General features: G+C 41.2%; 1 protein-coding gene and 1 long non-coding RNA gene across 5 annotated transcripts; one reads left to right on the forward strand and one right to left on the reverse strand.

The window, feature by feature from the left end:
* The first annotated feature begins 1,007 nt into the window (after positions 1-1,007).
* PRRC1 (proline rich coiled-coil 1) lies at positions 1,008-23,701 on the forward strand. Of its 4 annotated transcripts, none has more exons than XM_069001972.1 (10): positions 1,008-1,101; positions 6,846-6,880; positions 6,970-7,084; positions 9,984-10,370; positions 11,577-11,734; positions 13,967-14,069; positions 17,077-17,240; positions 18,537-18,640; positions 20,139-20,241; positions 22,176-23,701. In XM_069001972.1, the coding sequence occupies exons 3-10, from the start codon at positions 6,991-6,993 to the stop codon at positions 22,383-22,385; spliced, it is 1,323 nt and encodes a 440-aa protein (XP_068858073.1). In that variant the 5' UTR covers positions 1,008-1,101; positions 6,846-6,880; positions 6,970-6,990; the 3' UTR covers positions 22,386-23,701. The 4 variants fall into 4 exon arrangements, with proteins under 4 accessions (XP_068858073.1, XP_068858072.1, XP_068858074.1 ...); XM_069001973.1 differs by lacking the exon at positions 1,008-1,101 and adding an exon at positions 1,206-1,327; XM_069001971.1 differs by lacking the exon at positions 6,846-6,880.
* An 8,199-nt stretch (positions 23,702-31,900) lies between these two features.
* LOC138103750 (uncharacterized) lies at positions 31,901-33,407 on the reverse strand. Its single transcript, XR_011147831.1, has 3 exons — positions 32,694-33,407; positions 32,410-32,511; positions 31,901-32,160 (listed from the first exon to the last, which is right to left on the reverse strand). It is a non-coding gene; the product is annotated as an uncharacterized lncRNA (long non-coding RNA).
* Positions 33,408-71,532: the final 38,125 nt, after the last annotated feature.

Genomic DNA, 71,532 nt, shown 5'->3' on the forward strand with positions numbered 1-71,532 from the left:
TGCCTGATGGCGTGTCAAGATTGCAAGATATAATTAACCACGTAATTTCTTCCTTCCCTGTAGGTAGCGAAGGACATTGGAGAGGCTGTTCATGTCAATGGTGCTGGTGGTGCTCAGGTGGCCAAGAAGGCCAATGGCCCCTGGGCTGTCCCAGCTGTGGTGTGGCAGCAGGAGCAGGGCAGTGACTGTCCCTGTGCTTGCACAGCTGAGGCCACACCTCGAGTGCTGTGCCCACTTCTGGGCCCCTCACAACAAAAATTTGAGCATGTTCAGAGAAAGGAACGGAGCTGGGGAAGGGTCTGGAGTCCCAGGAATGGCTGAGGGAGCTGGGAAAGGGGCTCAGGCTGGAGCAAAGGAGGCTCAGGGGGGACCTTGTGGCTCTGCACAAGTCCCTGACAGGAGGGGGCAGCCGGGGGGGTCGGGCTCTGCTCCCAGGGAACAGGGACAGGAGGAGAGGGAACGGCCTCAGGCTGGGCCAGGGCAGGTTTAGACTGGACATCAGGAGAAATTTCTTCACAGAAAAAGTGATCAGACACTGGTAAAAGCTGTCCAGAGAGGTTGTAGACCCACTGTTGCAGGAGGGGTTTAAGGAAAGACTGAATGTACCACTCGGTGCCATGGGCTGGGTGACAAAGTGGTGTTCAGTCGTGGCCTGGCCGTAATATCCTCATAGACATTTTCCCTCCTAGCTGGTTCTGTACACACAAATCAACTGAAACGTACTTCAAATGCCCATAAATAGAAACGGAGACGGGGTGCCTAACGGCTTGTGAAGGCTGCGAGATTTAAACGTATCACATCATTCGCCCTCCAGACCACTTCCCCACGCCGCCAACGTGGCACTGTCGGCGCCCCGCCCGCCCCGCCGCCTTTTTCTGCGTGAGGAGCGAACCAAGCTGAGGACGCAGGACGGGGGTGCGATCCCCCCCCCGCGCGAGGGGCCGTTGGACCCGGCCGTGAGAGACGTGGCAGGGCGCGGCGGCGGCGCGGAGGATGCTGGGAGTTGTAGTCCAAGGCGGCGCTGGCCGCGGCCTCCCTTCGTGTATCCCTGGGACGGGAAAGGCCGGGAAGGCACGGGCCGGGACGGGGGGATCGGACTCGGTGAGTGCGCTTTTGGCGGCGGGAGGAGGCGCCGCGTTGTGACCCGTCGTGCCCGGCGGCGGGGAGGAGCGGCTGGAGGGCTGGGCCGGGCGGTGCCGGAGCCCGGAGCTGCTGCGGGAGGTGCGGGGCTCGCTCCTCGTGTTCCGACCCGGCGCGTCCCTGCAGGGCTGCAGCGGCTCCTGCTCTCCGTGTGCTGCCAGCGCCGCGCTCCGAGGCTCGCTGTGAGGTGAGGGTCAGGGAGCAGCACTGTGCAGAATTCCCGGTGGGATTTATCCCGGCGCTTCGCTGGGTCCCCGGTGCCGTCCTGCTCCTGCCTCCGGCCCGGTTTGCTGCTGCGTTGGAGAGTTGGGGTGCCAGGTTGTTCGGAGCCTCGGGGCACTGAATTCCAGCCCTGCAGTGAGGAATGGGAGTGCTGGTCCTAGTAAAATGCCTGCGGTTTCATCCTCACCCTTGGGAATCTGTTTAATGCCGGATGGAAATGGTGCTTCAGGAGCTTTAATGCTTTATTATAGTGTGTCCCGAGGCATAATTCGCTCTTAATGTGTGTGATTTATCTGGTTTTATTATCGTATGAAAAAACCCACATTATTTCTTTCGGGAAAACACCTCTGAAAGTGCTGGAGCTGTTGCATCACATCCTGTGATATCCATACCCTGAAAATGATGGGTGCAAATTGTTGGATGGCCCGGGTTTGGCTGTTTGTTTGGTGGTGTTGTGTTACTTGATGGCATTGCTGGATGGAGTTATGTAGTTGGAGATCAGTACTTCTCCCACTGGGGCGGTCATTGGTCTGCGGGGCTCTGTGAGCGTTTTGTGACACTGAAATATTTGATAGCAAAGGGAGGAGGGAGGGGGGGTGTGGTCTGCTGCAAATCCTGAGGGTTGGCAGTGGCGCTGAGGATGTGTGACAAAAAGGGCTAATGGGAATGCTAGTAATTCTGATAAGGTCAGGCAGCCTCTGGAGAAACGGAACTTGCTGTGTTTATGGTGTCTGTGGACTCTGTCTGCACGAGTGACAAGAGAAGGCCAGCAGCCCTTGCCTGTCATGCCTCGTACTTCCAGCTTGTCCTGGTCTGTGTTAGTTCTTATTCACACTGGTGAAACGGCTTGATTATTTATGCTATGAATATAGAATCACAGAATGGTTTGGGTTAGAAGGGAGCTTAAAGCCCATCCAGTGCCACCCCTGCCATGGCAGGGACACCTTCCACTGTCCCAGGCTGCTCCAAGCCCCGTTCAGCCTGGCCTTGGACACCTCCAGGGATCCAGGGGCAGCCACAGCTGCTCTGGGCACCCTGTGCCAGGGCCTCCCCACCTTCACAATCAAGGATTTCTTCCTAATATCTGACCTAAACCTATTCTCTTTTAGTTTGAATATTTTTCACTCTCTCCTGATAACTCAATACATCAGATTCTGTATTAAGATGTACTGCAAAACATGTAAACTAGCGCATTGCACAGTTACTTGTTTTGGATTTTCTAGCTCATGTCCAATCTTTGAAGTGCCCACGTTAACTTGGAGGAAGCTCAACTTAAACAGAGCCCCAAAATGACAAGTGCACAGTACTATTTACCTGGTGCAATCAGCTTCATTATGAATGGGAGGAAAGTTGACTTAGCTTCAGTTTCCTACTGTAAGGCCTTCATCAGGAAAAGTTACCTGCCACCTCAGAGTCAAGTCAAGGGGTGACCTCACACACAGGTGCATTGTTTGAGGTGTGGCATCAGTAAAGAACCCAAAGTCTCAGAAAACAGGTGTAGGAGAGTTCTGGGGGTTTGGTTTGTTGCTTTGTTTTGTTACAGGTTTTTTTTTTTGTTGCTTTTTACTGCTGCTGATCACCCCTCGTGAAGACTTTGGACTTTGAAACAAGTCATTCAACACGAGGTGGTTAAACTGATGATCTCTCTGTGTACTTTCTTTGGCTTCATTGAGACTCTGTGTGTCCTTTGGGACCTGCCTGCATCTTCCAGACCAGAGACTGAAGGAAGTTTTATCCCTTAGCGCTCTCCCTTTCTAAAGTGGCAAAAAACAATGCAAGGGATTTTTCAGATGAAAGTTTTAAGTACACTAAGGGTCCAGCTCTGTTTTCATTTCATTTTTTTGGAAGAGTGTTGTCATTTTGTTTGACGTTATCTGCACCTTATTCTGGGCAGCGTGTGCTTAGCCATGAGCAGTGTCTGCAGCCAGCACTGTCAAAGCTTAATTAAAAGTTATGCCTACTGTGGTTACAGTCAAAAAGTTCAGTGGCATTTCAATTTAATGTTCCAGCTTAGTGGTTACGTTTCATTTTAGGCTCTATTTAGAGAGCAGCTCCCCCTCTTAGTGTACTTAAATATATTGGGGTTTCTTTTTGTGGGTTGATGTTTTTTTGTTTGTTTGGGGTTTTTGGTTTTGCCTTTTTTTTTTAATTAGCCTGAGCACCTACTGAAATAGAAGAAGGGATCAATTAAAGGTGACTGAAAATACACCTCATAATAAACTCTGAAGTATGACTGATTCTAGATAATGTGTTTTTATGCACATGAAACTTGCTATCTCCATTTGTAGGTAATCTTACCATTAGCTGTGAATTTCTGTATTTTGGAGTAACAACCTGAAGAATGCTTTTGAAGTGTGGTTAAGTCATTAAGATTATTGCAAAATATTAGCACGAATGTAATTACTTTCCATTAAAGTGAAAAGATGCATAATTTGCCAGGTAAGCCTTTTAGTCTCTAAATCAAATTATTTCATTCCTGCTTTTAGCACGAGCTAAAGCTAATTTAAAAATTTCAGTCAGAGTTTTAGCCTGGTTTTCCATTCAGTATACATAAGCCTAATTTCCTAGTTTGGTAATCAGGTTGATGGCTGAGATTTGGCTTTAGGTTAATGGATGAGGTTCAGCTGGTGAGAATCAGTAGGAATAATTCTGAAGTTAGACTTCGTGGGTGTACTGTATTTTCTTTGTGTAATATAAGGGGTTAGCGTCATCCCTATAATGTCTTCATTGTAATGAAGAGGGCTTTTTTTTAACAAAGTAATTGATCAAAGCCAAACAAAATTCGTGCTTCTACTTCCTAAAGGTTTGTTTTAAGGAGGACTCATCACTGGAAATACGGTTTTTTCTGTATTTGTCTTTTCCAAACCCTTTCTTTTTTATTTCCATGTAAAAACAAACCTGGATTTCTTCCTACCAAAACGTGGCATTACCGAATTTGCAGTTTCTGGTCACAAATCACTAGATGGCAGTACGGATACTATTTTCACTTAATTGCATGCGCTTCTCTTTCCCTGTCTCTGGGTTTCTCCTTTGCCCCTTCAGTTTAGTAAGCCAAAATGTTCTAGTTTGCAAGAAGGCACAAAAGCCACTTCCTTAAGAAGTTAGGCTGAGCTTTCAGGTGCTCCTTGTTGTAAATTATGTGATTATGGCTTGGATTGTGAAGAGTTGTAGTAATAACTTTTCCACCCAAATGCTTCCCCATTCCTCACACGCAGCTGGTTTTGGGTAGGCCATTTATGTTCATGTATATCCTGTAGGATCATTTTAATTACGTGAGGTGCTGGATTATTTCAACACGATGAGCTATTAGCTTCAAGTTACCCACTGTAATTTCTGCTTTCCTTTTGTCTGTTCCCATGCCTTGTTTTTACCCTTAATTTTTTTCTTCAAATTATTTACTTTTTTCATAACGCAGTACCTGCAAACCGCAACCGGACTGTGTTGAAAAGTCAGTGTACAGAAAGGTGTTGCTTGTGCAGGCTCCATATTAGTCAAGACATCATTTAAGTCAGTTCCATACGGGATTTTTATCGTATTTCAGCAACTGACATGATTTTTTGCACATTTGGGATTACTCTTTTTGTTCTTAATCTTTCTTTTTGCTGAGTTAATAGAGAAAAACAGCTACAGAGTTATTTCTATTTCTACTAATTCCTGACTTTCTGGGTGTCAGGTGACCTCTTGAGGGGTTGCCCTATCTTCCTCCCCCCGGCACCACCACTGTAACGGGTTTCTGAAGCCCTGAAAAATCCTTGCACAGAGTTTTTCAAAAGCTGCTCTGTGGAACTTTACCAGTCATCCTGCATGGCCACAGAATTTATTTTAAGTAGTAAGCATCCCTCAGCTGCTTTTAATTATGGCATTAGGTGAAATCAAGCAGCAGATAGGAAGAGCCTTGAAAAAATGTTTCTGGGTTTTGGTCAGTGATTACTTTAATTGCACAATGGAAAATCCTCTCATGCTTTGCAGTGTGTAACTGGAAGAATAACTTAAAAAACATCTCTATGCAGAGGAATGTAAACTCCTGTAGATTGATTTAAAGACAAAAGTCTTAATATTGCAAATTCTTGCACTTAGTAAAGTTTAATGGAAGACTCTGCATTTGTTTTCTAAGGGATGATGAGATGTACTTTGCAAGGACAGTCTGTTCCCCACCTGGCAGTTACTGACCCTTTCATCCCATCTGAAGAGAAGCCTTTAAGTGAATTAGAGATGCTCAGAACGCAAAATCCATCTGTCATAAGAATTTCTTGAAGAGTGCTGCACATAAGCCACGTTTACTTGCTTTCCGTGGCTGGGCTCAAGCATTTAATCCTGAATCACTTAATGCAAATCATACTGATTTGTCAGAGGATCTGTGGTTTCTCCTGTGTGATTTTGATGCTTTCATTTGTTTTTGAAACTCCTAGTGCACTTGTCAAGACTGACATTGATATCCTGTCTGGATTTTTAAATTTGGTAATAATAGTAGTTTTTCCTCCACCTTAACCTGAGAGTTGTATATACCTTTGAAACAACGATGAGGGAATAAGGAATTTTTGCTTTTTTTTTTAAGAAAGGAAAGCCCCTGTATTTTTGTAAGTGGAGTTCCTTTTTATATAAATGTGAGTATTTTTAGTCAACATATTATCTAAGCCTTTTCCTCTGTAAATTCTTAAAGAGAATAAGCTGGCAGTCCTCAGTAGCCACTGATGTAATGGATATAATGGAAAATGGTTTGAGCCTGTCTATTTTTCATATATATAATTACTTTATACAAGAGTTTTATTTCAGTAGACATGCCTTAAGGACTGCTACCTCTGGGAGTGATACAGGTAGTTTACCAGACTTGTGAGGAAGCAGGATTTTTTGTAAGCTGCCATTGTACCAAAGAATGAAAATCATCTGGTGATTCCATGAAAATCTTTAATTTTTCCACTTTTCTTCTTCTAAGCCCTTTTACACTAATTTAAGGTTGTTAAATAAACATGTAGGTTTATCTTTTTAGAAGTAGTGTATTTTAAAGGTTTATTCAAATATGTCAAAAGATTCTTCTGGCCTTCAAAATAAAAAACCAAAGCCTTCAATTACTTCCACTTCTGATAACATCACCAGAAAAGTGTGGTGTATGGATTTTACAGGAATTGGCTGCACTGGAAAACTTGGTGTAAATTAATTTAATTATAATTTTATTCATGCTGGGAGTAACAGGTCCTGGTTTGCATTACCACAGCTCACTACTGCAGCAGAATTGTACCCTGTAGTTAAGTTTTTCTTGAAATGGGGTTTGTGGTGTGTAATTACCTCTCTTTTATTGCTCTTCTGAGTACCACCAGTATATTTTTGAAGCAGTAGCTGGGCAGGCACAGTAAGGTTTTTAGAAAGAGTCTTGGAGTTTTGAGGTATTATCACTATGCTAAAAGTAAAGGGAAGGTACAGGAGAAGAGGGACACACTGGATAATTTTGTACTAAGATAAGTCAGTGGCTTTCTTTTTTTTTCTAGAGTTGGCATTTGAATTACCTGCTCTGTTGAGGAATGTAAGTAACTGTTGGGGCCTTTGCACTCTCATTTAAAATCTTTTCCCCTGTTTCTCAAGATGCACTTTATATTTGTTTTTCTCTCACAGCTTTTTTGTAGTTGAAGGAAAATGATGGAAGAGAGTGGGATAGAGACGACTCCACCTGGCACACCCCCTCCAAGCACAGCAGGGGTGGCTGCTGCTGCTACACCTGTCACATTAGGTACAGAAACCTTTATTCTTGTCTTTTGAAGCACTATGAAAACAGTTGCAATCAGCATAATTGCAGTTCTCTTCTCCAGGCTAATTAGAAAGATTTAAATCGTTTCTTAATCATGCTCCTTATTTGTAATACATCTGATATCACACAGAATATTTTAAACTTTTGTTTTTTTAAACTATTTTAGGAAGGGATGTGGATGCACTTTCATTTTTTAAGGATGCAGGGCCAGGCTAATAATACCATCCACCACAGTGCATAGGGCAGCACAGGAGGGAGTTAAAACAGATTTACAGTCCTCTAGGGGAGAGTGATAAACCTGAATAATCCCTTGTGTTTTAATACTCACAGAATCCCAGAATGGTTTGGGTGGGAAAGGAGCTTAAAGATAATTTTGTGCCACCCCCTGCCGTGGACAGGGACACCTTCCAGTATCCCAGGCTGCTCCAAGCCCCATCCAGCCTGGCCTTGGACACTGCCAGGGATCCAGGGGCAGCCACAGCTGCTCTGGGCACCCTGTGCCAGGGCCTCCCCACCCTCACAGGGAACAATTCTTCATAATGTCTGATCTGAGCCTGCCCCCATCCAGTTTAAAGCCATTCCCTGTGAAAAGTCCCTCCAGCTCTCTTGTAGCCCCTTTAGGTACTGGAAAGTCCTCTAAGATCTCACCTTTGGATGGTAATCAGAGCACTTTTCCCAGTTTTTTCAAGATTCTGGATACCATATTTGAAGACCAGGTACTGAATTTTTTGGCACATGTGGTGGTGTTGAGTCAGATTTGTGCGGTCTGTCTTGTCAAATGCTAAAGGAGGAATACACAAGAGAAGATCTGCCCACAACATTAAAGGAGTTCTATAGTAAAAGCAATTTTTAAAATTAAAACTGTGGAAGTGTAACCTCTGATGGAGCAGTTCCTTTATCTAGGATAAAAATGGATTCTGGAGAAGGGTTGCAGAGATGTTGCCACACAGGGAATACATTCACTACCCCATTCATAGACAAGCACAGCAGCCAGAGCCAGAAGTGCATAAAGTGCTACAGGATGTAATCAGTGAGGTTAATTTTATAAAAATGGCCTTTAAATGGTAGATTTTTTTTACAGTATTTTGTACTGAGATGTGGCAATGAAAGATCTTTTTCATTTTTTATATGACACAGAGGTTTGCTGGTCACCAGTGGTGAGGTCTGTAAAAGAATTGTTCAACTTAATGTGGACATATGCTTTTTTTTTAAAATTGTGACAGCTTTGCTGATGTTTTGTGTGATGACAGGAGGCTGTCAGCAGTGTATCTAGCAGGTATTTTCAAAAAAAAAAAACGCACTCACAATTTGTTCCATCTGGGTAAAGGTGACATTTCAACAAGGAGTGATACAGGAAGTACTTTTGGAAGGAAGTCATGTTTTTGAGAAACCATTTCCAAAACTGATATTTGGAAATACTGCCATCTTTATTCATTCCTGCAGCCAAAACCAATGCAAGTGTTGCATAAAAACTGTCAGATCTGCAGACATCAATTTGCAAAGAGAATTTCCTGACCCGTGTAAACATCTTCCAAACAGTTTCTATAGGATTTGAACGCACTTGTTAAAAACACAAAAATACAGCACATTCATTTTGCAAGGACATCTGGTGGATATGAGGGAACATGAAAATTTGCCAGCTAAATTTCAGAGAAAACTTTTGCGTGATTTATGGATGGGAGTGGAAAATGAATAGCCTGGTACAGCAAGCACAGCCAGTGAGGCACTTCTTCCATGTGGATCTTTGTGAGGTGTCTTTTCCAGCCCTTAAACCCAAGTACCAGAGCAGTCTGAATGTAGAACCAAACCTTCAAATTCCTGCATCCGGAGGTGTTAAACCAAGACGTAAAATGAGGTTTCTTCAGTTGCACTGATCACCTGAAAAAGTCACTATCAATGATTGTATGATACTGTATGTTAACCATTATTAATGTACTTTAATATATTGGTAGTATATAATCAAAATAATTTTTAGTGGAAGCAGAAAATGTTTCGTACTTTTAAGAAATTTCTTTTTTTTTTCATTTATCTTTATCTCATCACTTTTAAATTTTTGTTGTGTATGTTTTGTAACATACATAACATACTGGTACAGTGGTACATGTAAACAATATATAAATAAATTTACATGGGGGAATGGACGCTCAGTTTTTTTTACTGATGGGTGTGTGTGACAAAGTTTGGAGACCATGGCATTAGTGTGATTAGTGTATCATTTGACTGTGATTGGTGTTTAGGCTGAGGCCAGTGAGATGCTTAAGCTGGTCCAACATGTTACTGCCACCAAGCATGGCAATTTCTGGTTTTTTGACTTACTTCCCTTCGTTATAGAGAGGAAAATTGGCTTATCCAATAATAAGCTGAGGATCTGACTGAAACAGGGAAAGCAGAGGGATCAGGAGGATGAGTGCCAGAGAAGAGAGGGCTGCCTTATGTTCAGTCCATTTTACAGTGCTGCACTTCTGAAACAACGCCCACCCTCCCAAACATTAGGAGTGTGTGTTTTATTCCTGAAGATGAGCCCTTCCAACATCATCAGTTGATGTAGCACTCACTCAGGAAGAACAGAACTAGCCAGAAATTTCTGAGGCAGGTTTCAGCTGCTGTAAACTCACTAGTCAAATGTTGACTTCTTTTTAAGCTAATGACAAGTAGGGTCATGCAAGAAGAAGAGATGTGTGTTACAGGATATTGTCACCAAGGATTGAGTGCCATTGGTGGTCTATGAGAACTCGAGCAGAAGTTTCAAATTCACCTCAAAGGAAAAAAAGCCAGACTGGTTCAAAAATTATTTGTGAAATGTCTGAACAATTACATAACTGAGATTTAGGCTTCTAGAATAATTTTTTTCTCTCTTTTTTTTCCCCCCTTATTTTTATAGCTTTGTCCAGCCCCCTTGCCACACCAAGCATGCCATCTTCTCCTGCCTACTCACCACCCTTGCCAGCTGGAGTGTCCCCAGTTCCTCCTCCCATGATGACCTCGGCCTCTCTTCCACTTGTGCCTTCTGCAACCGTTTCTACGACTGCACCACCCCGAAGCCCTGTCCCACCTCCTGCTGCCCCTCCAGCTTTCAGCACCCCTGTGTCTCAGTTCTCTCCTCCTCCTCCACTGAGCTCTGCTACTGGCCCTGGTCTTCCTGCACCTCCCACTGGTCCCCCCATTTCAGGGTTTTCCATGTCTTCCACCTATGATATCACCAGAGGTCACGCTGGCCGAGCACCTCAGAGCCCACTGATGCCTTCATTTTCTGCACCTCCAGTCTCAGGTAACTCTGGGTTTATTTGCTTTCCTGTTTGTAGGACAGGGTGGGGGATCTCCTGGGTGGCTGCTTTATTCTTCTGGGTATACTTAATTAATTACCTGTACTCAGAAGAAGGGATAATAATTAATTTAGTTGTACTTAGAAGAAGGGATAATAACCCTTAAAATACAGTCATGGTCTAGGACAGAGTGTCCACTTTTAAGTTCTGGTGGCATTCAGGTTCACAGGAAAATCTTTGTTTGAGAACTTTTATTTTTACTAACTTGCAGAGCAGAGACCATCTGAACAGCTTTTCTTTAGCTCAGAGAACCTTCAACCATTATATTTCCCCAGAATGACAATCACAGGCTGTAAACTCATAATTTTCAGGTTTTTGTTCTGAAAATCTGTCTCTAACAAGCTGTCCATCACATGACACCAGCTTCTATTTTCTTGTTTCCAGCCACGAAATTGCATTGGGATAGCTAAAAATACATACCTTCCATGCAGGCAGTTGCTGTGGTTGCTGAACTGATGTCATTTTCAGCTTGTGGAATGGAAACTTGGCTCTTCAGCTGCAGTTGGGCCAAGCTTTTCTTATTATTGGTGATACCTCTTTTAAGTAGTCTGTATTAGGAAAATGTCTAAAAAGAGCTGTCAGTTTGCAGCATAAAATAAATACAACTCTCAATTAATGCTAGTGTTGGAAAATCTGTTAAAATAGGCTTTTTTATATAATAGGGCAAAGGGTCACATTTTATTTTTCCACTGTTTCTTTTTTTTTTTCCTTTGAAATATGTAAAGCCTCTTTTTCTACTACTATTAATTTCCAGCACTTGGTGTTTAAAAAACATCTTACTTTCCCTATTGTATGGGAACATTCCCGTATCTTTGTTCAGACACTACTACTTATCCCTCTCTTTTCTCTACTGGGAGTTAACTACGAAACTTTAAATACAATGAAAAGAACAATTTTAAAAATGAGAGTGATAAGGAAAAACAATCGTTGTTTGTACATAATGTACAGGCAGCCTCAGTTCTGTTAGCAGATATGGCTGCATTCATTAGGTCTGCTAACCTTTAGCAAGCAGAATTGTTCTTGGGCCTTCAAGAAGTGAGGTGAGTTAGCCTGAAATTGTTCCATTCTTCCTGCTGTTTTCCTGTTAAGCAATTGCATGTTGCTTCAGTGTAACAAATTAAACTCCTGTGTTCTGTTTTTCCCTCTTACAGGTGTTTTGGGAGATCCCATTACTCAACAGGCACCTTTCTCATCATCTTTGTCTCCTGGTACTGGTTCTGCAATCACTTTTCCTGAGGAGCATGAGGATCCCAGAGTATCTGCTGTCCAGAGTGGAGCACCTGCTGGAGGACTCTGGGGCTTTATAAAGGTATGGGGGTTTGTCTGTTACCTTCATGAGGAATTACCAATTTGTACTGACTATAGGAAGACATGTCTTACCCTTTAAATGCATGCTACTGTAAATCTTTTTTTTTTCTCAGTCTCATGTGCAAGGTGGCCTTTTTTTATAATGCTGTTTGCTGAAACTTTGCTTTTACTTTTTCTCTGCTTAGAGGAGAGGGGACTACACAAATGCAGGTGTTCAGGTTAATTTTTAGTCCTGCAGTAGGAACATGTGACAGAACCTGTTAGATACGTATATATTCTTAAACCAGATGAAATTTTAGAACCCCTTTAAGACCTGTAAGGTAATTTTTACTTCACAAAGACCGTATGCAGAAAAAGTAAGTCTGTTTTACCTTACCTGAATGCTTTGCATGTCCCATTTATAACTTCCTAATTTTCTGAGTTTGATTCCTGCGGGATGCAGGTCATGCTTGTTCTATAACAATCAAGTTATATTTTGTCTGTTTTCAAGGAGAGACAAATCACGTATTTTTTCAATCACAAAGAAATATCTAAAATATTTTGTAAGATTATTCTGCTAGAAGGCATGGGATGTATAGTGCAGAACAGATATTCCTTGATGAGCAATCTAATCAGACAGAGGAAATAAGCAGCAACATCAGCTAGCAGAATTTCATTAGGCTATAACCTTTCTGGAGCTGCAAGAGATTCTACATTTAAGTAGCATTGTGAAGATTGTGGCAGAAAGATCTGAGGGCTGTACATGAACACTGAGCTGTCTTCAAGAGCAGCACCACATTCTGTCCCATCTCACACTGAATGCGAAGGAAGAATAAAGAAGTTTGTTGTCCCAGTGGGCTTGAAGAATTTTTGAGGGATTTTCAATCACTTTTAAGCATGAAAACCTGGCAGGAAAAGTTGTGTGTGACATGGCAGACTGAGCCCTGCCTTACTCCAGTGATTCAGTTGTAAAGAACAAGATTAATTCTCCATCAGTACAGTGAGAGCAGAGTGGTCATGCTGCCGTTTTCAAGGAGAAATGTCTTCTCATGATCATAAAAACACATCTTCCTTCTTCCTTTAAATCTTTTCCTTTCAGTCGTTATATTCCTCATATCTGCAGTAGGTGGCAGTGTTTTAGAAGAGAACATTTTGCTTTTAACTTGATTCTGTAGCCCTTTTTAGAGTACCAGAGCTTTCATTTGCAAATTAGTTGAAGAGCCAATCTCATCCTCATTTTAGATTTGCCGCTAGGATCCAAAAGGTGTCCTGCTTCTGTGTATGGAGAAGGTCTGTATTACTGACTCCAGTAGGAAGGGTTTTGGTTGAAGTATCAAGCATTCCATGTGCTCTGTGTATTCAGTAACCACTTCTTGAGAATTTCATAAGTGAAAGAATGAGGAATCGTTAGTTATACTGAAACCATCAGGTTCTTGATGTGTGTAAGCTCACATCAGAGTCTGTTCTTTTTAAAGATGAGCCAGAATCTGGGACATGCAGTGCTAATTTTTACAGAAATGCATCCTGGATTTCCTGTTGAAGAGCTTATACAGTAGTTGCCCCAGTTATCTTAGTTTCTGTTCTTGAAGTAATTTGAAATGCCACTTTTTCCTCTGGTGTCGTTAAGAAATCATACACCTTTCTTTCAGATTTCCTTCAAGCTCAGTAATATTGAAAATTATGACAATCTAAAATTGACATATTAATGGTTTGGAATCAAATGGGACTATTTCAGTTCCTTCAATCTTTCAAAGATGCCTGAGCAGTCCCACTGCAGTTCCAAGGCTGATTTCTGCATAATTGTTGCAAGAACTTCATGTTTTGGATTGGTATAGACATATGAATTATTTCATCCTATTTGTGCTGGGCAAATGAACACATACAGCCATCTTCCACAGGTAGAAGCAGTCTCAATGTTCAGGAACCATCTGTGAAATGACTTTATGTTAGTTAGGCAGCCAGGCTGCTAACTGGAGAAGAACTGCCTGGCTTTGCAAGATGATGGGGCTGTTTCTGCATTAATGAGGAAGGTAATACTTAAACTTGAGGTTGTAACAGAAAAGCCATGCACTGATAGTCATATCCTGCAGTGTTTGTGCTGAATGATGGACAGCGGATGTTACAGAGCATCTTAGTATTAATTTTTTGGGGTTTTGTTTTTTTAACTGTAACATTCTGAATTTCTTGAGGAGATTAAAAAAAAAAACAAAAACAACCCAGAGGATAATATGGAAATGTATTTGCTTAAATTTAGGGTGTAGCTGAGAATCCCATGGTGAAGTCTGTTCTTGATAAAACCAAGCACTCAGTGGAGACCATGATCACAACGCTGGATCCTGGCATGGTTCCATATATCAGTAAGTGTTTATGATAAGCCATCAAGTATTGTATGGAAAGGCTAGAGGCGCTTAAAGTGTAAAAACATTTCAGTTACAGCTTGAAAATTAATGGCAAAGAAAAGCTTTGTGTTACTCACCATTTTATATTTTACTGGAGGACACTGTATATTGAATATAGCTGAGATTAAGATGAGGAAGCAAAAGGCACCATTTGTCCAGGGTGGTGGTTTGGTTTTGGTTTTTTTGGCATGGTTTATGTTTTTCTAGCAGTCTGATAAGCAGTTCTCCCTCCTAGGTGTGCCAGTACTGACCTTGCTCTGCCTGTGAAAAAAGCTGCTCAGGAAATGGCCAAGATTGAGAAGAAACCATTAAAATTATATTTTTATCATTTTGTTTTCCTGAGATTTCTTTTTTTTTTCTTCAGCTGGACCTATTCTGTGACCCAACTAACCACATTGCTGCACTTTTGTACTAGTTCAGAGGACAGGGGAAGATGACCTAATTATTGAATAGTAGTTAATTGTCCTACATTAAAGGGAAGATATCCCAGCAGTTCTCTAGTGAGGGGAGAGTAGGAATAAAACCAGTGATGCCAGCCAGCAGTGCCTTCTAAAGGTATTTGAAAACAGTAGCAGGATGTGGTGCAAAGCTACAGTAAATGTTGATTATGCACAATTTGGCAAAGTGTATTTAAGGTTTCTCTTGCAGTCATGACTGTCCCTTTTTACAAACAGGATCTGTCAATATCCTGGATAGTTTGACCCAGTATTTATTGACAGAACAACTTCATCTGGAGGAGGAAGTAATTCTAATAAAATGGTTTGCTTGTAGGATTTAGGTTGAGTAAGCTTAAGTCAATGGTTATTTCAAGGTTCTGAAGGGGAAGCATCTGTGTACCTCTTGGCCATGTAGGCACTGCATTGTTTTTGTAGTTGCACGTTGTGAAAATGGGGCAGAGGTTTGTAAACTGAGCATGTACTTCCTTCTAGAAATGTGTTCTGGGATCAGCAAAAACCATGTCCTCAGCAGTGGCCCCTCTTCTCTCTGCTCAGCCTCCATTACTGCAATGCCAAAGGAATTTCATGTTCCTCATGCCAAAACCTGAAATTACCAAAGCTTCTGGATGAGGTGGTTGAAATTTATTTTTTTCCCCCCCTCATCTGAGAAAATAGTATTTCTGTAATCTCTTTCTTGAAAAGAACTGAACTGTTTTCATTGGTACATTTTGAAGATGTCATCTGAGCTGGGCTCCTGGAACAGACAATTTCTGTCTGCACAGGAAATGGTCACCTCACAAGCACAAACAACAGTGCTTTTATAACAAAAGACAACAGGGAGTCTCAAATTAAATATGGAACTGTCATTTCAGTTTATAATACACAAGGTACATTCACATTCAGGTGTCTGAGCTTAACTTGATGTAACAGTTCTGCCCCTGAATTTACCAGGGTGCATCTAGTCCTTACATTTTAGGTTTCTGTATTACTACATCGTGCCACAAATGGTTTCTTTTAACCCATGTAATATGTTTATTTCAGTTCTGTACTATCTCTGACGAACAAAGATATGCTTTTGATATTTGATGACCCTTAATAGAAAAGTAAATATATTCTGTGTTCTGGAACCAAACATGGGGCACAGTTGCCATTAGAGTTGTTATGTAGTGATTTACTAGATATGTTGTGGATTAGTTTTTAGCTTCATTTAAAAGCTCTTTAACAGTATTTCTGTTCCTGAGCACTCAGGCAAAGCTAACTTCAGTAAAAGCCTGCAGTCAATTTTAAGCACTTGTTTAATTATGTTGTATTGATATCTATCAAGAAGGAATCAATGAAAAATCCTGTAGTTGCACAGTTTAAAGCAATTGTTCAAAGGTCAGTGACCTGTACACCTAACTCCGTTCAGCAAAGCAATTGATAAATAAAATGATAAAAAATTACCCTAAAACCCCAAAACAGTATGTTTTACTACTGTTCTGGTTTATCTGGTGTTTATTCATAAAAATAAGATGATTCCTATAACTAAGGTCTGCTGAGTAATACGATCCAAAAAGTAAATTGGTTTTTTCATTAAAATTTAAGCTTTGGGCTTACCATTATCAGCGGGGGAACTTTCTTGAGTCAGGATAAATGCTGCAAACTCTGTAAGCTCATGTGGTCAATGCAGTTTACTAAGACAGCCTTCTCTGATGTCATTCATATTCCATGTTTTGAGAAAAGATTTAGCTGTTCTTGAGAAAGCTGCTCACAGCAGGGATGAGTTTTATGATGTGTTTCTGCACAATAAAAGTGATGCAGCTGTGATAGACAGATGTGAGGTGTGATTGAGATTTTTATAGTAGTTCTGCATTTCTTTTAATCTGTGAATTGTTTTGTTTCATTCTGAAAAGGCTTAGTGAAATCTCCTGCTTCTTTATGGAGATACCACTTGTGGAAAACACTCAAGAACTGTGTGCAAGCTTTTTCGTTCCATGGATATTTAATATCTAAAAAACCCAATAAAATTACACTGAAGTTCACATTCCAAGGACAACTACAAAGTAATGAGAGCTGTTCTTTTAAATCTTGTGTAATGTGGCAGCTGTTCACTGGATTTTATGACCTGTGTCAGTGTTCTTGATCCCATTCATAAGAGTTTGTGTGTCACACCAATATTCCTTGCTGCTTCCCAGAACACCAAAACATTATTGGAAATGGGTGTCTTGAGTTATTTTCATAAATCTTTGTTAATTGTCATCTTGAGTGAATGGTGTGATTTTTTTTTTTTCACTGAACCTCCAAATAGGTCGGTTCTTGCTGCCTGTCTTTCATCCATGTATCCTTTAGTTATTAATCTGATTTTCAGTTCCTAAATTAAGTGACTTCTGCTTCATGGAAGAACTACTGTCCAGTGCCTAAGAAAGAGAAGAGCAGGTGGAGAACATTGTTGAGGTGTAGACTGTGTTTGAACTATCGACAGTGGGAAGGAGGAAAATTACATGCATGGATGTATTTTTTACAGATTACTTTACAAAACTATTTTGCAGGAACTGGGGGAGAACTGGACATAGTTGTTACTTCTAATAAAGAGGTGAAAGTTGCAGCAATTCGGGATGCTTTTCAAGAAGTCTTTGGGATGGCTGTTGTGACTGGAGAGGCTGCACAGTCCAACATTGCACCCCAGCCTGTGGGCTATGCTGCAGGCTTAAAAGTAAGTTGATATATAACAGTAGCAAAGAGAAATTCACCCAGAAAGATCTCATTTTCTGTAAAGGGAAGGTCAGTTTCTGGGATAGGTAAACATTTTCTTCGGTGATTTTTTAGTGGAGTATTTTTTGTTTGTTGTAGTTATTTTGGGGGTTAATGGGTTTGGTTTGTTGTTTGTTTGTTTGTTTCTCAATCTGGATCATTAGATCAGTTTAAAGCTCTCTCTGAAATATTTTTGAGGGTTTTTGCAAACACATTCACAGCATGTGAGTCTTTATGTCAGTGTATTAGCCATTTATGTCAATTTCCTTATACTGTCATTGATTGCCATCACATCTTGCATACATGGTGGTACTTCTGTAGTTTCAAAGTATATTAGGAATTTTTGAATAGTCTCTTACCAGCACATCATGTTGGGAATGTTAAGAATTAGAAGAGATTCTTCAAGATTGATTTTTCTCCCCACTGATTCTGTAGATAAAAGACAATTTGATCAACGCTTGTCAGGGCTCTTCCTGAACAGATCTGTGTTCTGTTTGAAAAGTAAGAATTCACTGTGCAGCCTTGCAAATTGCTGTGCTGCCCCAGAGGAAGGGTTAGCAAAAGTTATTTCACCAGTTCTGGCCAATAACTGAAAATCCTGAAAACAGCCATTTCTTATTCTGTTTACTAAATGTAAGCAAAAATTCATGAAAAACAAAGTCCTTCCCCCTCAGTGTTGTGGCAGAGGAGTAAAGCCTGTCCTCATAGCAGTGTATTATGTGGTGCAATTTTATATTGAGATGAAGCAGAACAACGTGCCTGTTCCTTTACTTGTTTAGCCACTGCAGTATACTGTATATCTCTGTTGCAACTCCAGACTGATAACAGTTTTCAAGGGAATAATTCCTGTGTGTTAGTCAGATATGTACCACAACAAATGGATTCTTTCCCTTGCTCTTACAAAGTTGGTCCAAAGCTCTTAAAGACTCTAAAGCCAAGACAAAAGGTCCAAGTAACACAAATATGTACTGGTACTTTAACTGGTAGTGAAACTTGTCACAGTTTACAGGCTAGGAGTTCTTTGTGTACGACCCTGGGTATTTTTCTTGGAAAATAAAAAAACGAAAAATACTTGATTAGCTTTATCATGGGTTTTGTTACTGTTTGGGATTCCTGGCCTTCCACAAGTTTGGTTTCTGGTTTCTTTTCCTGTTGAGTCATTTTGAAAAGTGTCCTAGAGTTCTTTTGGGATTAATCTGCAAGCATTGCACTAAGCTGTGGTTCAGAGTTTTGTCTAACAGCTTGTGTTGCCACTCAGGGAGCCCAGGAGAGGATAGACAGCCTGCGCCGCACAGGAGTCATCCATGAGAAGCAGCCTGCTGTGTCAGTGGAAAACTTCATTGAGGAACTGCTTCCTGACAAGTGAGAACCTGGGATTTATTCCAGGAGGGTGGGGACATGTTGGGAATATTCCTTGTTGACTCCAAGTCTGTAAGGAGCTGGTAGCAGGGAGAGGGGAGGGGAGGGGAGGGGAGGGGAAACTCAAAAAGCAAACTCAAAAAATTAAGGAGCTGTAAAATTTGGAATAGTTTGTGCACTCTTGTGTGTATCTTCCCTTCTCTCTCTCTGAAATTTTATCAGAATGGATAGTGGGAGATACTCTAGCATTTAGAGTATGATTTTATCAAATAATGTACTGTCTGTTTTCACTGATAATATACTTACTTGCTTTTAACTTGCACTGCACAGACATAAAAATGGTTTTCTAAAATACATTCCAACCTGATTTTGTAACATGCTGTTTGACAGGCAGTTCTTGAAGCAGCTTTATAATCGGTTTCCAAAACATTAAAGACAATGTTGTGTTCTTCTTAATGCAAGCTTAAATAACTTTCTTCTGTTGTTTACCATAATTGTGCATGTGCAAGGAGGGGAGTTTCAAGTAACCACCCACCACTACCAATAACATATGTCATAGTTACTCCTCCATGAAAAGACAATAGAACATCCAAATCAGACTAGATGAAAATAAACACTAAACAAAAATTAAAACTCTACCTACTTCTATTTACTTTAGAAAATTCCTCATTCAAATTGTACTAAACATACTAAATGTAAAAATAGAGCAAAAGTAGAGTATCTGTCAAAAAAAATAAGTAAAAGCCCATCACATGTACAAAAATGCAAATATTAAAAGACTGGAAAAATATGACTAACTTCTTTATTAATTGGAAGCAAGTTATATTTAATCATGAAGCTGTCTCAGCAGTGTTCACTAGTTCCAAGTGAGAGCATTCCAGTACTCTGTTCCTTTCTACAAACATGATGTGCTTTCTACAAGTGCTTTTTCCTGTCTGGCTCCACTAAGCTCTTACCAAGAAGCTTATGTGGCCCAGGCAAAAATGTTTCTCTGAATATATCATTTAAATGATTGTTACAGCATTAGGCTCGCCAGAAAATCTTCTGAATGTTGAACATGAATGATAAATATATTATATTCTTTAAAATTGTTAGGGAAGGTTGTTTTAATGAGAAATGTCCTTTGAAAGATTGAATGAAAACTGTAGCAGAGTAACTGTGGCCAAGGGATTATGTCTGCCCACAAAACCCCCACCTCCATCTTGCTTGGTTTCTTTAATTTGTAGGTTTCATGTAATTCGTATTTCTGTGTATTTTATGTGTTTTACATACATACACATACACTATCATAAGAGATAGGTAGATAGATAGATGGATGAAAACTGACACATGTAAATTTCACTTGAAAAATACCACAATGACTTGAGGAGTCTCGTGCTTACATTATTACTACGTCTGTAATAGAGCTTGTAAAATGTTTGTAATTCAGCTTTTAGCATGTTGGTTTCCAACAGAGTGATACTCAGTACTCAGAAATAAAACCATTTGCATATCACTGCAGGTGGTTTGACATTGGATGTCTGATTATTGAGGATCCAATTCATGGAATTCACCTGGAAGCATTTACCCAAGCAACACCAGTGCCTTTGCAATATGTTCAGCAGGTGAGTTTTCAGTTTTCTTGCCAATTAACAGCTGAGACATAAGATTGAAGTTTTAATTTTACTTATGATACCAGTTCTTACTGATTCCAATGTTTACATTTATTAAATGAGGGTACAAACTATTTTTGCATCATGTTTATGTATTATGTAAGAAACCTTCAGGCATTTATAGCAAAGCATTTCTTAATCAAGAGTCTCATTCTGCAGTATCTGTCACTTTGGAGCACAAGTTTTACTTTCCTATTTAAGAAGAAATACTAACCAAGCAGGCAGCATACTGTACTCTCTGAAAACTCATTCCTGTGAGCAAAACTCATTCCTAAAAACAAAAGATTCCTTTTTGCCAGATCAATGCTTGGACTTAAGTCCTCTTAGAACATACATAGTTTCACCTAAAAGACAAGGCTGATTTCAAGTGTGCTATTCTGACAAGGATGTACAAATCTGAAATCAAAAGATCTAAATCCTGGAAATGCCATCATCTGATTGAAAAGGATGGGATGAACTGCAGTAGTATGCAGTTCCGAAATACCACCAGTAGAAGTTTTTCATGAGGTGGTTGGTTTTTCTTGGGGCACACACTGGGAATTACCCCAGTCACTGCATGTTGCCTGACAGCAGGTAAGAGTCATGCATTAGTGCCCTGAAAATTATTTTAAAATAAATGTTTCTGCGAAGAATTTATAACCAAAACTGTTTGGGGTTTGATCCTCAGATGTTGTTTTGGGAGAACAAATACTAACTTTTTTTTTTTTTCAGTAGCACCAATCTCAATAAAGTGAGCATTTGTGGGATTGGTTGGTTTTAGTTCTTGTTTTCCTGAGTGCATACAGCTTTGAAAAGCTGATGAGTGGCAAAAGGAGAAATATGGGTCTGTCTCTCTAATTTTACAAAATGCTTTCCAAAAACATCAGAGAAAGACAGGAAAAAATCTTTCAAGGCCTCTTGCCAACCCAAACTATTCTGCATATTCTGAAATACTTCTATATGCTGTTATTGTTGCAAGACAGTAGTTTTAGGAAGGCTGTAACACACTGATGAACTTGATCTGCTGTACATGCACTAGACACAAACTAGCCCAAATTAAAATCTGTATGAAGAAGGTAATGCCCAGGATGAGCATCAGACCAGAGAAATGCAGTAATACTTCTCCCACTGTACCCCTTCTGGTTCCCATTGCAGAACAAGGAAAGGGCTACAGATGTCATTTATCTAAGTCTTGGACATGGTCCCCCAGTCTGAATTGGAGATGGATTCTATGGGTGGACTCTTGAGTGGATAAGGAATTGGTTGAATGGTCCTGGTCAATGGCTCAATGTCCTGATGAGTATCAGTGACCAGTGGTGTCCCTCAGGGGGTCCATATTTGGACCAGTGTGATTTAATATCTTCATTAATGACACAGAGGGATGAAGGCACCCTCAGCACGTTTGCAGGTGACACCAAGCTGAGGGTGCAGTGACACCCCTGAGGTACGGGGTCATCCAGAGGGACCTGGACAAGCTTGAGAAATGGATCCATGGGAATCTCATGAGGTTTAACAAGGCCGAGTGCTGGTGCTGTCCTTGGATCAGAGCAGCCCCAGGATCAGTCCAGGCCAGGGATGAATAGATATTGTATAAATACGTATTTTTATTGATTCCATCTGTTGGCTGTTTGAAAAAACAAAACTGCTTCCTAATAATGGCAGTATGTCTTTATTTTCTTAAGTATCCTGTTTTAATCCTCAGATGTTGCTTGGATCACGATACATAGAAATCCAAAAAATTGGCTAGGCAAATTATGGGGCAGGCTGAAATTCGATTCTCACACCCTTTAATTTGCCTGCTGATACCAGAATGATTCCTGGCAGAAGTTGGTTAATGCTGAAGGTGGGAGCAAATCTGTTAATTCCAAACAGTTTTCAGTAATCACTTCTTAAACTGTTCCATGCAGGCCAAGAGTCTCACCCCTCAGGACTACAACCTGAGGTGGTCAGGCCTGCTGGTGACGGTGGGCGAGGTGCTGGAGAAGAGCGTGCTGAACGTGAACAGGACGGACTGGCACGCAGTGTTCACCGGCATGTCGCGCCGGCAGATGATCTACAGCGCGGCCAAGGCCCTGGCAGGGATGTACAAACAGCAGCTGCCACCCAGGACCGTGTGACAGCGGTGACACCCTCACACCAGGCGATGCTGGGGTCGGTTCTGGGAGTGAAGGCCGCGTGTTCCAGCTGTCAGCAACGCAGATTTGTAATTTTAACTCTAAGCCGTTCCTGCTTCTTCAGAAGGGAAGGTGATTTCCAGGAGTGGAAGTGAACAATTGCAGTTTTTAGCTAATGTGTGATTTCCAGGATGATTCATAAAACAAACATGTATTTATGACTGGTTCAGGCAGCATTTCAGTTTTTTAACTGGAGTGTGCTGTGATGTGACACCTTACCAGGCATTTGCTGAGATAGTTAGTTAGTATTCTTTCTAAAGGGGATATTTGTTTAGCTATTTCTATTATATTAGTAATATAAACATGTTGACAGCATAACATGTGTGTTATATATGCATTTCAATCCGGAGAGACTACCTTCTGTATTACATGTGTTTTTTGGGGGCATGTGTTTAGGGGATACTTAACACCTCATTGGTTCGGTGTCTGTATATAGTTCTCAGGAGCGATGCCAAGTAATCTCTACAGCACATAACAGTGAGCTGCTGAAGAAGAGCACAAATCCATGCCCTCTTAGTTGAAGCTGTTGCTAAATAATTCTGATTTCTCATTTTCTGTGCTGCATCTCTCTGCTTTTTGCATAAGAGTAATGAAATTCGTGGTCAGCTGAAGAACCACAGACAAAATTTCAAGTTGCTTCAGTGGGTTTTAGATCAGGTACTGCACTTGCCACATGAAATCATCTCAGCAGTTTCAGTAACATGATTTACTCCAGTGCTTCCAAACTCCATCTGTTATATGTAATTATGTAATTTTTTTCTATGTAGTTACAGTTGTCAGTAATTTGATTATGGAAAACAGTGATGTATGTATCACTTGCTTTGCTGTTCTGGGTTTTCTGAACACTTCTAAGTCTAAATGCTTTCTTGATGTCATGAGCTCACTGTTTCTCTTATAAGTTTTCAGTGGTGTCTGATTTTTTTTGTGGCTATAAATATCCTCCATCCTCACACAATCTTAAATCTTTATTTAGAAATACGGAAGTAATTGTGGAAGAAAATATTTTGGTAATACTTTTTTAAGAAACAAAGAATAAACAAGTACTTTTTTGTTTGCCTTAAAGAACCAGTTTTTCAGCTTATATTGCTCCGCCTTTACCTTTCTTAGATGCTTTCAAAGAACATTTTGTATACAATATACTGTTAAGCCAGCTCATATTTGTACCTAGTGAAAGCCTGTCTATTTCCAAGTAATATATTTGGCCTTTATTGGCTTATTCTGTAAAGCAGTTGAATAAATGTTTTCCCTAGAGAATTGCATTTACTTTAAAGGCTTGTTTTTTAATACAGAGGGTGAACATTTCTTTATTGCAATTGTATTTGCGTGGTCAGATTGCAGATTAGTCACATACTAAACAAGCAAACAGAATCCAACTCTCAGTCTTGAGGTTCCTCATTGGGACTGCTGCTTTCTTTGTTAAACCAAAAGGGTGATACAGACACTTCTGTTTGTCCTTGAGCAGTAAAGGCATCTTTGCATGTACTGTAATTTCAGTTTGCAGTGCATAATTTGTTGAATGCTGCTCTTTTATCCCTTGCTTGCAGCATCCTCTGTGATGCAAAGGAAGAGGACATGAAGTCATCAGTAGGTTTAGGTGCCCTGGCATGACTTAAAATTAAAACTGAAGAGGAATGACCCTATTCTTTCTCGCTTTCCTGGCCCTGGCCTTCACTTTTTCAGAGGTGAGAAGAGCGGAAGAAGATGATGTGGTCAAGTAAAACCGTTTTTCTCTGACTCAGTGAAGGTCTCATGATTTATTTTTGACAGCTCCCACAAGAACTAAAATGTCACAATGTGGTAACCAGCAATTAGTTCTCTCCCTTTGGGGAGTATTACTTGCTTGTGTATTGAAAAAAAACAGCCTCACGTGAACACCACAAGCTCAGCTTCTTCCCTGAGAGGCCAAGGGAAGAAAAAATGTCTGGGCTGTGATCTGGGAGGCTAAAAAGTCAGAAATTGCTTCCTGAGGGAGGCCTTGCTCAGGGTCTGAGTTACACAGCTGAATTCTGAACCAAGTTATGGTAACAGTTCAGCTTTTCACCACCTCTAGGGTTGTGTTGTCGGCAATAATAGAAGAGGAGGGTCAACAGGCAAGACACCACATCCTGTGTTAAATTTATGTTGAGATCAACTTAGAAAAGCAGAGACATTTTGGACGTGTAACTTCTGTTACACAAAGTTCTCAACTGCCACATCACTGTAGGTGCAGCTGCAGAAGCCATTTCAGCTAAGTTTGCTCCAATATGAGTGTCAGAAAAGCTCAAGAAAGCTACAGTATGTATTACTACTATACTCCCATTTTTTAAAGTGTGTGTCACATAAAAAACAGCCAAGCTCCTTGAGTTTGCATTTCGTTAAGAAGATCTATAAGGTTCTTAAACTGAGATTCTTTAAAATGCTGGAAAAAGCTCATTAGCCCTACGCTTGCTACTGCTTTTGTTGAGAAGATACTGCTCTGTGCCTGGCCTCAGTTTTTCATCACAGCACTGCTCAGAGCACCTTGGCTCTGTTGGAAAAAACATGGATATAAAATTCCCCACACATTTCTGTTGAAATTAGTTCTGATAGCTTTCACCCAGCTGTCCTTCTCCAGATTGGCCCTAAATGTCTGTGAAGAAGGGATGGGACATGAGGGGCCTGATGGAACAGCAATTACAGTTTGGTGGAACATCTTGGTCCAAAATCAGGAACAAAACAGCCTCAATAACTGCTCATACACTTTCCAGAGTGTTCTCCTTCAACAAAAAGCTTTTAGAAATAATACCAGTCACCTGTTTTAGACACCTGCCCAATTTGGGCAAGATAGCGAGGAGTAGCAGAAGAGGGCAAAGGAAAGAAAAGAGTGTGGAAGGATGTGAAAGCAATCAGGAGAGTACCAGAGAAATAGGAATGTCTAGTGGAGGAAAAGGTACAGGATCTTGTCTTTTATTCAGTGTCCTGGATGGAGGAGATGGTAGAGGGTAGTTGAGAAGTCAAGAGTATGGAATAACTTGTGTCTGCTACTGTCAATTTTGGCCATCTTTAGAAGAGCACAAACACAAACATGCAAATCTTGCAGCAGAGACGTTTGGCACAGTTGTGATTCTGTATCTCTCTCAAATGAAGTTTACAAGTTGCTTTTGGTGTTTACCCATCCAAGCTGCATAGGGGGACGTTTTCAAGGGGGTGCTTTTCAAGTGGGAGATTTCTGAAGGATTTCTGTAAGTATAAATGTGTGAAAAGGAGAATTTTTATAACAAGGATATTTGTTAAAATATCCCCTTTTTTGTAGTAGTAAACTTTGCAGATGAAAGTAAGACATTATCACTGAACACTGTTCACTGTGAAACATACAAATCCATGTGTCTAGTTTACAGTTACATTTAATAATTTTGACTAAGCAAATAAAAAAAAGTTTTTATTTATTTCCTACTTTTAGAAGACACAGGAACAAGTAGTAAATTGGAACATTCTGTATGCCATGAAAAGTTGTTAACTGACTTGAAAGGAAGAGTAAAATAGCTTCAAACTGGACTTTAACTTCAACAATTAAGTCTGTCTGTAACCTATCAAGAACTCACATTTTGATCTTGTGAGGAGCCATTTGGCTTTGACTTCATGGCTTAATTCCATCTGTAGTTACATAATTCAGGGAAAACTATTCCTATAAAAATAATGGTGAATGGATCGAGAGTTCCTGAAAGGAAGACATGCCAACTGCTTTGATTTATCATCTCATTGTGCAGAATTCTGTCAAAGCTTTGGATACTCCAGCCAGCTGATTCTGTAAGGTGGCCAGACTATGACCTGTCAATTAAATTGGCAGTGTGCACTGCTGCAGAGGAATAACAGGTCCAAAACCACTCAACAGCTGCTTCTGAGCTAACACAGGAATTTTTCGTGTACTGGAATGAAAGGAGATGTAGCGTCAAGGTTACAGGAAAAATAAAATATTTTGTGTTGAAAAAGTGATTTCCAACCATCTTTGCACTCTGCATGAGTGAGCAAATGTAGCTGTGGCCTTCTCTGTAGAACAGGGGAGTACCTCACAGAAGTAAAGGAGAAAGGTGAGTTGGTTTTCCAAGGTTATATTGGGTGCTTTAATGCAAAGTTACGTGGACTTCTGTGTTATGCCTGGGGGTTTTTGGTGTTAACCCTAAAAACATGCTTCCTGTTAAAGGATGCTCCATGACACGAGTGAATGTGATTTGATTTCTTTTTTTAATAAAAAAAATCTGGTATTGGAAATTATGCATCAAAACTTTCAAACTTGTTTCAGTCTTATTTTGTCAGGTCAGTGCAAACAGCCCGTATTTGATAAAGATCAAACTAAAAATTGACCACTGCTGTAGCTGTGTTGTGAATAATGCATTGAACCAGTCAGTCGAGTACCTCTCTCAGCTTAGTTCTGTATTCCATCAAGAGTTCTCTTGAGTTTTGAAAGTTTTCACTTGCCTTAGCCTGAATATTTGTATATTCATGCCTTGCAGTTGAGTTCACGGCTGTGAGAAGGACCCTAATTTATATTTTTCAAGTATCATCTGTTTTATCTTTTACAATGACACACTGAATGCACAGTGCTCAGGGGTCGTTTTCATTATGTAATCCTTACAGTTGTTGCAAAGTAAGTGCTGAATGTTCTGCAGGTTCTTGGAAAAGTGCAGGAAGTTGAGTTTTGTGTGTTTTGACCAGTAGTGGGATTCTGAATAGCTGTGCCATCCAACAAGAGGTGAAAAACAAATCTGGCAGAGCAGCAGGCTTAGAAAGAATTCCCAGGCAGATCAGTTATATAGTAGCAATAACAATAATATATGATAAATAATATAATAAAATAATAATATTATTAATTGTAATAAAAGTGGTGGACTTGGGATGTTGCTGTGGGATAACAGAGTTACGTGCAAGGCAGATACTGAAATCAGTTGTTTTGATAAAGTGCATTAAAGCTAAAAAGTAACAAACCTGTGTCTGAAGAGGAAAGGGCAGGAGAATATTTTTAACCTGATGGTAGTTGCTGTAAACAATAATTGCAGTGTTACCTGGTTATTTCCTGGTCTGTGGTTCTCAGAGTATTTTCAAAAATGCACATCCCAATATTTAGAAGGCTGTAAGTGTGATAAAATAAGCACTGTGAGCTTTGTCCCATTACCTGATGCACACGAAGCAGTATTGGCTAAGTCCACACATTAATTGCATAAAGTCATGTTTGAATGCATACTTTTAGACAAAGGAAACAGAAAGAGTGCTGCCTTTTCTTGGATCATTTCTAGTAGTGAAGTTTCTCCTGCTGTGAAAGAGAAAGTTGTATCATTTTTCCCACAAAAGACCTCTGCAGCATTTTTGAATTATCTGTTTAATTTATTCTGCTATTCTTAGTTTCCTCACACTGCAGCCTGTTTATATTCCCTACATGCAATTTTCTCTCTGTTTTCTTGGTAAGGAAGCCCACCTCTCACTTTTTTGTGGCATGAAACATGACTGGTTTTAGTCAAAGTCTCAGTCCTTTGCTAGTTTAAATCAGTGTTGTTTTATTAACATAAGTGAAAACAGCAATTCATGTGGGCTGACAAGGTAGCTCCATGTTTTAATGATTTTGATTTTATTTCATTGAAAGACAGCAGGTCATGAGAGATTTTTTCCAAGTTCTGTAAAACTGTCTTATTACCAAATTGCTCCCATACTCTTAATTGAATAGGGGAAAAAAGTGTTTTCTTCACAGTTTGTTTTGACTTTTGCGTTAGGAGAACTGAGAGTTCAAATGCTGCCCAGAATTTCCCCAGAAATAAATCTGTCTGCTCATTGGCTGTGATCAAACCCACCCTTCTGCTTGGTGCCGGCTGGACTCATCTGGCATTAGAAAGAAGAGCTGAATAAACACCATTCTGTGAGAGCAGATCCTTCCAGTCAGTGTTGACACATGTTTTCAGGGTGGACTTGAGCAGAATGTCCTGCCTCTGCTGTATCCTTCCAAATGTAGCATTGCCTAATTACCTTTCAATTTAGTTTTTTAATGAAAGATGTGTTGTTGCTGAGGGCTTTTTTAAACCATCCAAAGTACCTGCTGAGAAAATTGCTGCTTGTAGGGGAAAATTCTAGCACATTTTAATAATCTGATGTGAATAAACCAGATAAAGTAGTACAGTTTCGGTACATTTCTTTTTCTTAAGTTTGTATAGTGAGAGAGAAATGTTTCTTGCTAAAGGATGTAGCTCTGTCTTCTACACATCTTCCCTCTGTGCTTGCATGTAGCACTAATCATAATCAGCTTTAGTGCTGTAATTCCACATTATTTTATGGGTTGCATATGCCATGTACTGGGCTGAAAGCATTTTGGCGTTTTACATGCTGGATGCGTAATCCTTGACTGCATATTTTTTCTGTGTTTATCTCTGAAAGGGAGGTGACCTACCCTGAAAGCCACCTTGTAACTATCCACTTGAGGGATACCAAGGCCAGAAAAAAAAAAAAAAAGACAGGGAATCACAAGAGGTGCCAGACTCCTGTGTGAGGGGTTGCAGATAGAGCAGCTGAATGTATCTGGTGTGTCTCTCTCTGCTGAGCACAAACACCTGCATAAATCTGTCGTGTCCTGCTTCAGCTGAAGCCAAGGGCAGTTCTTTTGCTATTGCACAAGCACAGCTGTTGAAAATTTTAAAATAAAAAAACATAAGGCATGTGATACATGTAGATAGTAGGTGAACATAGTCTAGGTGACTTAAAACTTTCTTGTACTCGGGGTGGTGGCTCCACCACTTCCCCAGGAAGCCTGTTCCAATGCCTCACAACACTTTCAGCGGAGAAATTTTCCCAAATATCCACCCTGAGCCTCCCCTGGCCCAGCCTGAGGCCGTTCCCTCTCCTCCTGTCCCTGTTCCCTGGGAGCAGAGCCCGACCCCCCCGGCTGCCCCCTCCTGTCAGGGACTTGTGCAGAGCCACAAGGTCCCCCCTGAGCCTCCTTTGCTCCAGCCTGAGCCCCTTTCCAGCTCCCTCAGCTGTTCCTGGGGCTCCAGACCCTTCCCCAGCTCCGTTCCCTTCTCTGAACATGCTCAAATTTTTGTCGTGAGGGGCCCAGAAGTGGGCACAGCACTCGAGGTGTGGCCTCAGCTGTGCAAGCACAGGGACAGTCACTGCCCTGCTCCTGCTGCCACACCACAGCTGGGACCAGCTCAGGGGCCATTGGCCTTCTTGGCCACCTGGGCACCCCTGGGCTCATGTCCAGCTGCCATCACCAGCACCCCCAGGGCCTTTCCCTGATTTCCAGCCACCTTTCCCCAGCCTGGAGTTGCAGGGGACTGAAGGGACCCAAGGGCAGGACCCAGCACTTCACACTGTTGTACCTCACCCCACTGGCCTGTGCTTTCCCAGATCCTTCTTTTGGGCATTGTGGAGGTGTGTCACATTTGCCAACTTCCAGTCGCCTGGGAACTTCATAGTTTGCCAGGACTGCTGGTGAAGGGATGGAAGTGGCTCAGTGAGGCCTTCCACCAGCTCCTTCAGTATCCTGGGGTGGATCCCATCTGGCCCCACAGGCTTGTGGGTGTCACAAGTTAAACCCAAGTCACAGAGCACATTACTGACCCCTTCTCCTTGGATTATGGGGGTTTCATCCTTTATTCCATTTCATGAGGGTGAGTACCCCACCTCAGCCTCTTCCTGCTTCTGTGTCACTGTGTTTCCCCCTGAATCTATTCAAGAGTCTCCTTATCACTCTTTTGGATGCTGAGGTATTCGTAAAAATATTTTTATTGGCTGTTACAGCAGTAGCCAGATTAATTTCTGGCTTAGGCCTTGGCCCCTCTGCATCATAAGGCAGAGCACAGAGTGTGCTATGGGTTAAATACACTGCAGGCCTCTTCCTCACTTCTGCTTGTTTACTAATTTAAGTGCTGCCTAAGACTAGTTTACTGATGCTTCTTTAACAAAGAATCCTCCTGGTTTATTCACCATGGACACAATCCTGAGGACTTCATAATTACTGGCCTGGTTTAAACTGGCCCACCAAAAGAAGTGGATACAGAAGCCTGGGCAAAACAGGGCAGAAACTGTGCTCTCATTTAGAAGCCTGGCTGTTTCTATTATCTTGACTACACACATATATGTATATGATCATATTTATAAATATTAATTTTTGTTATAGACTTTCTATGGTATAAAAAAAAGTATATGTATAAAGAAGGCAAATCAGCCTCCTTATTTGAATGCTTTGCCTTTTTTTCCTCCTAAACTAAGAGAGCCATGTAGAAGGGATTGTATTAAAGCAGAGTTCTAAGCTGTAAAAACAACCATTCATTGTGCCTTGGGCTTCAAGAAGAAGAAAAGCTTCTGCAAAAGTGAAGGAGAGCTGGCTTTGCTGTGGTTTTCTTCTACTAATCCAGATTAGCACAAAAAAACCCCACTGTTTTGCCATCAGCAAGTCCTTAACAGTGTCACAGTGGTTTGATTAGGACTTTGCTATATGGGGTGATAACCTGTTTGCTTCAGACATGAGAAATGCTGTCAGGGCTTCCATATCTGAGACAGAGTAAAACAAATGTAGAATTACTGCTTCTCTGCTTGTTTCTGTGCACATTTTGCATAGTGGTTGTATACATTTGAGGGAGCATTTCAGAATTTCATTTCAGATTTCATTTCTCCCAACATGCAGATGTGATCCTAACTAATTACCTGTTTAATTAATAGAGCTCCTGCCAAAGTCGCGTGGCAAATTGTGGTTACTTCCTGGGGTCTTGGTGAAACATGACCACTTGCTTTCTTTTGTTTATATCTCCAAACTGGATGTTCAGGCCATAGCAGTGAGACAGACCACAGAGTATCATTTTGAATAAAGTTAATGAGTGGATTCTGATAAGCCTCGTGGACCAGCTTTAAAGAACACTGATACCCTGCTTGTTTGAAGGTTATTTTGACCTCCCTAGAAAACTTGCCAAAGCCAAGTGTGTTTGTTCTCTGGCAGGAAGCACATGGGGCAAAAGGAGTCAGTGCATTGCAGCACCTGACATTTGCTAACAGGACACTCGCTGTCACCTGTATTTTCTGTCCAGACGTAGAACTTGCAACAGTTTGGAAGTGAGCACAAACTATTTTATTCTTTTTTTTCCTGCTTCTTCACATGGATTTGCCTCCCGGGCACCATTCAGTCTGGAACCTTCCAGGGTGGAGCTCCTGTCTCAGGAAGGTCAAAGTGCTGGTGACCACAAGAAGACCATCATCTCCCCCAGATTCTGTCTCAAGGTTTAACATTTTTATGTGTGTTTGTGTCTGTGTGCATGTGAATGTTTGTGTGTGTATATTTGTATATGAATGAAACATAAAACTGATTTTCTTTTCTTGTTGAGGAACACATCTGTAGCTTTGTCCTTGAGGAAAGACACTGAAAATTTTATTACCAAATAAACTCCAGTGGGTGATGCTTTCACACCATTTTAGAAGATTAGAGAAAAAGAATTTCTGTGTTTTAGAAAAGGTTCTTTTATTTTAACACAGGAAGAAGTCACGGCAGGTAGCAGTACAGATCTGAGGCTTTTTAAGGAGGTGCTTAACAGCCAAGGAAATTTTAACTGCCAAGAAACTTATTAATGTGATTTTGCCCCGAAATAATTGGTTTCATTATTGCAAATACAAGATTTTAAGTGAATGGAGTGCTTTGTCCCTAGAAAAACCTCCTCTCAGGCATTCAGAGAGTAACAATTCATGTCTCCACATGATGGCACTGGATGTCAGGGGACTACAGAGTTCAGCCCTGCGAGGAAAAAAAGACTTTCATTAGCCAGCAGTAGGGAGATAATCTGCCTGCCATGTGACACATAAAAGCTAGGCATGGTTTAAAAACCTGAGCTCTCCTGGTCATGAATCTGAACAGAACAGCTCAGTAATGGTAATGAAAAAGTTCATTTAGCTCAGCATTAGCAGTGCAGTAATTTCTGCCTAGAAGGTTTTGGTGTGTTCCAAAAATTGTTTCCCACTGGAAGAGTTGCCCTTAAGACAATACCTCAGAGATAACTCAGGTGTCTGTTTCCTGTGGCTTGGTCAACTCTTTGTGAAAACTCTTGCACTTTGATGGGAATATAGTAAAATCTTATGGAATGTTTCTCTGAAATTAATAGGAAATGTTCAAAAAGTAAGTTTTGGACAAAATAGACATGAAAATACAGAAAGTATTTGGGCAGATAATCTGTCTATGGAGCCATCATAAGTAAAATTGGCTTCTTAGTCAGTTTTTCTTTATAGCTAAACAAACTAAAAAACTAATAAAAAAATCAAAATAATCATTACCCAGAGATGATGCACCTTCCCATCTGCAGGAAGTCTCTCAATCTCTTCTCCTTCCCCCTGTTTCTGAAGATATTTCTTTAATTGAAACATTCCTTTCTTTTCAAGGCGTCAGAAATGTCTTTGCTTCTTTTTTATTTTTTCTTCTTGGATTTTTTAATCTTGGGTGGATTTTTTTAGCACGTAGTTCCAAAGAAAGGAAAACTCACTGGATCAACAGTGGAAGACAGGTATTTTTAAATTGAAGAAATTAATTAAAACCAGCTATTTTTAACAGTCCTCTCTGTTTCACTTTTAAACCACTCCTTGGAGATCCTTAGATAGCTTAAATGCATATAAAAATTGGGGAAGCATAAATAATTCCAGCAGTATTTAGCCAATTGTTTCAGGCTTGTGGAGAAACTGCTGGAAATAATGGTTTTTTTGATGAAAGGCCTTCAATAAAAGCTGTGGCAGATAAAATTCATGCCCATGACTTCCACTAGCCTGGTGGAAGTTTATCAATATCGGTATGAATTCTCTGTCTTCCAGCTGTGATTCCAAATGATGTCAGTGTCAGCCTTGCTGTATTGATAGTGCTTCTTCTCTTGTAAATTAATTAATTTGCAGAACTCTTGCTCTTATACAGTAGAGAACTCCTTTTCTTGGATTTTCAGCTGGATGGAAAATACCATTTTCAGGTTTGGGGTTTTTTTTCAATATGCATAGGAAAAGGGAAGCCTGTTAAGTATCTCAGTGTTTTGGCTCTTTGCAAAGACATTTATATAATAGTGTGCATTTGGCCTGAATATTTCACTTGATTGGTTGTAGGTGGTGATGTTTATTCAGAGCTCAGCCGTCAGCCTTGGCTAGTTACTCCTCTGCTAATGAAAAAGCAAATATCAGGTTTCTTTCTGTTCCTATTAACCCCATGCCTCTTCCTGTTCAGGAGTGCAGGCCTGGATACAAAACCACCACTTCCTCCAGAGTGGGCCGGAACCCTTGGGAAACAACACAAAACAAAACAAAACAAAACAAAACAAAAAGAGCATTTCAGACACTCTCTGTGCCATTTACTCCCATCCTGTCACTGCTGTGGAAATACAAGTTATGGTTCACAAACAGCCACAATGCAGCCATTGAAACAAGAGGAAACACCTGGGGCCCAGCACAGCCGGCAAGGAAACGTGTGCCTCATGTCCACTCCAGTGAATGCTGAGAGGCTGCCTGGCCTCAGAGTGAGGAAACCCTCTTGCTACCAACATCCTTACAGGAAAAATGCCAGGGATCACCCATTTGGGAACGAATTTCCCCAGAGGGAGCACCCATGCCCATCAATCCAGCAAGTTCACAGTGCAAATTCTTGATCTCTCCTTCACTGACTGCTGTAAGCAGTTATAAAATTAGAAAAATGTACTATCCTGCATCCTAAGTTTTATGTTGTCTTGCTGTTAACATATTACTATAAAACAATGTGAATTTGAACCGATTTTGTACATGAAAGCTGGGAAAATCAGACTAAGTAGTTTATTAACCAGAGGCACCTAGGATAGACTATGGGAACTAGAGAAGATGGTTCTAAAGCTAAAGTTGTGCTTGCACTTCCTCATTACGTTAGAGCCGTGTGGAGCCATGTTTACACTCAGTCATCCTTGTGTTTTCCCAGGGTTGCAAGGACATTCTGAGGAAGTAGCAAGTAATGAAAAGTCAGTGTAGCATCTGACAAGACTTAGCAGTGCACAGCTTTTTCTGGTTGCTTGCTTAACATCTTTTTCCCCACAGAAATGAGTGAGGATTTAATTGGTTAATTCTGTTATTCATATAAATATCTGAACTATCTTTTGTTGCTGGGCCTGCCCATGACCAACCAGGGCTTAAGAGACTTAGAATTTCCTCTGTGGTCTCTAGAGATGGATAGCCATGTGAAGGGACATCTAATTAATCTAATTTAAGTGCTCCAAGTCATTATCTGAAGTACTTGTACTCATCTCATGGTCAGATGCATACTTTCAGGTCTTTCCTTTCATTTTTTAGACAATTCTCAGCTTGAAACAGAAGTTTTTCATTTGACCCTGTGTGCGTGGCAGGGGTCTTTATTCTAAAATTAAATCAAGTTTCAGTTACTCGTGTCCTCAAGTTTGCTCATTTCGTATGAGAAAAGTTGTTCTCTCTTCACAGATATCTTTGTGCTCTACCTCTCCTATTTTACTTTGTAAAGTGTATTTCAGACTTTTGTGTCTTCACTGTTTCTCTTCTTTATACGGACTGGAGAAAAAAGTAGCAGCATGCTCAAATCATTCCTAGGGCTAATGTCCAGATTTATTCTTTACCAAACACTATGACAGCAAAAGGCCACTGTACTTGCACTTGTCTTTAGTAAGGACATAAGCTGAAAACAGAAAATTGCTTTCGATTTTTTTTTTTCCTGGGCTCTTCTTCCAGATCTTTCAGATAAGTTTAAGAGACTGAAGGACTCAGGTAGAGTCTGTCCATCGAGAAGATAAAGCTTACCACCAGCCATATCTCATTCTGTTGTGCTACTTCTGCTCTTTTTCCTCCAGGGAGAAGATTCCTTCCCTTGGAGATAATCTCCTTTGTCAGTCCTCCACAACACACTTATGCTTGGCATATTCTTCTGTAGCACCGGGGCTTTAAAGTCCTTTTGTGTCAAAAGGCCATTTTGTGTTGTGGTCTCTCTTAAACCTTTGCCTGCACAGTTCCTCTTTTCTTGAGTCCTAATCTCTGTTTTGTCAGAATCATAGAATCATAGAGTTAAAGGATCATGGAATGGTTTGGGTTGGGAGGGATGTTAAAGCCCATCCAGTGCCACCTCCTGCCAGGGGCAGGGGCACCTCCCACTATCCCGGGTTGCTCCAAGCCCCACCCGACCTGGCCTTGGACACTGCCAGGGATGCAGTGACAGCCACAGCTTCTCTGGGCAGCCTGTGCCAGGGTGTCACCATCCTCACAGGGAACAATTCCTTCCAATACCCACTCTAACCCTGCCCTCTGGCAGTGGGAAGCCATTCCCTCTTGTGCTGTTACTACATCCTCTTATAAAAAGTCCCTCTCCAGCTCTCCTGGAGCCCCTTTAGGCCCTACAAGGGGCTCTGAGGTCTCCCTGGAGCCTTCTCCTCTCTAGGTGAACACCCCCAGCTGTCCCTGCCTGGCTCCAGCCCTCAGAGCACCTTTGTGTCCTCCTCTGGAAGTGCTCCAGCAGCTCCTCCTCTTCCGTGTTCTGACAACCCCAGACCTGGATGCAGTTGAGTTCCATCATCCTCTCCATTACATCTTCAAGCCCATATCTTGTTTGCTGCTGTTTCCAGCTGCATTTGTGATCACACGTGAGCCTCTAATAGTATTTTAGCTTATTCAATATGCTGAGGTGGAAAATCAGTTTTATCAGGTGCCTGATGAAGGTTGACATATGTCCTGCAGGATCTGCATCCTCTGCAACCTCTTTGTCCCATGCTGCCCAGTCCTTACTGGGGTTTTTTTTGCCCTAGTTCTCAAGATCCTATGGCATTTTCTTTAAGGATGATACATTTTCAAAATTGTAGCTGTTTTCTTTTATAATTTTTACTTTTGTTCACAAGGACACTGGGAAAACAGAGAACCTATCCACAGATGTCTGGTGGATATTTTAGAGGGAAAAAAACACAGTCTTTTTCATCACAGCATTACAACTGCACCTTAAAGTCAATCAGCTAGTCACAGATTTAGTGATCTGTGGTAAGTTGTACACAGTTCTTGTTCAAACATTTCTGTGAAGTTTATTTGTACTATGAGGGGCATTTGATGTGGAGTTCAAAGCATTTCCAAACAAACCTGTGTCAGAAGAAGGGGTGTAAGGCAGTCCCACAACTGGTGGGGACTGTTTTTCTTGGTGGCTGAGGACAGAAATGACAATGATTTATGACACTGCTCTTCTGAAAACCAGTTGGGCCCCAGGACTGCCAAATTAGAATAATGTGCACAGAGAAGCTCTCAAAACAATGCTGTGTGTTTTCCCTCTGTGTGAGTCAGAGCTCCACTTGAGAGCCTCCAGCTACTCAAAAACTCGCCTGCTTTTCTCTCTCAGCGAGTTAAGGTGGTGCTGCCAGCTCCAGAAATTCAATTATGGCTGTTTGATGTTTTACTTAAAACCCAGTTCCTACTGGCTTGTGCCCATGTGAGAACTTCAGCTTCCACTTAGAGAAAAATGAAGATTCTGGCCATCAAAAGGCAGGGTTTAAGGGCAAGTGGGACCTAAATGCACACAACCAGCTCACAAAATGAAGGAGGAAGAGAAGGAGAAACATTCTTTGTTGGATGTCAGACAAACATCTACCAGAGTAATTCTGCTGTAATTGGTTTTGCCCTGGGAAAATCTCACGTTGGCTTCAAGTAATGCACTGAAAAAAACATTGATTTCAAGTTTTGTTTGCAATGACAGGAATAGGCTGTGAATGGGCCATGATTTTCATCCCTATTTTTATGTTTTAAAGAAGACGTCATTTTGGTATTTTTAGTCATTTAATGTGAAACTTTTTCAAGAATTTTCAGAGAAATGCCTTTCATTGGAAAATGCAGTATGTGCAGGATCGAAATCCTCTGCAGAGGACCACATTTCTCTGAAATGAAAGTAAACCCAGAGAATTTTTTACACAATTAAGAGCTTATTATAAATATCTGTCAAAAGAGAGTGTCTTTTCTTTCTTGGTGAAGAAGCTATCTATGCTTAACATTTTCATAAGATGTTGTACAGAAAAATGACATAGCTCAAGTCTACCAGCACAGCAGGTTCTTCTGAACTGGAACTGGAAAAAATCAAAGACAGTGTGATAATATGCCCCCTCAGTTGTGACGAAGAATCAGGTGGACCCCGAAGACACTGAATTTAAGGTGAAATATTCATGTGAGCATTTAGAATTCTCTGAAATGGATGACACTTAGGCAAGAAGCATAGCAGGATGAACAGGGGAAATAGCTGATTTTGCAGCTCTTCCTAATATTACAGCAGTAGTGTCAAAGCAAGGCTCTGTCTTGTGGTGTAAGGGCATTGCCTTGCTAAAGACCAACACCTTTGCATTCCAGGCACTCTCAGTGCCTCACAAGTGTGGATGCAGTGCTGATGAGCATAGGACTGATCAATTGTTTATAGGTTGGCTGCTCTCTATTAACTTGAAGAAAGTGACTCAAGTGCAGCTCTTTGGCCCAGGTCTGCTAGATGCACAGGTAAGAGGATGCTGAGATGTCTCTGCTGACAGCAGGGGCAATTGCAAGTGGCAAAAGGCTGCAGAAGGTGACAGCTTCGACAGGACCTGTGCCAGGCAGGGCTTCTGAGGCGGCAGGAGAGGTGGGACAGCAGGGTGAGACTGGGAGGGCTGTGCATCCAGATTTTCAGAGTGTCTTGGCATGGAGAGAAAGTGGGGAGCCAGGTTGATAGGTGTGTTGTTTTGAATGAGTAATTGCCAAACTCTTGGAGGGCTGAAAGCAGAGCAGGTAGACTGAAGAGAGGGGAAGCGCTGCCCCTTCACGTGCTGAGAGCCCAGGACAAGAGGCTGGGACAGACCACCAGGCACTGTTAGGCTGTGGGTTTTTATTGCTCACCCCTTCAAAAGGAAGTATTTAAAATAATGTCTGTCACTAGGAAAAAGCTGAACTGGATTTGTTAAGTAAACTCTCTGACCAGCACTAACAGCAGTATTGGCTTGCTGTGTATTGCTCTGCAGAATATATCCCAGTGAACATTTTACTTTAAATAAAAAAACCTGAGGTCTCTATTTGAAGTCAAATGAGGATTTTGAACAATATCTCTTTTGTCTCACAGTTGGCTGGCAATAAAGGAGTGAATTAATGAACCAATATTAGCTCCCACCAGACCAGAGCAGAGTTACCTAGGTAGGCAACAGGGAAAAGATGTCTCATACTACTGAATAGCCTGAGAAACAAAATGAGGAGTCTCCAATTCTGATAAGCCATCTTCTCTGTTCAATTTCACAATTATTTTATAATAAAAATATTACTTTATATTTTAGTTTTACGTGCAATTTGTGTGAAATGTGGTTTCATAATGTGGAAGGCCTTAAGGGCTGCAAAGATCTAACTCCATCAGAAAGATTTATTGATAAATGTTTGTGCTCATGAGAGCAATGACACTCTCATTCGGTAGTATTTTCAGTGTTCAGTGCTGCAACTTGCAGTTAGAAATCACCCTGTGTCTGTCTTCAACAAGGCTGACTGTCAAGATACTGGAAGCAGGTTTGAAAACCAGTGGTTGAGATTAATCAGAGCAATTTAAGAGTATTGAAAACATATTTTCATCTTTATAATGTTTAACAAGATCTCCCAGAGCAAGGCTTAGTGTTCCTCTCTTTTTTCCCTCTTTAAATTTTGACAGATCAGATGTATCAAATGAGTGGTAGAATCACAGGATAGCTCAGATTGGGAGATCCTTTGGTGGGAAAGCAGCATCAAGGAGATTATTCAGCACCTTGTCCAATCTCATCTTGAAAACCTCCAGAGATGGAGAGCCCACCATGTCTGCTGGGAGCTTGTTCCAGTGTTTGATTGTTCTCACCAGAAAAAATGCATGTCTTATTTCAAAATGAAATGGTTGCCATTTCTTATTAAAATAATTTAAGAAGGATAGAGAACATGAGGAAGAGCTTTAGATATTCCTTTCCTTTTCCTTAAGTGGTTAAAGTAACCATTTAAATCTTTAGCTTTATCACATAAAATTTAAAAACACCACAATCCCACTTTCCAACCTGCAAGTAGGCGATCGATAAACAACCCCCCAAAACTCTGGCTCTGGAGTTTTCCCCTTGTTTTGTCTCATGGTCTCACAGTGAGGAGATGAGAAAGGCGACTGCTGGTGGTGTCAGGGGGCGTACACATAGTGCAGAGAAGTGTGGGTATGGATGGCTGAGACTCTTGCAGTTTGCCATAATAATTCTGCTCCTTTACCAGATATTTGTTGGGTTTATGACATTATTACAATCTGAATACCTTAATATGCATCTTCAAGTATGCACATAACCTCTGAGCTGGTGTTTTCTTGTGGCTTCTTCCCAGGTGTTTTCATATGCAGAAGATTTCTGCCCCTTCCTTTCTTCTCTTGCTCTGATGTCCACTTAAATGAAACCATGTTTTTGCAATTCTCTGTCCCTCAAACCTTCTCTGCCTTCAACCTTCTCTCCTGCAGCTTCTCCCTATCCCCACCCACAGCCACTTTTCCCCTCTCCCCACGCTCACAGCCTGACTGCGACTGCTGAAATCACCGCGTCCGTCTGCTCCCTTTTACCCTGGGTTTGCTCCCATCCTGCTGCAGGTCTGGGACCCACAGCTCTGTCACACCCATGGGTCCTCCCCTCTGTTCTAACCTCTTTGTTTCTAAGAAGAGGTGACTGCACAGTCATTTTCCTCCCTAGCTCTGCACCAAGGCTTAGGATGCACTTTCAGTCTGCAGCCTAAACCAATTTAATAATCAGCTGCTGCTGGAAGAGGCAGCCCTGCTCCTCTGTCTTCAGTTTCCCCCCTCTGTGCCCATCTCTCGAGGTGCTAACTGCTCTGATGCTAACGTCTTTGTTTTGCTTCATTTTTGATTCCTCAGGTGGATTTTTCACTCCTGATTTATGCTGCAGTTGCACAGCAGCTGTGTCTGACGCAAAGGGAGTGGTGGAAGCCTTTGGAGCTGGAAGGTTGGAGTGGGGGTGAGTTTACCCCTTTTTGTCACACATTGACTTTGCTGGACTGTGAAAAGCCGCTCTCAAGGCACAAAGAGGGAAGATAAATGGCTAGCTGCAGATTTTTCTGGGAGAAAAGGTCCTCAGTTCCTTGGTGGCTGTAGTGGTAGTACCAAGATATGGACAACCTGGAGGACATTGGAGGAGGGAGTGGAACATCTCACTGCTGCCTGTCCAAAAGCATTCTACAGTAGCTTAGGTTCTGTTTATTGGTTTGGTGGGTTTTCATTAAGGCTTCAAAGCAAAGGAGAAAGGCAGAAAAAATAGTATAATTTGAGATCATTGCTGATTTTTGAAATATCAGCCTGAACAAAGTGAGGGCTGTATAACCAATTGCTTTTCCTAATAGGAATGTAGATGGGCTTTATTGACCTATTAGCAGTAATAATATGATTCAAGTTAATAGTTATACATTTTTAGTGTATTTCTATTAGTAAATAAAATATTTTTTGACATGGAAAAATGTCAAAGTGAAGTAAGACTCAAGACTCCTCATATCAAAATGTGCACAGTTAAGATTTGCTGCTTTTGAAATATCTTTTTCGATGTACCATACTTTTCCCTTGTCTGTCACAGTTCAAGAGTTTGCTCCCTTTAGTACAGAAACCTTCAGATTAACTTTAATTAATGTGTTGTGGGCCTTTCAAAGAAAAAACATTACATTTTAAAATAGAATTAAGTCAGTTGCCCCAGTCATGGAAAATGTGAGTTTATTGTGAATGTAAATTAACTGCAGTGGTAAATATCTCTGTCTGTGTGTGTTTCCTTATGGGGACTCACATGCTTTTAGCTTTAATTAACAACACTAATTTGACTTTTGGAGAATTATAAATGCCATGAGACAGGAGATTAAGTGGTAACATTAAGATATGCTGGGTACTATTCTATTTGGAAAAGAGAATTGCATAACTGATCTTTTGTCACGTGAAATCTTTATGCTCACACTTAAAATGTTTGCAGCCTTTCTCCAGGTAATATTCTTTACACTGAATAACTGCTTTCATGACCATTTTCCTAAACCACCTCGTGTTATATTCAGTTATTTCTTGCTCCAAATGCAGTGTATGACATTTGATCAGTGACAACAGCTAACTGGCGGGGGGAACAGTCCCAATTTGGCTGTGTCAGTGTGAGCTACTGCATTGCTGGGTGTGTAAAACATTCATCATGGAGTTTCCATGTATTTCACTGAGAAAGCACTGCCACCTTTGGCATTTCTGGGCTAGCCAGCAGGATGACTTGCATTCCTTTAAGGCTCCAATTTAACCAAAACAGTGGATAAGAATCACTTGGGCGTTACCTGCTTCCTCGTCTGGGATTCTGCAGCACATTGTACAGAAATTTTAGCTGTATGGGTTTATTTAAGAGAGCTACCTCTTCCTTTCATGACACACTCTCAGAGGATGACATCATTGTGAGAAGGGGCACTCTTTTGTAAGGGAAGCAGGATTCTTGAAAGGGAAAAACACACTCATCATTACAAATTGCTCCAAAGGTCAGCGATTGTATTGCTGCAACAGCCAACCTTTCTGCTGAGACAATCCTGTCTCCCTTCTCAGCAGAGGCTCTCAGCTCTGCAAAGGCGTTGAAAATCAGGGCAAAGTCAAACTGCAGGAAAGCCAGCAGCCTGCTCATTAAGCTTTCACATGTCTCTTTATCCTCATTATTCCAAAGGCCTTAATGTTATTCTGAGATGACTTTTAAGGCAAACTAACTAATATGGGTTAGGTAGTGGTTATAATTTCGTGCTAAAATCTGCTCAGTGATGTTATTCTGGGGTTATTTTAATGAGAGTTGGACATAAAATATGTCTTGGCTGACATTACTGAACTGCCTCACACCAAATCACAATTCCCATATAATGCCTTTTGGAAGGCATCCTGCTTCAGTCTTTAGCATTGCAGCAATGAAATTGTACCTGGCTTGTTTAATTACCATTAAGCCTATGATTAAAGATAGATCTATTTGTACACTCTTATTCTGCTGCATCCATGCAAAGTGTAAGTTTAAATCAGTGTTTTTCTGGAGCTGCCAGCCACCAGATACCTAGTAATCTCTTACTTGCATACACCACCCAAATTTTACCCAGCTGCCTACATAAACCAGCTAAAGGAAGAGAAGTAGAATCTTTTGCAAACCTTTAAATTTTTGGCAGGAGAATTGCTGGCATGTTATGCTAGGTTTCACATCTAGGCTGCATTAAGGCAAAATTGGGAAGCAGAGAAAAACATGGAGAAAGTAAATTTGAAGTCTTGGCTTTGATGGTGGGTTATATAAATGATGTTAGGGATGGTTTTGATATCATCACAGCGCACACTAAAGAATACAAATGAAGGAAAAATAAATCAGCATTGGTGCAAGATAATTCGCAAACACTTCTTCTGCATCCAATGCCACTTCTGGGTTAAGATGATTTAAATCTACTTGTATCATTCTGATGGTTTAGATCCCTCCAGAGAAGATGTTGTCACCCCACAAGTTATCTTTTTCTCTCTTCCTTCTGCAGACAGACACAACATACCTCCCTACCCCAACATTTGCTGTTTTCACCTTGTTCTTAGCCAGTTTTTAGCAGTCTCCTTAGGTTGGGATCATATAAACACACGTCAGCATTGACCATCAGATTATGAATTATATTTACACTGAGTGCAAAACAAAATCTCTTGCGTCTGTCTCTGGCCAAGCCAGGATTCCAGGCTCTCTGCTTTGTGCACAGGCTGAGGCAAAGTTACAGCGGTGGATGCAAAAGTGAGATAACCACTTTTGATAGGACAGAGAAAAGAAGGGAAGCTACACTACAGCCTCCAAAGTAAATCATGTCTATGATGTGACTTTTCCTTCAGATTTCTGAACATTTGAACCTCCCCAGTATGTTATCCAGATAGCTCTACAAATGAGAAGTTAGCAGTCCTTATTGCTTGCTTACTACCCTCAGATAATGTCTAAATTACATTTTTAATGGTTTATGTTAAGGGAGATATTCATGCACCTTCACACACCTGCCAAAAGAAACATTCCCAAAACAGGAAAAGCAGTGGTTACCCTGAAAACACAGTGCAGTTGACTCAGAGGCCACACAGAACCTGGAAAGTGGTTTTATTTTGCAAAACGTGTTCTGTTGTGGAGGTGAGGGGAGTGCCAGTGGTACTGCATGGCCTAGGAGGAACAGAAGGGATGGGAATGTCCGTGTTCCCTGGGAGATGCCTGTGGCCAGGACGTTCGCAGCACCTACCAGAACTTGCTCATGCTTCCAGCCCAACACACGTCCCAGGGGAAGGATGCCTCCAGATGCTGGTGGGAATTGAAGCCATCTGCAGGGAAAGAGAAAGATGCAGCGTGGTAAGCAACTGAAACAGTGACCTCTGGCCTAAAAGCAGCCATCCCACCCCTCTTTTCCCAGGACAGAAGAGGAAAGCTGTGCTGGGATGGGAATGCTGGCAAATCGGCTCTGTGCCTTGCGTTATCTCTGCCAGCCTGACACAGAAAATCTGGCCTTGGCATGGGCTGTGAGTGCTGGGGGAGCTCAGTAAAAACATCAGTGAGAGGACCCTCAGCAGGAAAAGACAGGTTTGCATGGTCCTTTGCCCGCTTGAGTGAGTGGGGTGGCAGAGGACCTGCAAGTGTGGCAGAATGCTGCATGTTCTGCTTGTGGGCAGCAGAAATTCAGGGCTCCCACCTGCAGCACCCAAATGTGAGTAGCAGATTCTGTGGGCAGACAAAAATAGCAGCACACTAACAAGCTGGCAGGAGCATCTCTTGAGTCGCAGTGAGTGCCTCAGTATTGCTGTTACGGCTTTTGATCAAAATTGGTTGTTTCTTTTTTTTTTCTTCCTTTCCTGAAAGGCTGCCTTTATATGCACTATTTGAAATGGATGTGGAGTTTGGAACTGAAGAACATCTAAATATTAAATATAATTATCTGCAAGTCTCCATTTTCAAAAAGGGTAAGACAGCTTTATAGCAAAGCAAGTCAAGGCTATGGAAAATATTTTAATGACATTGGCTCAAGAAAAAGCTTTCTTTGAAGGGCACTAAAGGAACTTTCCTGTTAAATACCTGGAGATACAAATTCACCCCATAACCAGTGATGTAGGAAATGACCTGAAATACCAACGCTTTATGATATTTATTGAGGAATTTTACATTATTTTCATTCAAAGGCATCTGTGAAGTACACTATTTTCAAATCAAGTAAGAACATTGGAGTTTGCCATCTCTGGGGGTAGAAGCCAGGATGTGATGCACTCACTGCAAACCCTACTGGAACTGACCCTGCAGCATCTGTGAAACGCAAAAGCCACACCCAAAAAACTTTAGATGCCCTAAGCAACGTTGAGGGGATGATATGACCATAACTCTGAAATCCCAAACCCTGCCTGTTTAATAACTCCTGGAACTTACTGGACTGTTTTCCTGACTCCCCTCTCTGACCAGCTTGCTCGGAGGCACCTCAGGGTTTTTCCTTCTTATTTCCTGGCTCCTGCTTTAACCTTACTGGGATGAGGTCCTAGCAGGTCCACTGTCTCCTCTGCAGCATCCAGCTTTTACATGTTCACAAGATGGCTCCTGGGATTATTTCTCTTGATTGGTTTTTTTCATCCAATTGTTATTTAATATAAAATGCATATAAAGTGATAGGGGCAAATCTCCCCTTCCTTGGGAGTTCCCTCATTTATAGGATTTATGTATTTAGAGATTCTCATTGTTATGATAGTTTTTTCTCTAAGAAATTAATAATTCCTTCTTTTTTTTTTTCAGACTAGCTGAGTCTCTTAGAGCTGAGTGGATAACAATTTTTTCACAGTGAGGGTTATTTAAAGGCAAGTATGTGATGGCAAGTTTCTTCCTGACAAAAAGGTACTCCCAGGAAGAACACCAGCTTGCCTGGATCGCAGAGCAGCAGCACTGCAGAAATGTGTTACTGAGTCTGTAACACCCTGTGTGATTTGAGAGTACCTAAAGGAAAATATAAAGCTTCTGTCCAATATTATGAAACCTCTGTGCCAGAAATCTTCTGGGAATGCAGCACAGCATCTCTTGTCAAGTGATGTCATGAATCTTCCAGACAAGAAAGGGTTTCTAAACCTTGTGAATTATCCTTCCAGAAGTTGCTTCCTGTAGCAAAGGGGCCCTGGGACACCCTTTTTGAAGCTCATCTAGAGAAACAGATCCTGAGGAGCGAGAACAAGGAGCTGAAAAATCCCTCCTGAAGCATTTTCCTGCAGAGGCATACCACAATGTGAGATTAATAGATTCATATGGCAGACAGTCTTGTGCTTTTTCTGAGGTGTGTTCTGGTGTAAGTGCTCTCCAAAGAGACATGCTGGCAGCTGAAATAATGGTCACGTTCACTCAGAGAGTGTGCCAGGCCCAGGTCCCTGGATAGCTCTGGTTACCTGCAAAGGACAGGGTTCTGAGGGAGCCCTGCATGGAGGTTTTTATGTGACAGCAGGAGGAGGTGCTTTCTTCCTTGTTTACATTAGTGTAAAGCATGAGAAGCCAGACAGTGAATGGTCTCCAGCCAGACCACCCAGAGGGTGCACATGGGTGTCCACAGAATGACCATCTCTGCACTGTGGTGATGGGGGTGGCAGCTCTGCATCATCTCTGCATGCATATTTTGTCCTATTACGTGCACAAAACCACAGTCCCACGCTCCTCAAGGTTGACCCTGACAACCACAATGCAGTTGACAGAGTTAATGTTTAAAAATAAAAGATGCCTCCATGGGAATATCCTCATGGGGCAGAAAAAGGGAGATACTGCTGGTGAGGTTCAAATCTATTGTTTGTAAGAGAGGTCTGAAAGAAATATGAGAGAAGAATAATATCCCATATTCTTTCTTTGGCCCATGAAAATATGGAGTATCTGAAAACTGAACTTCCCTGTAAGAGGACAAAAAAAATGACCAGCCTAAAATGGTTTGGGGTCTCTGCATGAGACTATATCTATTTGTCTGCTTTTAGGTAGAAACTCTCAGTAAAAAAAAAAAAACCCTTACATTTTGTAATCAGCCTATCTGACTGACATTCTAAAACTGACTTCATTTTTCTCATGGGAAAGGAAAACAGGGAGATTTTTGCTTTAGTTATATATTTCCCCTCAAAATAAAAAGCAGCTAGATCAAGAGCAGCTTTAGGACACAGAAACAAGTAAAGTTCCCAGGGCAAAAATACCTAGAGAGAAGTTCAGAAGTTAAGCAGCAAATTTCACTGACTATACCTCTCCCATTGCATGGTCAGATTATTTTCTAAAGTACACCACTGGCATCCATATCATCCACTGTATCTTAAGGTGTGTAAGGGAATGGGGAATTTGTCTGAAGACCATAAATTGTTATCAGTATTCAGAATGACTCACACAAGCCATGTTAATTGCAGTTAAACAGACAGATTACTGGCAACAAGCAATAGAGTAGAAGCGAGAAGCAGATTTTTGGTCTGATTTTGAGACAATATGAGAATACCCTGTGGGTTTTTTCATCCTTTTTTTTTGTTGGTAGTTTTTTTTGTACACCTTTTGAATGTTAATATTCTGCTGAAGAAGGTTTCAGACCCTCTTCAGGGTGGCTGCTGTACTCAGCCAGGCAGGATCCACTGCAGAGCTGCTGAGGCAGGGCTGAAATTATAGCCTCACTTTAAGAAAACGACAGCACTGTGAGCTGATTGCTTCTTACACACAAATAGGGTTTTCAATTGAATTTGTGGGGCTTTTTTGTGTAAAATTCTAAGCCTTAAAACCGCAGCTTTTTAACTTGTGTATTCACCATTCCTTTGACAGTCCCTGATCATTTATGTTTAGAAATATAAGTGCAGAAGAATGGAAGCTAACTACCTCTAACTGCTGTGGGAAATGGTTCAAGTTTCCTCTCAACTAGATGAAGGTATCTGTTTCACACAAGTTGTCTAATTTTCTTCATTTATTTAATAAATTTATTCAATTTATTTAATTTAAATTTATTTAATTCATTTATTGTAATAAAGCAGCTGTAACTGTCTATTATGTCCTATTCAGCAGGGAAAATACTGACATCAGGCTTAAAAGTAGCAACAATTAAATTAATGTGCACTGATTATATTATTGTGTATTCCCTGTTTATCTTATGGAAAGTGTATTACAGTTTTTCTTTCACTGATGCCAAAAAGGGTAGTATAAAATCCATTTCTTGAAGTTTAGAGCTGCAGATATTGTTTTGGTGTGGATTTATGGCTGGTAAGATAACAACTTGCTGATTCATCTGGCTGTCAGCCATGTTGTTGCCTTCAAAAGCTTTAGCATTTTTGGTTATTGCTAGTACATATTGAAGGTATTTGCTGTGGAGAAGAGTTGCAGTACTGACGTCTGTGTATCTGCACACCGTTTTGGAAAGAAGAGTGTACAAAGAGGGAGAAAAGCAGCTGGTGGGGCGCACATTTCAAACTATTGTACAGATTCCTCATTGGTGCAAATACATTGAGTTTTCACAGACTCTCATGTCCAGATGCTCACAGGAGGTATCTCATAAAGCTGGCAACCTCTTTAGCAAATGCAGTGAGTAATTCAAGCATTTAGGATAACTTTGACTCTTTTTATGTATAAATCACCCTCACACAGCTTATGTAAATGAATTCAAAATATTATGTGTGCACATTTAAAGGGGAGTCTGCATTTTAAACATTCCACGGTGCATTAAGTAAAATGGTATTGGGGAGGGTCTACAGGAAAAAAGAACAGATCCATTTCTATCACTGTTTTATTGTTGAAATCAAACCCATCAACCTCCTTTAACAACGCCAACAGCTGAATGGTGCACCAAGAGGTTCTTTTTGCACACAGAGATCTGTCTTTAAAAGCTGTTTGAAGAAGGGGAATATGTGCCTACAGGAGGAGGGCAATGTCAGCCTGATATCGGATTTTCAAGAAGAAAAGGATGAAGCATAGGTGAAAAGGGCAGTGCTGGTGTATCCATTTAGATTGTGCAGCAAATTACAGTACAGGGTACATTATATAAATTTGATTTGTTGGCCTGGTGTTTTCTGTAATCAAGTTTTGTTTGGTGAAGGTAGGTTTAAACTGCCAGTCACAGCAACTGAGGTGTGAGTGAATGGAAACATCTTTGCCCAAATAGTTTGTGTACAGATGTTTGAGCATGAAGAAACTTGCCATGTGTTTTTGTAGCTAAGGAAGTGAGTAATCAGTGAAACTAGTATGGGTGGTATAGGAAAATCCTGCACATGGTCTTGGCACAGCTGTGTGCTTGCTAGATTCCATGAGATATTTCACAATGGAAAACGGATTGCTCCACTAATGTAGGATACCTGCCTATCAGGGCTGTGTTGTGGAGCACCCGGTGTAGTCACGGACCGCACAGATCCGGCCAGTCCATCTCGGGCGAACGAGAAGGGCAAAAGAAGTCCCTGGCTGTTGACTTAAAAGAGAGAGAATAATATCCTCTTGGATGTGTTTATTGCTTAATTGTAATTTTTATCCGCCAGATTTTGGAAGGTCAGAAGTGTAAGTGGTTGTTAAGCCAGCAGAACTATGTAACCAGCTGCGGTAGGAGGATATGAGTCCATGAGTCTACTCAGCAAGGCTGCAGGCCCCTGTGCCTCAAATGGTTTTCTGCTGGTCTCATTCCTCCTTTGAACTTGCTTGTTTCACAGTCTTTTCTATTTGTTGCACATAATTTACACAGAACATTGTGCAGTGAATGCCCTGTAAAGAAATAGCAATAAATGGGTGCTGCCACTCTGTATGGTTGTTCCATTGTTAATGTTTCTCGTTAAAATATTTGCTTTGAATTCATGCACACATACATTATGTGTGCCACAGTTCAGCCTGGATGCCTTCAACAGTTTCTTGAGTTACCAGTACCTCACCATTGCTAACCTGTGTGTACCTCTGATTATATTGGGGCACTTTATGTCAGCTGAAGGTCAGCTCCAGAGCTTCTATATCTCAGAGTATGTGTGGTGGGTTGCAGCAACATGGGTGGAGTGATACACAAGTATGAATAGGTATTATCCCCCTCAGGTGTTTAGTCTGATCCCAAAAGGAAAATAATGGGCTGCATGTGCTTATCACTGAGTTATTAACTATGTTTATCTTTTTAAAATCAAGCTTCTTCAAAACTGGAAAAATATTGTGTACAGCATCCTTTGTCTATTCTAAGTTTTGCCATTTAAAACCAGCTATCAAAAGCTGATCTTTCCTGGCACTCACAGATTTTCCATGTGCTGCAATTTTCTCCCATGGTTGTTAAATGCATTCAGATAATGCCTAGAAAAAAAATGACAGGAAAACCTTTTTCTGAAACAGTTTGATCTGTGAAAGCAAGCAGAGTTACTGTCTTGTGTGATTGCAGTTTTAGGAACGACTTTTAACTGCATATGGTGTGTGTATAATGCTTAAATAACATTAAAGGCTGTGACATAAGTTGTGTGCTGAAAAGCTTCCTGTAGCCAGAATGCCAGAGGTCTTTTAGAATGGGGCACCACCACCTCTGGCTGCAGTGGTACACTGCCTCAGTTTACATCTTCCTTCTCTTTTAAGAACAATGTTCTTTATCACCAGAATTCTGTATTTCCTTCACCAGGTGACCACCCCCTCAGAAAAAAATAAAAAAAAGAGGCAGCTTCATGAAACTGGTTATTCCTAAAGTTTTAGCTCTATTATCTAGCCCTTTGCATTTTTAATCAGTTGGTAGCTGAATTATTGCTGTTACTGAGGCTTATAAATCTTTACTGACCCCAGTCCAGATAGAGTGGTTGTAATCCTGGGGACGTTTCACCTGTCCATGCTTTATGCTGCTGCGTGTTCTATTTCTTTTCCTTCCTCCTACTACTAACATGACATTCAGTTGACACAGCGCTGTTCTTCAACCAGTTTTGAGGCATTCCTTTTCCTGGGAACACTTTTCAGGTGAATTCAGTGGTGCCAATGACCAGGCCTAGACTGTCTGTGGCATCCAGCAGCGCCTCCTTCCCATTGGAGGGAAGATCCAGTGTGCAAGGGAGGAAAAAGCAGAGGTGAGCAGACACCCAGGCAGACATTTTAGGGAGCAGGCATGCCAGGCAGGCAGTAGCACAGCATATGCTCTGCTGTCTAGAAACAGCCAAGTTGAATCCCAAATCCTGGCAATTCTCTTGATGTGGCAGATCTGGTGGTACAAAAAATATTTTCTTGCTAACTGTGTCTGTAAGCCTGACTCTGGTTTTAAGCAAGAAGAGGAAACGCTTGACCTTGAACTAAACTGCTACTTGACTTGCTTCAGGCTGCCCTCCAAACTCCTTTCTCATTTCAAACACAAGTTATTTATGCCTCTCCTTCATAAATGCTGCAGTAGCTGCTGCCTTCCATCGTGGGGGACACATGAATTTTGTCAGCCTACAGCAGATCCTGGTCCATCCCACATCCAAACATTTTTGGTCATTGTGTATAAAACCACAGCTACATTTGCTTTTCAAGCCTCTCCCCACCAGCTTAGAGTAGGATCAGCTGTTGTTCATCCATCCTGCAGCAATGTTCTTGCTTAAAGACCAGAATTATGGAGTTTATTTAGCACCCTGATAAAGAAATATCCCAGGATTTCTCCTTCCTTTGTTTCTGTTTCATATTTTTCCAAATATTGCAGGAGTTGCAACGTACAAATATGCGCAAACTTATTTTAATTAAATACAAAACCAAATTAAGTTCTTGAAAGCAGATTAATGAATCTCCTCACTGTGAAAAGCGTAAAAGTTTGCATTAGCAGAACTTTTCTCCAGAATACACTGGAAAAATATGTACTGTATGTGATCTCTTATAAAAAGCTAAGAACAATAAAAAGTACAGTGATCTCTACATCATCTCTTGCACAGCCTTTTTACACTAACAAGAGTCTGGAGAGAAAGGTATAATTCAGCTTTTCAAGCTCTCCAGGGGTCTTCTTACTCTATATCCCGCACTCCAAATACAAGTAAGGAAGTTTCCCATTCTGTAAGATAAGACTGAAAGATCTAGAAGACTTCCAGAGGAAAAAAAAATCCTCCCTGTTTTCCCATGTATTCAATAAGATGCTCTTTCTTAGCATTAAGAAGTGATTAATACTTAGCATTAACCAGTGCTTAGTATCAGAAAGGTGCTGTAACCTTTGAGGCAAATATGATATACAATTATTTTGGCCTATCTTTGTCTTTTTCTGCCCAAACTGACTTCTGCTAAGATAGATTTTTGCTTTGTTCCTGCAGCAGCATATGCAAATGAATTTCAGTCTTGCATGTGTTTCTAACCCTGTGTTTCCAGCGTTCACTCAGTCTTTTTATTTGGTTTATATGACTGAAACATTGGTGCTAAGAATCCACAAATAACCACCGCACGCCTTTATCTATAAATGTCTTTGAATGCATTTGTACAAGGAAGTCAATGTAAACAAAAACCTGTCTGCAGGACTGATCAGGGAAAGAAAGATTTTAAAGATTGCTTAAAATTTAGTGGATCTACTTGTAGTCCAAGTGGATATTTGCAAGCATTGTTGAGAAGCATTGGAATATTACAGCGGTAACAGCATCTGGTGTCCTGCCAGGAGGGAAAAGACTACACTCCTGCACAGAGATGAGTCTTGAAAAAGTTCCCAGTGCTACCAGCCTGCTTAAACATCATGCAGTGGGGAGGGAAGGTACATGCCTCTTTTCAGCCAAACCTTTGGATGTGGCTGTTTCGCTTCTGCTCTAATAATGACAAGCGGTTGGGAGGTTTTCCTTTGTGCTTTAGCTGGCAATCTGCAAGCGGAGAAACAAAGCCAGAGCTGTAGCTGGTACAGCTGGGGCTGTGCTGACTCATCCAAGCCAAGGCTCTGGCTCTAGCTGTGGCACTTGGAGTTATTTATTTCCCTTTGCTGCATGTCCCGTCCATCGGGTAAAGGTTGCCGGCGTTTGTAGCAGAGGCGGTGGAAGGAGGGGTGGTTCTGATCTCTGGCTATCACAGTTCACAACAGGGCAACCAGAGCCCCAAACACAGCTCCCTGATGAGCTCACATAAAGGAGCTGGGCTGTGACTTGTCACCACTGAAATACGAGCACAGCTCGCTGCAGGGGTCATAACCTTTGGCAGAAGGTAACCTGGGCAGGAGGGGACAAGAACACAGCCACCTTCTCCAGAAGCCGTGAGGCACTGGCACTAGCTGCACATCTATCAGCACACAGATCATAGCAAACTGAAGCTTTCAGGTAATTTCCCAAAGGTAGTGACAGCGTGGTGTATGAGACATGCTCCTGTTGGTGCACTAAATGCCGCCTAAAGCCATGTGTTGACAATATATATGAAGGAGCAGTAACAGCATTTCTCCCACTCGCCTGGGATTTCTCTCCTGTGTCAGGTTCTGTTTATTTGAAGGCTCCATAAATTTTATTTTCTTTTAAAAGAGAAAGACATTTCCTCATAATTGCACCCCAAAGCGGGAGGTGATGACTCTGATCAAGGGAATGTGGAACAGTATTCAAGTGAGGCAATTTGATTCCTGTGTGGAGTTTGGAAGCTGCTAACTGAGGACTATTTTGGAGAACTTGGCTGGCCAGCATCTCTGGTATGTTTGGAAGCATCCTAAGGAGATATTTTTGTAAACCACTGGGATAAGGCAGTCTATTAAGGGTGATTTAACACTGCTGGGCAGTCACTTCAAGTCAGCGTATCTGTGGATATTGCTAAATTGACTGTAGCAAAGATAAGAAATTCACACCAGTTCCCCCACTGCAGCAGAGAATTTTTCCATCACACTCCCAAAGTCTAGCAGAAGCTTTCAGAAAACATGATGGTAATTCAGTCTTGTGACACCTCACTTTCTCTTTCCTCCTCTTGAGAAACCAGACCAGACTTTGAATGGAAAGATAGTTATTCCAGCCCTCAAAGGAGGCTCTAGCACATCACTATGCCTCACAAGGATATGTATTTGCTCTGGAAAGGCTGAAATATTAATGAGATTGGAAAGGGAGGGTCTGTGTGCTAATGCAGCTATGCTCTGCAGCTCTGCATCACTCTGGTAGGTATAGCCTTTTTTTTATTCTGTCAGTTTCTGTAGAAAATCCTGTTCAACCTTTAAAAATGCTTTTTGGAATTAGTATTTCTTGACTTAATTAAAGCAAATGGACTATACATGCTGCAGAATTAGAGGGAATATGTGTCATTTTTTTAATGTAATTTTTTTTTTTTAAATACCACATTTATGTTAGTTTCTTCAGTGTCAGTACAAGGGTTACTGTGAAGAGATAAGGCCAAATAAGGACAGGCTAAAACTCTTTATTGGAAGACACCAGGGAACAAAGCTGTTTTACTCCAGTGAGGATTTCAAGAGTTTCATATCTCAGCCATGACCTTTAAATGAAAGTGCTGGACTGACAGCAGGGAGCTGAGATGGGATTCTGTTGTCTGGGGGGTGTGTGTGAGAACAGCCCTGATGCTGCTTCTCTACTGCAGTCAGTGTTGTCCCAAATATGGGTTGTACCCAGAGTGCAGGAAGATAGATAGATAGATAGATAGATAGATAGATAGATAGATAGATAGATGATAGATAGATAGATAGATAGATAGATAGATAGATAGATAGATGGATGAAGAGGAAATATTTGTTTACTCCCTGTCTGAGCAGAGATGGGTGCTTGGGTAAATCCACAGAGCCAGCACCCTCCCTGCATGACAGCTACCCACTTTTACACCCTTCAAACAGCGACAAATCAATGTCTCCCCTGCAGGAAACAGTATTAAACTACATTCATTGTCTAAATATTTTCTCAATTTCATTTAAATACCACTAATTTTACATGCTCTGTGGGAAAGGGGGTTATGTGAGTAAGGAGCATTTACAGCTGATGGGTGTGAACTTTGCTGTGCCAATGACTACAGGTTAGCACAAAAGTTCAACCCAAATCCTTGCTTGGCCTTATCAACTGCTTGTTCTGCTTTATCTCCTTGTTTGGTGGATTTATGGTGCCGTCCTCCTCTGCTTCTCACTTGTTTGGTAGATTTACGGCATTGTGCTCTCAGGGCAAACTTCTTCTTCAAAAACCAGAGATGGAGTTTGTAGGGCTAAATGGACTTTAAGTTAACATTTCCAAAAAGAGGATTTTGTGTGATTGAAAGGAAATATGAATAAAAAACCTGTCTTATTTGTATTTTTTTTTTTTTTTTGGTTCTATCTGCGGTGAACTCTGAGCAAATGTGTAATGCTTAATTTTGAGAAAGTGGTCCATGAAGCATAAATTCATAATCTTTTACCACACACACCCCCTGAAGAAGGCCTGGAGGTACCTGATGTGTGGCTACCTGGCCTGTGAGCCTGTTGGGATGGGACCACAAGGATTTTCCAGATTCAGAGCCCTACAGAGGTTTTACACCCACCCACATGAGTTGTTTAACAAGTTCAAGGAGTCTAGCTAAGGAATTGTAACTTCTTTTCTGATCTGGAGACTGTTTGGTAGGAAATTATATTAAATTTGGCTCAAAAATCAACAAACTTGCTCATGTCCGTGACCACTGAGAAGCAGCTCACAAACCACCACTAAGATGAAAACCTTTGATCTACAGCAAACCTGGGATTGTGGCAGTGACCTGAATTTTCTTCTAAGAGACTCTAATTTTTTTTTTCATCCTGGTTTATTTAAATACGCTTAGTCATATGTCTGTGCTTATGGCAAATGTTCTATTCACACTGATGTCGTCTGCATGAAAATAAAGATATTGGTTTCCCACCTTGCACATCCTGTTTTCAGTACTTCTGGAGTTCTGCTGCAGAGTTCTGTACTCTTTTAATAGATAGATTTGGTGAAATTTCTGCAGCATTAATATGTGAAGCTGCCATGGCTCCTCTTCTTTTGTCAGCCTCACTCTAAAAGCAGCTGACACTACAGCAATTTCTCTATTTTCCCCTCTTGACACACCAGTGAACAATCCCCATCATGCCCTTAAATGTCTGTATTACCATCTTCATAGTCCAGAAGGAGGATCAAGGAGTGAAAGGTCTTTTTCAAGGCAGCAGAGACAAAGAAGTCTTATTATCAGTGCTAAAGCAGGATGTTTTCCATGTTGAAGTGACCTCGTGCTAGTTTAGAGTAGAAAACGCATCCTTCACTTCTAATAAAATGGTGAAACACAGTGAGTCCTATCACACCTCTTTCTATTTTGTATGAATTCTGGCTTTTACTGTGGGATAAACAGTGCTGCAGCAGCTCCATGTCCAGCCTCTCATCCACCAGCACCCCCAAGCCCTTCTCCTCAGGGCTGCTTTCCATCCCTTCTCCACCCAGCCCATTATTTGTGCCTGGGATTGCCCCAACCCATGTGCAGGACCCAGCACTTGGCCTTTTTGGAGCTTCATGAGGTTTGAATGGTCCCACTGATGCTTAATATATGTCCAGTCAATTACATATATATATATTTTTACATATATATATATAGATGTATTTTTTTTTAGGAGCAATGTCACTGGTTGTTAAGCTCTAACAGTTCCTATAAATGCCCCAGTGTTGCCATGGTGACAGTATGCTTTCACAGGCTTTCTGATATGGCAGAACATATCTTTATTCATGATGTTTGGCTGCTACTTTAGTCCCATAAAGCAGGCATTAAATTTACCATTGCTAGCACCACTTCTGTATTCTATCACTATTTTTAGTTAGGCTTTGCAACAGAATGAGATGTTTGGTTTTTTTTGCTTTGCTTTTTTATTTATTCTTCCTTTGGACAGGTTTTTTTTTACGACTTGAAAATTGTCCCTTTTTCTATAAAATCTCGATTTGAGGTTTTCGGAACATTTTAAATAATGCCTTCTAATCAATTTGGATAGATAAAAAAATATCCCGCTTGTGCAAAGTTTAACCACCTGTTAAAAAAAATCTTCCTGGTATTTTCTGTATTTTGTCCTTTATGGTGAACAGCGAGGTTGGATAAACAGAAAGGAGTGACCATAAAACATTACTGTGCATGGAGCAGTGGTGTAAAAAAGAGATGCCTCTTCTGTTTACCATCTGGATTTCTCAGTGCCAGAAGGCTGCACTGCAAATTGCTGCTTTTCTTTCTTAAACACTGTTGGCATAAGATGATTTTTTTTTCTCCTCCTACCTTGTCATTCCAGAGTGCTTTGCCTTAGGTAGTTTTATGCCTTAGAGCTTTTTTTTTTTTCCCTGTAGTTTTTTCTTCTGTTTAGGATTCCAAGCTCTATCTGCCTGCTGCCAAAACTTTCCTTCTCCCAGGAAGGGTCATTGTCAGGTGTAATCAAGCAAGAAGGCATGCTGCAGTGGCCCAGGTGACAAAACATAAAACCGGAGCTTTAAATCTGTTGAGGAGTTGTGATTTTTATTTCACCTTTCCTTTCCCCACTAGTTTACAGGCTACCTGGTCAAGAATATTCTTTTCAGTCATTGTGTTTCTTACTGTGAACATGGACCAATCTCTTCCTTTAATGTGAAATCACGTCCATTAACCCACCCTGAGTGGGCTGTGCACAAAAATGTGGCTTATTTCCCTGAGGTACTCTGATACATTGGCCCTAGATATCTCACTAGCAATTATTTTAACACAGTGTAAATTTACCATATGATGCAATACTCTCAGCTTTTCTGAGCTTCTCTCTGGACCATATAGAAAATGGGTGTTATTAAAGCAGCATAATGCTTGTGTACACAGTAATTAAAATGAAAGTTTTGAGTTGAGCACAATATAAAGTTCTGAGAGATTTCATTGATCGGTCCATGTGTTGCTGGTTACATAGCAGCAGGCACACAAATAATAAACAAAACCACAATTTGCTAAAAATAGCCTCAAGAATGAGACAGACAGAGAAACATCTTGCCTGAAAGAAATGGATAATGCAGAAATACCATATACAGCACTATATCAAGATTAGGAAGTCTCCAATGTGTTTAGAAAAGATTTACTTACAACTAAAATCGGGAGTAACAAGATTTCTAGTAGCCCAGGTACAGAATATTTTGTCTCAGCGCTGAACACTGTTTCAGCAGTCCTTGCTAGGCTCCTTGTCAGCACTTGGTACTGATATCCAAGATAAGAGTTCACAGTTAAATGGTATAAACTGCACAAAAATCCCCACATAGCACCCGCCACGGCCCATGTAACTCTCAGAGTAAAAAATCCTTGTCTTAATTCTCTTGGGAATTGTCTGGGAGGTGTGGGTTATGCTAACATTAAAAGGTTGTATCATTATTAGAGGAGAAGGAAGGATTTTTTTTGTCTGCACATCAGTATCAGCATTAGCAGAAGCTGTTGATAAACACATAGAGTCACAGACTCAGCTCATCAGATGTGCCCTCCCCAGTGCATGGCAGAGAATTACCAGTGCCCTGGACCTGCTGGCTGCAACAGAGCCCAGGATGTGCTTGGCTGCCCTCACCACAAAGGCACACTGCTGGCTTTGTGTTGTTTTATTCGCAGCAACCCTGTTCAGTCATTCCAAGTGCACTTTCTTGCAGTCACACTGGAAGAAGATCGGCTGCCTGAAGTCTGCTCTCATGGAGGTTAATTTCTGGGGGAGTTTCTTTCACACAGGCTAAATTAAATAGTAAGGGAGTTTTCTCTTTGAAATTTTCATCTGCAAGTTTTCAAATTAAAAATCCAGAGAACTGATTGCAGGTAATCTAATTTGCTTCTTTTTCTCTTTGTGGAGAAGAAAAATAACTTGATGATTCAGTAATGGAAAATAGGACAATAATCTGTTTCCTTTTATTTAAAGCCCCTTTCAAATCCTCCTTGCAGTTCTTACCCGTTCCAAGCCCCATCTCCCACCAAAAAAAAAAATCAGAGAAATATGAGAACAGAATACAAAGCCCTTTTCTGCAATCAATTTCAGTGGTTCCTTGGGCATGCAAGAATAGTTCCTTTTTCAGTATTGATAGCTGAAAAAGGAGGAGTACTGCTCTGCAGTTCACTTCCTCTTCGTAAAGCCATTTGATAAATCCTTTCAAATTACTTGAATGCCTGACTATATTCCTTACTCTAGTGTAGCTCATTGCCTCTCCCTGTACTCTGCTTGATGGGTTTAGACCATTTTGTCACCAACAACTTTAAAGCTCTCCAATGCCAAGGTATTATGTAGCAACTCATGGCAGAACTGACCTTTTCCACAGCAGAATAGGAGATTCTCCCACGTCGTGGTTTGATGAGTGTTGCCTACACACCTTTTCATTTCTGGAGCCAGCTTTTGAGAGCAAGGATTAATGACAAATCGTTATGGCTGCTGAAATGCAAACCCACCCAGAAATAATCATGAAGCTGTTTTCCTCACCCTGTCAGACATCTATTTCTGAGTATACTAGAGACTTTTGAACAGGTTTCCTGATTTTATTTATGTGGGTATAGGTTTTCAGCACTTCCACTCTGTTTATACTGTTTAGATTGTATGGATGCAGGGAAAGTGCCTTTCTGCTGTATGTGAAGAATTACAGCTACCATCCATAGTTTGAATAACAGCTTTTCTGAAAAGAAGGATCTGTATTGGGTGAGGCTAGGTCCACACACCTCAGTTTTAAGAGAACCAATGCTTTTATTTTTCCTCTACAGATCCTCGCTATTCTTTTATTTCCTTTTTTTTTTTTTTTTTATTTTCCCAGAGAAAACAAGAACACAAAGAAATATTTTTTGAAAAGCTGTCATTTCCTGCTATTTTTCTTTCAGAAGTTTGGAATAGGAGGGAAAGAGAAAGAGGTGCCTATTTCTCAAATCCTTCCCAAATTCGAGAATAGGGTCAATAGAAGGTGTCTCAGTTAGGACTTACCTTTTGCCTCATTACTTGTGAAAATAAATTATTTCTCTGGGAAAGTTATTTTGAAATCTATAAGCCCTCCACAGAAAAGAAGATCTCATCTCAGTAGAATCATGATACAGGAAGATCAACAGCCAAACAAATACACTGTGAAGCAGAAGTTACTAAGAGAGGGCGGTCTGTTCTGTGGGCTGCTGATGTAATTCAATTAAGTTTATTTTATTAATTGCTTTTTATTAATCTAGAACACTTTCACAGCTTTCAAGCTCCAAAATCAAGACAAGCATGTAGGATCTGTGTTTTGACTTTGCTTCTTCCAGTACTACATCTGATTTTCACTGACACATTATGGGTAAAGGAAGTTCACCTAAGGTCAGTTCTGTGCGGCTGAGTCTGGGTGTCCTCAGCTTCAGGCTCTATCACACTGAATGCAAAATATATTTTTAGAGATCGAAAGCCCATCAGGGGCAAGGGGTGTGGAGGTGAGAGCACATAAGGGACTTTCCACAGAGTGGTTAGAGGACAAAATGCACCTCCTGCCAGCTGAAACCCTGCTTGCTGTAGATTCAGGAGCAGAGCTGGACGTGCTGGGCATTACAAACCCAAAAGTCGTAGCATGCAGAAAGCCTAACAGGGAATCTATGAAAGCACCCCGTTTCTTTCAGAAAAGATTGCCTGCCTTCTAAAAAAATGGTCAGGAGCTGCTGTTTGTAGTGACAAAATGTTTACCATGGAGGGCTTTTGTATGGTAGTGCTGGCAGTGTGTTTTCTGTCAGGGTTATCGCAGAGGTGCGAGCACTGGCACTCTGCTCTTTTAGTCCACCCATCTGGTCCTTTGAATTGTGCACAATAAAACAAAATTGGACTCTGTGCCTGATAATAGAATCGAGGACAGTACAAACTGATGGCTTACAACAATGGGTACTTGATAATTAAAACTTTGGGTTTGCGTAACCTGAAAGCGGTTGAGCACTATTGTTAGGACAAAAAATCCTTTCTTCCAACTTTCAATGCCAGATCAAGCAATTTCTTTTGCACCTTGATAAATGTAAAGAAACAATTACTTGATTGTTTGTTTTTACTAGCTGTATATAAATAAACTGCAGACTTGTTCATAGATCTACCACAGTGTGACACAGTACAAACTAGCAGATTATGGCAGAATATATCAGAAGCAGCATGAGTCAGGAAGAAAAGTACTTTGGGAAAGAAGCAAAAATCCTCATTTCACATGTCCATGTGAGAACGATAAAACAGAGGCAGAGGTAAATATTGAGTCTTGTGCTCTGCACACAGTGGGCATTACAGAGGTGTGAAGGGGCAGGGAGCAATTGCAAACAGTGGATGGGAGACCCTAACCTGGAAAAAGTGAACCATTTTGCTCTTAGCTGACTAAAGGCTACAGGAACATAGAGCTGCTTTTGATGCTTCATTACAATGCTAAATTTGATGGAACATGAAAAAATATCATTTTAGAAAGCAGCTATTTCTATTTTATCTTTAATTAGTTGTCTTATTCCATGCGAAGCAGAGTCCATTTCAGGCTATTCATCTGCATATTTCAGTTGGCCAGTAAAAATCATGCAGGGAAAAAAGCTCATCATTTGTGGAAATTGTTCCTGTTCCTGTCTAACATAGCAAGAGCTATTCAGTTCAGAGTACAGCTTGTTTTTCCTATGACCCTCTTCTGAAGCAGCACCCTTATTTATGATATCTGGTTCAGCAGATATCATAAATAAGCACAGCATAAAATTAACTCCAAGCTAAACAATTTCTGCTGTAATAACTCTGCCTGGGAAGTGTGTGGGGCAGATGAAAAGCATTCTGTGGAATCAGCCATAATGAGGCACTTCAGGCGGCTCAGATGGTGCAGTCGTGGCTTGGACATGAAGTGTTCATTTATCCTGGGGTTTGTGCAGATGGACCAACCTGGCAGCAGGAGAGTCTCAGCTCCTTCACCATTAGATGAGTCTGTTTGATGACACAGTTTTTAGAAGATTTTATAGAACATTTTTCATAAAAATAAAGCCAAGTCGGTCAATTTCAATTTGGGAGAGAAGGGTGTCCCAGAGGGATGGTGGAAAAAATGGACTTTTTTTCCACACTGTATCGATAACCTTTAATAATGTTCCAAGAGCTGGTACACCTCCACAATGCAAGCAAGAGAATAACTGTGATATTTTGTGAGTACTTGTATGAATATTGATTCCATTTCTGCATCTGAGGTTTTAAAAACTGAAATAAAATAGTGACTAATAAATTGTTTCTTCTCCTTCCCTCCACCTAAAAATAATATTAAATTTGTATATTACAAGTAATCTGCAGACATACTGCAGTACTTGAAGTGCTTAGTATAATTTCCCTGTGAGTATTAAACTTTTGATAACCTCATTATTAATAATATTTAGGTAGCTACTTTGAGTTATTTTGTATACCCAGTAATTTGCTTTTTCCTGCTTTTAAAAAGTTATAAATAAAACAGATCTTTTGACATTCATGATAACTTGGAAAACAAGATGTAAGAAATTTCAAGTGGATCTGATCCATTTATCTGCTTCATCTGTTGCTGTCATTTAATTAATGTGTTTCTTCTCCACATTATAATGATAATAATTTACATCTGCAACATGAGTGTGCTAGATATGCCCATAATAATCAGATAATGTAAAATTTGAAATGAAAAAATATGTTCAGTAAGGGTTTTTTTGTGTAATTAGTCTATCTTTAGAATATTGTGTAAGGATTGAAAAATATAAGCACAAGCCTATAAATCTGGTAAGTTACCCAACTTTCAGTCATCACAGTGCTGGATTTAAAAATTGGGTGTTGCTTACAAATTATTCTGACTTTGGGGCTATATTTAAGATTGGGGCAGGCTTTGATAAAACTAAGTACACCATCCTAACATATGTGAGGCTGCTTCAACTATTTCCTAGCTGATTCCTGTGGAACTGCTCCCCTTAACTTGGTGTAAATGTCAAAGGTTTTTTGTGACCTTGTTATGACAAGGCTGACTCCCATTCTTCTTTACTAGGAGATGTTAACAACTCAAGATTTATCCTTTAGAACCAGAAGTATTTTAAGACATGTAATTGGATCAGTGCTGGCATCTCTTTGCTTTTCTACCACAATATCTGGCTAAGGAGTCCCTGAGCCTGCTGTTTAGCACTTACAACAGCTTGAGGTGAACCTGAGGTGGAAAACACCACTTATTTAAGATTTTTTTTGCATCTTCCTAATAGTGTGACCCACTGGTGTCTCCTTTGGTGCACAGAAGTGCAGCTAGACTGGCTCAATTTCTCCACAGCTCTCTACAGCCCCGAGGAACAATTTTGTCTGTCAGTATCTGACACAGCCTATGCAATACTGCGTCAGCTCTGCCTCACTGCCAAGCACACACCTTGCTCTCGAGGCTATGAGGAAAGTGGTGAGAGCCTGTACTCCTACTTAATCCTCCTGAGACGAGGAAATGCCATGAATCAAACGTGTCAGGCCTGGACCAGGCCCAGGAAGCTCACAGTTGTTATTAGAGTCGTGCTCCTCAGTGCCCACTGCTAGTGAAAGGATGAGCTTGAAAACAAAGCCCAGAGAGTGGGAGGGAAGACCTGCAGGGACAGGTCAGGATTACTCAGGTGGAGACTGAGCTGACCAAATGAAGTTCAACAAGGGAAAGTGCTGGATTCTGCCCCTGGGCTGGGGTAACTCTGGATGTACAGACAGACTGGGGAATGGAAAACAGTGCCAGGGAAAGGAACCTGGTGGTCCTGGTCAGTGGCTGTGCCCTGTCCTGGGGGCACCAGGCCCAGCATGGCCGGCCAGGCCAGGGAGGGATTGTCCTGCTGTGCTCTGGGCTGGGGAGGCCTCGCCTGGAACATTGTGTGCAGCTCTGGGCACCACAGTGTAAAAAAGACATTAAACTGCTGGGGACTGTGCAAAGCAGGGTCATGGGGCAGTGAAGGGCCTTGGAGAAGCTGTATGAGAAATGGATGAGGGCTCTTGGTCCGTTCAGCTGGAGGAGAGGAGACTGAGGGCAGAGCTCACTGCAGCTCTGCAGCTTCCTCGTGAGGGGAAGAGGAGGGGCAGCTCTGATCTCTGCTCTGGGGTGACCAGGGACAGGACCCAGGGAATGGCCTGAAGTTGTGTCAGGGGAGGTTTAGGTTGGGTATCAGGAAAAGGTTCTTCCCCCACAGGGTGGCTGGGCACTGGATTGGGCTCCCCAGCAGGGAATGGTCACAGCACCAGCTGGACAGAGTTCAAGAAGGATTTGGACAATGCCCACGGTGTGATTCTTCTGGATGCAGGGACAGGAGTTGGACTCCTTGTGGGGCTCCTCCAATCCAGCATATTCTGTGATTCTGTGACAGGAGACCAGAGCAGCCAGGACAACAAAGCAGGCATGTTACTCCTGCCAGTGATCTCCGGAGGAAGGAGAACTGTGCCATGGAAAATAGCTTTGGTGCATTTATTTCAGCAGTTTCTCTGAACATTCATTTCTTGTAATCTCAGTTCATGCTGGGCTTTCTATTGTCTTTTTAAGCTTTACTGAGGATGAGATTAAACAAAATTCTTAGAGGGAAACCTTGGCCTCGGGGACAAAGGCAGCAGACATCTGGTGCCACAGTTGAGTACATTGTCCAGGGTGGTAGCATGTATGTGCTACTACTGGGAGATTTCTCCTCATGCTCTCCTTGGTTTTCAGCTTCTCCTTACAAAGTGTAAAACAAATCATGGCACATCTGGACTGCAAGTATGGGCTATTTAATGTTCCCATTTAGACAGAATTTTTTTGCCAGCTTTTGACATTTACAAGACTTACTAAACTTCAGTCTTTCCTGAGCAGAAAGTTCCATATTCAAGCCCAAATGATTACATCAGAAGTGCAGTGATTTCAGTAGACCCACTAAATCTGGCTTTATTTACCATTCAGTTAAAGGTTTCGATAATGAATTAGACCCAAAAATAAAGAAAAAAATTAGATACACTAGTAAACTGGTGCACCAGTTGCTTACTGGTGTAACTATGACCTAAATTACTCTTGGCAGTAGGCTGAACATGGAAGGGATGTAGGAAAAAGTCTTTGGCTCATGCAGATTGGTTTGACCACCCTTCCTGACAGTCCTACTCATGTACTGATGATAAAAGTGGCTTCATTCATCATTAATGAATGAATTAAATATGATGACAATCATGTCAGTAACACTTCAGAAGCATGCATTTCTGCTAAAGAATGAAAAGCTGACCACTTAGGCTGTGGAACAGTTGCATGACAGTGTGCAAAACAAGTGTGTGTGTGTGTTGGCAGCAGGATGGTTAATTTGAAACAATACATTTCACTGGGTGCAAAAGTTAAGGAGCAGTACATGATTGCCACAGGTTGCCCTGACTGGGAGGAGGGTACTGGATCTCCCTGGAGAAGCTCAGAGATGCTTTTAAGAAAAGGGGTAATTCTCTGTTGTGAGAAAAAAGAATGCAACAGAAAGACAAAGAAGCACAGGCAGAATGAAAGAAAAGAGAAAGAATCCATTTTACACATGCTAACAGAAGAAGTATGCGACAGTACCAAACCTGACATGTACACACACACAAGAAAAGAGTGTGGAGTAACAGAGCGACCTCAACACAAAGAAACCACAGGAAACACGTGGTTACACTGAGAGATCCCCTCCATCATTGCAAACCATTTACTTTTCATTACCAGAGTCCTGCCAGTGCCTAAGCACCTTTTTAAGCTCCACCTGCTCTTGTAAAATGGAAGCTCAGCATCTGTAGAGGTGCTGGTTATTTATGATTTGTTTACCAAAAACCTGCAGGCTGCTGAAGTGACAGAGGTCCTGCTCTGTCTTATGTAGAACTAGCTGTTTTAGAAAGAATAAGGGCTGCTTCCTATTTCTTTGGGTGTATCCTTTCAGTGGAGGAGAGATTGTTTCCTGCTCTTTTTGTTACAGAAGAGTTTAAGCAAACCAAGCGCTCTTTAAAGTGTATACCATCTTTAAAAACACAAGCCTGTGAAGTTGTGAGATGTTTCTCAAACCACAAATGGTTATTTGAATTGGGAGTTGTGAGGGTTATCTCTGTGGTAGCTGCTTCTGGCACGCCCGGTCTGCAGTGGTGATGGTTGAGAATGCACAAGGTGCACAGCACTGCCTGTGCTCTGATAGCTGTTAAGCAGTTTAGTAAGAAAGGATGTTAAGCCTCTTGCATTAAAGGTTTAACTTAAGGAAAAGTTCCTGCTTGGAGTTCTACATAAATGCCACCCAACAACTTTATGACATCTGTAAGGGTGTTTCCTTCCCTGTGAACCTTTTATCTGAAGTCGCACATCTTGGAATTATGGACTCCTGGAATTGTCAAGATTGGAAAAGATCTCTGAGATTATTAAGCCCAACCATTAACACTGCACTACCATTTTCACCACTAAACTCTGTCCCCAAGTGCCACATCTACGTGTTTTGAAGACTTCCAAGAATGGTGATTCCACCACTACCCCTTCCAATGCCTCACAACACTTTCAGGAAAGAAAATTTTCCTAAAATCCAATCTAAACCTTACTGGCGCAACTTTCCTCTCCTCCTGTCCCTGTTCCCTGGGAGCAGAGCCCGACCCCCCCGGCTGCCCCCTCCTGTCAGGGACTTGTGCAGAGCCACAAGGTCCCCCCTGAGCCTCCTTTGCTCCAGCCTCAGCCCCTTTCCCAGCTCCCTCAGCTGCTCCTGGGGCTCCAGACCCTTCCCAGCTCCAAACCCTTCCCTGGACACACTCCAGCACCTCAATTTCTTGTCGTGAGGGGCCCAAAACTGACCCTGGAATTTGAGGTGTGGCCTCAGCACTGCCCTGGTCCTGCTGCCACGCCATGGCTGGGACAGCCCAGTGGCCATCGGCCTCTTGGCCCCTGGGCACCCCTGGGCTGTGTCCAGCTGCCGTCACCAGCACTCCCAGGGCCTTTTCCAGCTTTCCAGCTACTTTTCCTCCAGCCTGGAGCTGCAGGGGGTTGTTGTGACCCAAGAGCAGGACCCAGCAGTTCCCCTGGGTGTACCTCACCCCACTGGCCTCATCCCATGGATGCAGCGTGTCCAGGTCCCTCTGCAGAGCCCTCCTGCCCCACAGCAGATCCACGCTCCCGCCCAGCTCGGTGCTGTCAGACCTGAGGGGCCCTCGACCCCTCCTCCAGGTCCTCAATGAAGAAATTAAACAGGACTGGCCCCAGTACAAAACCCTGGGGAGCCCTAGTGGTGCCCAGCCCCAGGTGGATGTCACTCCACTCCCCACCACTCTCTGGCCTGGCTATCCAGACATTTCTTTACCCAGAGAACACTTGACCTGTCCAGGTCATGAGCAGCCAATGTCTCCATAAGAATTCTGTGGGAAACGGTGTCAAAGACTTTAATAAAGGCTCCATAGACAACATCCAGAGCCTTTCCCTCATCCCCTAGGTGGGTCACCTTGTCACAGAAGATCAGGCTGATCAAGCAGGACCGGCCTCTCCTAAATCCAAGCTGTCTGGGCCTCATCTCCTGGTTGTCCTTCCCATGTCAGCACTCAAGCTGATTTTACCAGCTGCTAGTAAGAAAAGTGTTAAAACACATGCCTAGCTCACACAAAGGGTTTCTAATAAAACACCGTGTTCAACTGCAGGATAAGATACACCATTAGCCAGCTGGGAGGAAGGGAGTGAAGAGAGATGTGTGGGTGGCAGGGATATACTCACTGATTGACCCCACATGAGGTTGCCTAGAGTTGCTTGGAGAGTTGCTCTGCGATGGTGAGGGTTTGTTAGGAAACGGGAGAGGAGGGTGTAAGAAGGAAGTTTGTAAACTAGAGGATATGAGAGCTCACCACCACTGCAGCAGTGGGCTCTGGCTGACCAAAGTCTCTGACTCACAGCCTTGCTGTTTTTAAGCTGGCGCAACTGCAGATGTGTCTGATTCTTAACAAAACATGTTTAGTCCTGAAAGGATAGAGGGGAAAAATGAGTGGTATGGGCAGATATCTGCATGTAAACTGAAATTTCTGGTATTCTGGTTCTTTGTTCATGGGACTGCCCATTCAAAGTAGGCAGTTGAGGAGAGAAAAAGTCATTTTGGGATGCTCCCTGCTTCTAGGAGGGAATCTTCCTGAGAAATTCAGAAGTCGTTCAGAGTTGCTTGATTTTTCTTTTTTTTTGTCCATAGCATCAACAGAAGAGGCAGACTCCAGGAGAAGCTACAGTCCCAAATTTGCTAGAGCTTAAGGGTGATGAAGGTCCCAGAAAATGGTGCCTTGTGGTAGAGACCAGTCAAGGTCCAGCTCTTGGAAGAAAAAGACTGTGGGATCTTGAGATCTGGTCAGGTTTGCATGATGCTAGGCCACTGTGGACACTGAACATGTGAAGGAAGAGAGCAAACCAAATACAGAGATCCAGTGGGTTATGTTCCACTAAACAGAACCTGGAGCTGAAAAATAGTGCCTTATACCTTACAAACTCTTCCAAAAGGTCTGCTGGCCTCTACCTACAGCTGGAGCTGATAGAGCTCTTCTGCTGACTGCCTCACTGGGACCTGTGCTTGGCTGTTCTTTTGCCTAATCGTTTCAGGTTTGTGTGCCTCCTACTTCTGTGTGCTTCACACTTAATTTACAAGTGGCTAAAAGCCAGTTCCTGTGAGAACTTAGTCCCTCTGCAGACGTTCTCAATTATTTATGCCTTTCTTCAACATTGAGTCTATTGTTCTTCTGCCCTGTCTGCAATGAATCCTTGTCTCCTCTGTGTGAGGAGTATTCTCTGTTATACAAGGATGCTCCTTTTTTTTTTTTTTTTTTTTTTTTTTTTTTTTTTTTTTTTGCAATAGCTGGTCTCAAATTACCAAAAAGCTAGACAGTTTTTTGTAGGTGATGATTTAAAGAGATCTTACTTGGAGCACATAACTATGATGCAGTGGGCAGAGTAATAACCTTTACAGGAAAGAACGTACATGGGGGAAAGGAGTGACTGATGCCCCACTAAGCTGCAAACATTTGCTGAGCAGGTTTTTCATAGAAAATTAATATAGTGCTCCAAATCCCAGTTGTTTTAAGGGTAGAAATGATGATTCTATTTTCTTCTGCTTTCATCTGTATGCAGTATCTGTTTTCACTTATCCTCATAATATTCTCCACAAGTGACTAGGTCTCTGCCTTTCTTAATTGTTTTAATTAATATTTTTTCCATCTCTTGTCTTGAAAATGTTGGGTTTCATGCAGCACCAGGCCATTCTGCCCATGCCTACTAGCAGGCAAGCTTGTTATTGATCACACATGGTGCTTCTGCTGTGACTTTTTGTCAGAATTTTCTGTTGAGGTTTTGCTTGATCCTGTTCAATATTGATTTCTAGAATGTGCTCTGGTTAAATGTAGAACATTTCTCTTAGCTGTTGTATTACAATGTCTCCTATTTCATTCTTCTCTTTAAATAGTTCTTTTAGTCTTACCCCTCTTATTCAATCTGGTCTCGTTGCTTGTCTTCAGATAACTTCCTCCAGCTGCTTGTTAGCTTTTATTACAATTTCTATAAAATGTCTTCTTTGTGTTTAAAACATTTATGGAAATTTTCTACTCTATTCACATTGAGTCCTTATCTAACAAAACCATCCTTCCTTCTCCTTTCTTTCTCAGATTGAAAACTGAGGGAGAAAAAACTTGACAGGACATCCGTTTTTTCACAAAGGATTTAAAAAAAAGGAAATAAAAATCACATGCATGTTCTACTGGACAACGTTGAAAGTCATCTTAGGAGAGCTTTAGACAAGGAATAGTGGTACAGATGGCAGAAGGTACAACAGGATGGTAAATGTACACAAATAGTATTGTAGGTTAAAGGTTATCTTTCCCTCTATGTTCTTAATTTTATTTAGTGAACTATTAGTGTTTGACTAACCATTTCTAGCAGGGAGCCTCCTATTTGAGGAATTCTGCATGTTGGTCAAAGGAATATGCTATATATGGGTCTCTTTCTGGGTATTCCTTCTGTCTTTAAATTTCTTGGCACATATGTATGCACATATGCTTAATAATAGGGTTTTGAGGGTAATTCTTGCAGCTTTTGAAACCAGTAAAGTTGTCCAATAGACTAAATTGGTTAAATCTTAATGTGGCTAAGACTGAAATTCTCCATCACAACATTTCTAGTTTGCTTATTTTGCCATGTAGAAGGGTGAAACTGGTGAATTTGAGTGAGGGTGTATGTTTCTTAAGTAACTCTTGGCCTTACTCTGTGCCAAAGCACAATATTAAAATGAAGAATCAGAGCACCTTGGAGTAAGAAACCAATCATAAATCGTGTTAGGATGCTCCTCTAAGAGTTTGACTGCTTATTTCTCAAGGTTGGGATATGGGTGGACAAACTTAATCTCTGCTCTGTTTGTAAACAACAGGTGACAATTTTTAATTATAGTGTTCCTACATATACAAGCTGGTCTAATAGGACACAATAACTTTCTAAGCCTTCCAATTTTTTTTTACTTTCTAAAAGCATTCATGCTTGACTGCAATATAATTCCTTCTGGGCTCTTTGCCTGTTGAAATTAGCAACAATTTCAGGTGATTTCTTTTAACCTTCATGGAGGGTAGTTCTCTCACTTTCCACCTATGGATCTGTAATGTGTTGGTGCTTTGCAAAGGTGTGTTTACAGCTTTTGTAAATACACTCGTTAGTGAAATGGAAGAGCAATGACTGCCTGGAGCTGTGTCTGAATAGAACTCTGTTCATAGGAAAAACCTTGCCCGTTGTTAAAATTACTGTGTCAAAAGTGTTTTCAAAGGCACTAATATCACTAATATCATTCAAAGGCTCTAAGGAAAAGGCACTAATATCAATGCTGTAAGATGTATGGTACTTTCTTGCCCACAGCAAATATACTGTGAACTTGCAGTTGTAGGCTCGGTCTGTTTTGTGTCTGTAAACTGTTGTTTTTTAGCTACTGAAATCCTCGTGATGAAAAGTTCAAAACGTGATGACATAAAAAAAGAGGAAGGAGGTGAGTGTTGCTTTTTCCTCGGTGAATCTGAAAGTTTCTTCTGCACCACTAGATTTCAGTAGTTTTATTGCCTTATTTCTTTCTAATCATTTAGGAAAATTGGCTATGAAAGCAAGGCATTAAAAAGCTGTGATTTTTCCACCATAATCTGGATAAAAGCACTGATCTTTTCTAACTCAGGCTGTAGATTTACTTCAACTGCAGTAAAAAGAAGACTGCATGCAAGGAACCTTGAGATCCCTGTGTTTTAGGAGGTCAGGGAGGCAAGCTCACCAAAAGATGTTCTGATTCAGACACTAGATCTTCAGAAAATTACATTAATTGCCTGGGTTTCATGCATTTCCTTTTATATAAATCTGTTTTGAAAATGAACTTCAGCCTGGTTGCCTTGAAGCTGGGGGGAGAAACCATTAATTAGCAAGAACAATGGAGTAGAGTTTAACAACGTAGAAGTCAATGAGATATTAATTCATTGAAACGCAAACAAAACCCCTGAAAAGTCAACCCAAAACGGGGTGGGAAAGGGTGGGAAACAGGACAATGTTTTATTCTTATAATTTGCTATGAAGACATGGAAAAATACCATGCCCAGCACATGCACTCAGCAGAAATCTCTCTTTAGACAGAGATACAGGGGAAAAAATGTTGTCAGTTGAGCTAACATATTGCTTAATCAAGATTTCATAAGCAGAATTCCTCCTTGCCACTTGGAGAGTGATTAAATTTTGGCTGAACATATCTGACTATTGTAGAAACCTAAGCTAAGAAACTAACTTCTGCAATTATGTGACCTGTCTCCCTTGATTACTAAGACTTTTTAAAGACTTTTTAAGCTTTCAATGGATTTCAAAATGGGGCCAAGAATCTTGTAGGTAAGTTTCCACAGAAACAGAAGGTAGAAGAGAGAGAGGGTGCTAATTAGGGTATCCCATTTAACATCACATCAATATGAGTCCTTTTCTATGTAGGCATCAGCAAGACCTAATCATATGTATGTAGATCAGAGAGAGATGTCAATCATTTAGATCAACCCTTCCTTACTGTCTTTTCATCTGTGTCAGGGAATTCTCTGAAGAAAAAAATTAAAAAATCAGAAAATGCTGGTGGGCAATAGAAGAGTTATGAGTTGGAATTCCTGAGGTGCAAGTAAAAAGGAGAAGTAATGAAGGCCCATTTAGTTTTGCTGTCTCAAAGACACATCTATTGAAGTCAGTCGTCTGTGTGTAACAACAAATTATAGATGGCTTTTCAGGTTTTAAACTGCTAAAAGAACTTTAAACCTGACTTTGGAGTCACTTTTAGCCTATTTGATCTCAGTAAATTGTGAGCCACAGCCCATGTGCTCTCAGCTGGAGCCTCCAAACTCCGCAGTGAAAACAGAGGCAGTGCTAGGAGGAGCAATCTTAGAAATTAGTGAGTTCTGCTCA

This window comes from Aphelocoma coerulescens (assembly GCF_041296385.1).
Source record: "Aphelocoma coerulescens isolate FSJ_1873_10779 chromosome Z unlocalized genomic scaffold, UR_Acoe_1.0 ChrZ, whole genome shotgun sequence".
In the NCBI taxonomy this organism is placed as follows: domain Eukaryota; kingdom Metazoa; phylum Chordata; class Aves; order Passeriformes; family Corvidae; genus Aphelocoma; species Aphelocoma coerulescens.

What these genes read in the sequence shown, in the direction of transcription:
- PRRC1 (XM_069001972.1), top strand. Translation starts at nt 6,991, where the DNA reads ATGATGGAAGAGAGTGGGATAGAGACGACTCCACCTGGCACACCCCCT. An exon ending in GCTATGCTGCAGGCTTAAAA is followed by an intron (nt 17,241 to 18,536) that starts GTAAGTTGATAT and finishes GTTGCCACTCAG; the next exon opens with GGAGCCCAGGAGAGGATAGA. An exon ending in CTTTGCAATATGTTCAGCAG is followed by an intron (nt 20,242 to 22,175) that starts GTGAGTTTTCAG and finishes TGTTCCATGCAG; the next exon opens with GCCAAGAGTCTCACCCCTCA.